The sequence below is a fragment of the Pinus tabuliformis genome, chromosome 1_1 (assembly GCF_031772625.1).
Source record: "Pinus tabuliformis cultivar Carrire ecotype Pingquan chromosome 1_1, CPIR1, whole genome shotgun sequence".
Classification (NCBI taxonomy): Eukaryota; Viridiplantae; Streptophyta; class Pinopsida; order Pinales; family Pinaceae; genus Pinus; species Pinus tabuliformis.
Genome location: NC_142297.1, coordinates 856,647,342 through 856,719,430, shown reverse-complemented (window position 1 = coordinate 856,719,430; position 72,089 = coordinate 856,647,342). Strand labels below are relative to the sequence as shown.

The 72,089-nt window shown below is 38.1% G+C and overlaps 1 pseudogene; it reads left to right on the top strand.

Moving 5' to 3' along the window:
* Positions 1–60,926: 60,926 nt before the first annotated feature.
* LOC149216970 (pentatricopeptide repeat-containing protein At3g13880 pseudogene) lies at positions 60,927–64,209 on the top strand (annotated as a pseudogene).
* Positions 64,210–72,089: the final 7,880 nt, after the last annotated feature.

The window sequence follows — 72,089 nt, the reverse complement described above, 5'->3', positions numbered from 1 at the left end:
AGGTTGAATATGATAATAGTATCCTCTCGTCTCATGTTTACCCCGATTGGCGTGGTTACTTGGGTAGATGTGGGAGGAGGGTGTTACAATATCATATCGAAATAGTAGGTTCCTAAGAACATTTTGGTCAAGTCTCTGGTCATTATTGGAGACCAAGATTACCAATTCAATTGCATTGCATCCCCAGGTGGATGGCTAGACAAAGGTTGTCAACAAGATGATTGTGCACATACTGTGCATGTACAACTCCAAGAATCCATGAACATGGGATGAGAGCCTTCCCTATGTGCAACACAACTATAACAAAGCTATCCATATCTCAATGGGCCGCAACCCCTTTCGAGTGGGTGTGATACTTCAACCATTATGTTTGATTGATGATGTCATGCTGCATGCAACTACACATGAATAATCCACACATGTAAAATCTGAGGCTGATAAATAAAATAGGTTTATTGAATGCATCTAGAACATCCGCCAACAAGTTCATGGCATCTTGGATAAATCTAATGCCAAGTAAAAACAATGGCATGATCGGCATCGGTGCCGTATAAGTTTTATGTGGGTGACAAATTTTGGTTTCATTTGCAGAAAGAATGCCTTGTCAGAGCCCGTCGAAAGCTTTGACCACTCCAATATGGGCATTACACCATGTTGTCATTATGACAATGACTTTGTAAAATTTTTGCCTAAGCCAATTTTGGAGCCTACATCAATTTTCATTTCAAGCCCCCTTGTGTCGTCATATTGTTTGATTTGCTATTTGTATGTTTTCTCCTAATGTTGCATCCTCCTAAGTCAATGTTTCCTAAGTGTTGTCAATTATCCTTTAGAAGTGTTTGAGTTATTTACGCCATGGTTAAGTGAACTCATAACTTATCTTTACTTAGAAAATTTCCTTTTCACCATGCACACATTCGAAAAACACTCAAAAGCATAGAAAAAGAAAACAAAACCAAGAAAATCACTCACAAAGGAAAAAGCACACTCCAAGTTGACGAAGAAATGTGTTTGACTTGAGCGCACTCCTTCATGCTGAAGAAGTACACCCTCTTTGAGCACACTCCTTCATGATGAGAAACTGCACATGCCTTGAGTGCACTCCTTCATGCTGAAGACATATGCTCTTCCTGGGTGCATGCATGAGCCTCTTAGTTGCATGTGGATGCACTCCTACAAAATAGGATCCCACATAAATTCTCTTAACTAACTCTTTCATGTGACAACAAGTGGCAATCGTGCATGAATCAATTTTGCATGTAAACTCTTTTAAATCAACCCAGTTAATCATTCATTTACATAATAATTCTCATCTAAGTTGCGCACACAACTATGGATCAAGAAACTCTTCATCAACCAATGCTACAATAAGTTTTTCATGTCAAATATTTTCATTTCCTTTCATGATTTCACTGTCGTTCTTGCTTTTCGCGATGTCATTCCTTCGTTTTTCAGTTTTTTTGTTGGAATTTATGTTCAATCTTCATGTTTCAAGTGTTAATATGTTGTCACATGCAGAAAACCTTGACATTATTTAACCTTTAATATTCCATCATGAATGTGACATCATTTATATAACCTTTCATATATTTCTTCTTCTCATATTATCATCAAATCTTGTTGTTAAACTTGTTTCTGAGCTTCCAACAAGCAGAGGACATTTATAGAGCTCAAAGCCCAATCAACATTGAAAACTACACCCAAAATTACCAAGTTTTCCTCTTGAGTGCGCTTCTTCACCACAAAGAATTGTGCCCTCCCTTGAGTGCATGAGCACACCACAAAGACTCGAAGCATTTTCATTCATCCCTTTGAAGTGCACTAGTGCGCCCCCCTTTCCTTTGAGCGCATGAGCACATTGTGAAGGCCTGGAGGCTTGTTAGTATGTTCCTTCATCCCTTTTGGGTGTGCCAATGCACCCTCTCTCTCTCCTTGAGCACATGAGCACATTGTGAAGGCCTGAAGGCCCAACAATTCACCCCTTTGACCCTTCAGAGTGCACTGGTGCACCCTTGATGGTTTTATTCACTTGATTGAGTGCATGAGTGCACTACAAAGCCCTGAATGACCCTTTACACTCCTTCGTGCTTTGAAAGTGTGTCCTCCTAATTTGCATGCCTATTTTATCATGCATGTAAGTGATTTTGTACTATCATCGATATATTTTAATGTTTAGTTACATGTGATGGCTCTTTGTACACAATTTACAAGTATTTATTCATAAGTAGGTTTCTTTAAGCTAATCTTTTCATTATGAGTGTGTTGCCATAAATAGGTGTTCATGCTACAAATATTGTCACCCTGTCTTCAACTATTAGAGCCATGCCTCCCTGTAAAGTGGCCTCCAAAGTGAACTCATAACTTATCTTTACTGACAAAGCCAAACATTCCCATGTATGCAAACACAATGCTGCATTGATAAAAACTACTGAGGTTCGATGGGGCAAGATCAAGGAGACATTCATGCAGGAGAAGTTTGCTCAGAACTTAGAACATGTGCATTCATACATCAATATGAAGAAGTCCAGGATACATAGGATCGCATGAAAATTCCTGGTCATCCCATGTGCGGAGGCGATTGAATGGATAATTTCACATATGGATGACTTTCACGTCGTGCTTCGCAGTGAAAGTGTAATAAGAAATTATGTAGGAACACAACAAAATACAAATATAAATATAAACCTAGAGATGTAGCAGAAATAAAACTTCATTTCATTAATATCACATAAATGAAATATGCTTACCTACATAATGGAAATAAACTAGCTTAGGCAATGGTAGCTTATCTCTGAGAAGATATATGGTAGCTACATGCCTCTAAACTATGTTACAATGAGGCTCAAAGGCCTATTTATTATTTAGAAACAATGGAAAACCCTAAACATACAAAAACTTAACCCTAGGAGATGAAGCGCCAAAACTATGTGCCCTGTTTGGGTAAATTGGTACATCAACTTCCTGGGTTGTAACTTTGGCATACAATCTTTGCTTGACATGCACAATACCTCGTTAGAAATATCTATCCAAGGACTACAAATTTTGACTACAAACATGAGTCAAAGACTCATGCTTTCCCATTTTCCAAGAAACTATTGTTATTGCCTCAAAACGGATTCTGAAGTTTAGGACCCGAAAAACTGTCAAAAATAGTAAAGTGTGCTACAATTAAGGAAACTGAAAAAGTGAAAGAAATAATGGTGGGGGTCCAAGTGGAATAGGCAAGTGGCCACAATATCCACCTGGATCAGTCCTCCCCCCTTAGGAAGCAATGGCCCCCATTTCCTTGAGTGCCTCCATGAGATGGGGAAACTTCTGCTGAACTTTGTCCCTGGTGAGCCACTTGCCTTGGTGCAAGAATTGACCAATTTTGACAGCCCAATATAGTTGGATTTTACGTCGGATGTGTTGAATTCACTCGATGAAGCTGTTATCCTTATCAGATTTAGACTAGACATAAGCCAAATCTACCAGAGTAGTTGCAAATGGGATGGCTACATCATTGGGACATAGTGGTTGGAATCCTAATCCCACCTGAAAAGGGTTGTGGCTAGTTGAGCTATGGAGAGATTTGTTGTAGCTGTGCTAGACATAGGGGAGGATTTCATCCCATGTGCATGGATTATTCAAGTTTTATATGTGTAGAATGTGTACGATCATCCTGTTGACAACCTCTGTTTGACCATTAGTTTGGGGGCGAAAAGTCATGGAGTTAGTGAGATTGGTATTCAACATCGACCACATACTTGACCAAAATGTACTTCAGAAACTGCTATCCTGATCTGAGATAATTGACTGTGGGATCCCAAAGTGTACCCATACCCGTTCAAAGAATATATTAGCAGTGGATTTTGCTTGATGCTCCTCTTGGATGCTGCCATAATGGCCATCTTAGAGAATCTGTCGATGACCACGAAAACATAGTCATTATCTTGCTTAATAGAAGGAAGGCCTGACATGTAACACATGGAGATGGATTCCCAAGTTTGACTAGGAGTAGGCAGAGGAGTATATAGGGCTTTCTTCTTGATGGTTGGTTTGTATATGGCGCATGTAGTGCATGATTTGATGTACTTTCGAACATCCTATCAAAGGTTCGACCAATAAAAATACTTCTGCAACACTGCCACTATTTTCTCTACCCTGAAATGTCTAGCGACCTGACTGTAGTGCACCTCCAAAATTCTCTTGGCATGCTCACTTGAATGAATAAAAAGGTGTCCCATGTGGCATAACAATGCATCCTGGAGGTGGAAATTTGGAACTTGCTTTCCTTCTAGGAGTGTCTAGTATGTTTTGTCGAATTCTCGATCACTCTTGTAAAGGTGTGGCCACCCTGCAGTCTTGTGCCCACAAGAGTCGAGCACAGTGGTCAGCACCATGATTGATAGTTGGTTGAGGTAGTCTGCAACATTATTGGTGCTAGCCTTCTTGTAATTAATGTTCAGATGGAATTATTGCTGGTATGTGGACCATTTCTGATGGAAATCATTCTCCAACTTCCCTTGTGTATATATGGATTGCAAGGGTTGGTGGTCTATGTGGATGACCGTTTCCTTCCCCAGAATGTAATGATTCCATTGTCAGGAGACCTACCCAATGGAATACATCTCTTTGCCAGAGGTGGAATACTTTCAAATTATGTCTAAAAGTGTCTCATTGTGATATGCCATTGGATGCCCTTGCTGAGTAAGAACTACACCAATAACATAGTCATAGGCATATGTCTCAATCTCAAATGGTTTTTGTAGGTTTAGTAATGTGAGAACTGGTGCAGATGAGAGGTGATTCTTCAACTTGACAACCACCTTATGTTGGGATTTAGACCAAAATATCTTTGCTTTCGCTCCTCCCTTGGTGACTTGACTCATGGGCCAAGTGATATGAGAGAACCCCGACACGAACCTGCGGTAGAAGTTGGTAACACCCATAAAGTTGCGGAGCTTTATTAGAGTGGTTGGGGATGGCCAATTACAAATGACTTGTATCTTGGCTAGGTCCACATGCACACCTCTCTCATCAATGATGTACCCCAGATATTGAACTTAGGTCATACCAAAAGTGAATTTATCCAAATTGGCACACAACTTGTGTTGCTGCAGGGTTTGGAGGACCTATTGAATATGGTGGAGGTGCTCTTTCCAACTCTGGCTGAAGATCAGAATGTCATCCAAATACACCACCACGAATGAGTTGGTGAAGCGTCTTAATATGTCGTCAATAAACTTAATGAAGGTTGCAGGGGCATTTGCTAACATGAAAGGCATGCCTAACCATTCAAAAAGGCCCTCCTTAGATTTGAAGGTAGGATTCCACACATCAGAGGGTTCAATTAGTACCTGGTGATAACTAGATTTCAAGTCAATCTTGCTGAAATATTTGGCCCCATTAATTTGGTTCAGAAGGTCATCAATCTATGGGATTGGATAACTGTTCCAGGCAATGATCTTGTTTTGCACCTGATAGTCAATACAGAGTCTCCAGGTCCCATCCTTCTTCGGCACCAACACGATTAGGCTCCCATAGAGTGATGAACTTGGTCTGATGTGACCTTTCTGCAATAGCTCCTAAATCTGCCTCTTGATTTCATCGTTCCCTAGAACAGAGAGTCAATAGATCAGTCCATTGGGTAGCGGTGCACCCAGGGTTAGATCGATGGAATGCTTGACCTGACAATGTAGAGGTACCCCTGTGGGTGAGGTGAATATGTCCTTGTACTCCTCCACAACCTTGTACATCTATTGTTGTTGTGCAGAGAAGTCTTTTTTGGAGGCCATGGCCACAATCTTCTTCTTTCCCTAAGGGCAAATCATAAGGAAAACAAATTTCCTGGTCTAGGAAATGATCTTATTGCATTGTTTCACAGTGATCAAAGAAATGGTGGTAGGTGGTGCTACCTCCAGTATCCTGTACAAATTATCACCAAAAGTAATAATAATAGTGTGAGGCCTAGACTCATACACAACATGCCACTTCCACAAGTATGGTTGGCCTAATTATACATCAAAAAATTCAAGAGGAGAAACATCACACAATAGCTCATCCGTGAAGGGCTTGATGTTGTAGGGAAGGTGACACAGTTGGATGATGCAGAGATATCGCCCTTGGTGAAGCGACTCAATGGTGTTTGGATGTGGGTGTGGTGTGGTTGGTAGGCCCAAACGCTTCACGACCTTTGCTGAAATGAGGTTATTTTTGCTCCCGTTGTCAAAAATGAAATGCAATGAGGAACCCTTCACCCACATCTATGAGTGTAAGAGACGCTCCCCCTCCTCTAGATCTTGGGGCTCATCCTTCAGGATCTTGGTGGTGGTGATGGTGGCACTAGGATCCACATCATTAATCTTATTCCCTTTTTTATTCCCCTTGTTAGTTTTTGACTCAGATTCAAAACATGCATCTGATTCAAAAGCCTTTAGTTTGACCGCCAGTGACTGCTTGGATCAAAACTTACTTGTGTTGTGAGTGGGGCTCTTATGGAACTCACACTATTTCCCTTTGCCCTTATTTGCCTTCGTGGTGTTGTTCTTCGCTTGAAACTTCGGCGGGTTGTCTTGGGTCACCATACCTTAGATTTGTCCTTTGTTACACGACTTGGGGGTGCTTTTCTCTTACTTCAGATTCATAGATCCAAAGTCTCGCTTCTTTTGTTTAATTTTCTGCTTAATTTTGACAACCTATTGATATGTGTCACCAAGTGAGGAGATGTTTCATCTCATCATGGATGTACTTGTGTAGACATCCATGGTACTTGAGTACCAAATATTTCTCATAACCCTTGATACCCAACTTCGTGTGAAGGGTGTGGAAAACATTTGTGAACTCCGACACATCTTGCTCCCTTCCCTACCGCAGCATGGTCCACTTTATTTATTTATCTTCATAGCTCCCGATAGGGTAATATTGTTCCTTGATCACATCTCAGAAACAATTCCAAGTGGGTGCGGCTAAAAACAATGAGGATTACCTCTCGTCCTTTCATTCACAATAGGTTTCTACCAGTCCTTGACGTCTAGGGCAGCTTTGAGAAGTGCAAAAGTAATCTTTTCCCGATTGGAAAAGTCATGAACTGAAAAATACCCTTCCAAAAGATTTAACCATCTATTTATGACATCTACATATATTTGGGCTTCAAATATGCGAATATCAAAGTTAACTTGTACCTTAAAAGGAGTGGTGCCTCCAAAATGGCTGATGGATGAAGATGCATCGCTTGTGGGTAGTCGCGAAGGATTTGGGAAAATTGATCCATCCTCGCGTTCCTATGTTGCTCGAGGGATTCATCGAGAAATATTTGAGAGGATCTCATGCCACCTTGTCTTTATTTTCTTTTTCCATGGGAGGCCATCCGGGTTTGCGAGGCTGGTCTTGCAAAGGTTCAACCAGTTTAATCCCTAACTCATACGCTAACCTCATTGGGGACATGCAAGAAAAAAAGAGAAAGAGAAGACCGCTCTGATACCACTAATCCAGACTTATGTAGGAATGAAACATAATACATATATAAACATAAAAAAAGAGATGTAGTGGAAATAAAACTTCATTTCATTAATATCACAGAACTGAAATATGCTTACATACAAAATGGAGATGAAATAGCTCGGGCAATGGTGGCTTATCTTTGAGAAGAGATGTGGTGGCTACATGCCTCCGAACTGTGTTATAATGAGGCTCGAAGGCCTATTTATTATTGAGAAATAATGGAAAAACCTAAACATCCAAAAACCTAACCCTAGGAGATGAAGCACTAAAACTATGGGCCCCGTTTGGGTAAATTGGTACATCAACTTCCCGGGGTCGTAACTTTGGCATACGATCTCCGTTTGATGTGCACAATACCTCGTTAGAAATATCTATTGGAGGAAAACAACTTTGGACCACAAACATGAGGTTGCTCATTTTCCAAAAAAGCGTCATTTAGGGCCTCAAAACGGCTCTGGAAGTTCAAGACCCGAAAAAATGCCAAAAATAGTAAATTGTGCTACAATTAAGGAAACTGAAAAGCTAAAAGAAATAGTGGTGGGGGTCCAAGTGGAATAGGCGGGAGGCCACCAATATCCATCTGGATCAGAGTGGTAGTCATCTCACCACCTACTATGGTGAATACATGCATACATAATATAAGATGCTCAAGCCCACAAAATATGCAAATGATAAATTTTACATGAGATCGGTTGACCTCAAGATTAATGACGTTATCAAATCATGGTGTCGAGAGCTTGCCAAGTTTTTCCATCGCTTATCTGCAGTCTATTCGACTAAGATTCTTAGAGATGTATATTAGTATGTGATAGCTATGTGTTGTTGGTTGCATGGGTGTAAGAACGCCAAGGTGTTTGAGGAGAATTGGACATATATGCTCAACATGGTGGTAACTTGCGAGAAAGTTTTCAATTGGGAAGTGTTGGTCGCTCTAATTGTTTTCACAATTCGAGCTCCACATAAATTGTCAACCCGAGAAGGTCTTTTTATTTCAAAGATAATAGCGCACTGGATATGCTCAATTTCAAAAGCGGGATCGATGTTGTAGTGAAAGAAAGACACACACCTGTTGAATTCATTAATCTACTAATTCACACTCTACTTAATTAAAGCTGAAGTCAATAGCAGAAACGATTTCTCAGTTATAGCAAAGGAAAATCAATCTATAAGGAAAGAAATCATTCAACCATAGCAGGAACAGGACCCTATTCCCTGGTGAGGAACTTCAGCACCTGCTGCCTGGCACTTAATCACACTGTAAGAAAAGTAACTTCAAGAGATCAAGACCCTATTCCCAGGAACAGGAACCTTCAGCACTTGTCCTCTTGTTTCTAATCACACTGCAGGCAAAGGAAAGCAATCAATGGGAGCAAGACCCTATCCCTTTATGCAGGGATCTTTAGCACATGCTCTCAACATCATTCACTCGTGCATTCAATACGTGTAGCGCTAAGAAACAGAGTATTGCAAACCATGTAACTAGTGTTTCAACAACAGAATTAAGGGAAGTGCAAACACATAAAGAGATAAACAAACTACAGGAACCAAAAGGGTGAATCTTGTGAGGAAGGCGGGCCCTTTCCTTCTCACAAGATTCCCCAGGAGAAAGAATTAAATTGGAACGCTCAAAAGAAGTTTTTATTCATCTGTCAAAGTAACTGATACATTACAGAAGGAGACTAGCTCCAGTTCTCCACAATACTGTCCTGTAACTTACAATTCAATCCCCCTCTAATGATGATGTCTCCTCTTTTTAAAGAGGAGACATCATTTACAATTTACATGAGAGCGAATATCTCGATTCTGTTTTCTTCTCCAAAATAGGACTATTCTGTTCTTTTAAAAAGAGATACTATTACAACCGAGACAACAGAGGTGCTATCTTCAGGATAATCCAGGTAACCGTATCTTCGGGCTGCTGCTACTATTCCACAAAAAGTTCTTCCAGAATCACAAATTACGCATAACGGGATTTGCGTGCTTGACGGCTGTTTCAGCAACTGAGTTAGCTGTTTCAGCAACGGGGTCAGCTGTTTCAGCAACGGAGTTAGCTGTTTCAGCAACGGCCGCTTGTTCCCAACAAGGCATATAACTTATCTGCGATCTTTGACTTGTGTTAGCAACAATGCACTTCAATTAATGATGAAATATAAGAGTATTGCGGAATTAAATGTAAGACAGATTAATCATATAATAAAGAAGAGGTTTCTATATACCTTGGGATAAAGTGGATGAAAAAGACATTGAAGTTCATAGTTTAAGAGTAGAGTGGTGTCAAAATATATAGCAAAAATGGTACATAGTGGAGTCCTAACATCCCCCCCAGCTAAAAATGTTGCATGTCCTCAGGCAACCCCTAGTCTGAATCAGAGTCTGAGTACTGGGACTGAGCATGCAAATTACTGAAGCAGTAGCTGGAGAAGGTGGCATCTGTAGGAGCTCGGAATCCGCTGTTGGTCTGCAAATGTTGCCATGCCAAGGCTTCCTCTCTGTCAGTCAACTGGTAATGACATTGATATTCGTCTGAAGGCAGCCATAAAATTGGAAAACGGAAATGATACCCGATCCAGTTTACTCCACAATGTTGAATGCAATCAATGTACTTAGGGACCCTGGATAATGCAGCTTGAAGATTGAGAGGGTTAAAAGGATGATAATCCTGTCTTTCCTTACATGACTGCTGCCAAAAGATATCATTGGCCTTCAATGCAGCAGTACCCTTCATTCTAATGTGCTCTTGACACTTAAAAAGTATTGAAGCCTGTAATTGCTGTATGTGCTCCTTCATTCCTGGCTTCTGCAAGAATTCATAATATTGTGCTATAAACGTGGCTGGGCCTACAGGCTCTGGTCTAATCCATAGGAGTTTATTCTCCTCATTATGACTGCTTGCAGTGAACGCAGTCTGCCAAGTGAGCTAGTTAGACAAAAATGAAGCAAATGCCCTGATTTGTATGTCGCCTGCAATTGGGATAAGATTAACTCTCCTATCTTCGGGAATGGCCTCATTATGAAGGTAGAGTTCGCACAGCAGATGCTGGTCACTTTCAGGGGCCTCCTTAAAGGTCTCAACAAATTTCTCTGAAGTCATTAATTCATATGGTCTGCCATTTGCTATTGCTTTTAATTGAAAATAAACTAATCGTTCAGAAAGAAAGAGAGAGTAATTTATAGAGGGTTTACGTGTAACCATCAATTTCCGCACTAATGAGAACATCAAGGCTATCCGTGCCTTAGACTGTCTGGCTTCCTTCTTATACTCCCTGTGCTCTTGCAGTATTTGGTCCCAGCTATCCCAGTTAGCATATATATGGTTCTGCCATTCCAACTTATGCTGTCGTAATATTATATCTTGTTCTTCAGCATATTGCTTCTTCCATCTGTTCATCTGTTCCAATGGATTCCATGGCAGAGTCTGTGTCTTTTTGACAGAAGTAGTGGGTTGGGACACTGTTTCCTTTGTCTGGATGGCTGCCTCAGAGGTAATGCGTTGAGGCATTGTTTCCTCTGTCTGGATGGCTGCCTCAGAGGTAATGCGTTGGGGCATTGTTTCCTCTGTCGGGATGGCTGCATCCGCCTGCAAAGGATGGGATATCTGTGGTTTGATTTCTTCTTCTTCTTGCTTTATAGAGGGTCCTACTGGTTCTTGTGGAGCAGTAGGGCATTCCTCTTTTATTCCACCTGTCGTAGATGTTTCAGGGAGCTGAATCTTAACTAATTTGTAGCCTGCATCCTGGTAAATGCTGCCACACTCCTTGCACATATATTCCATACATGGCTCCTTATTTTGCATTGAGGCTACGTGTGCTAATGTATGGAGATTCAGTTCTCTTTCAAAAGCCTCTCGAGCCATGGTTAGTTCAGTTTTGTAAGCTTCTAATTCAGACTTCAGGAACTCATTTTCCTCCAGTAGAGATGTCATAGTATGTGAACCCTGTGTGCTGATTGGCTCTGTTGGAATATTTTGTTGATGCACAGTCGTAGCTGGTTCTTGTACCACAGTGGGTGGTTCTTGTGTTTCATCCACTGGGCGAGAAATGGATTCTTGTGCTCCAGTGGCTGGTTCTTGTGTTTCAGTCACTGGTGATTTCCCACTATCGTCCTGCTTGGTGTATTTTTGTGCCTCAGTGACTGGTTCTTGTGTTTCAGTCACTGGGCAAGTGACTGGTTCTTGTGGAGCAGTCACTTCTTGGCCCATAAACAATGTCATATTATCCCGAGGCGCTGGTTCTTGTGTGGCAGTGCCTTCGGACGAGCCGGGTTGGGAAGTTTGAATTGGGGATAAAGATTTTAATAGAATAGTGGCAAAGTCAGGGAAAATGGAGGTGGATTTTGTCTCAACAGTCGTTTTCCTTTTTCTTTTTGGTAGGAAGGCAGCAAAATTGCTGCCCTTCCTTTTCTTTGAAAGGGAGGGCTTTTTTCTGGGGACAGGGTTTTCCGGAGGGGTAAGAATTTGAGATGTGGACCTTGTCCGTGGTCTGGAGCCTGTGACTGCTGAGGTTTTCTTCTTTTTCTTAACGGGTGAAGAAGGGGGTGTTAGAGAATCGGCACTAGGGATTGGAATAGTGGGGGCAGTTGGCTCTGCTAGATGAGGCGAGTTCGGGGTTGGGCCAACTGGAGAATGCGGAATTTCTTCCTGTTGTTCTTCATGAGGAATCTCTGGAATGTCATGAGGACTTTCAGATGGTTGAGGCATTTGGTCCTGCTGAGGAATTTCCGGAATATCCTGAGAATTTTCGGGTGGTTGGGATATTGGGGTTTGTTGAGGGATTTCGGGCGGCTGGGGAATTTCAGGTACTTGTTGAGGAATTTCGGGTGGCTGGGGAATTTCAGGTGGGGCGTGCAGAGGGGGATTTTGCTGAGCAAAACCCCTCTGTATCAGCAACTGGCATAAACGGTGATGGGTAAGGGATGACATTGGAGATTTGGCTCGTTTACAATAATAAGACATGTTTTTAATACAACCAAGCAGATAATAGGGGATATTAATCAGTCGTCCATTCCTCAAGTGATTCATCAAAACAAAATCATGATTGTACACTACCTGATAATGCCCCTCACATGTTAAGTAGTGTTTGATGAACTCTGCCACTGATGGCCATGGTTGAGGAAGTGAGTGCAGACTAACCCCGCGGCCTCTGGGTTCCACTTGCTCGTCTGGGTGCAGAAATTCTTGCTGTGTGTTAAGAACGACCTGCTTCCTGCTAAACCAGCGAGTGCCCTCAGTTGGCAACCCTGATACTTGCACTATGTCATCCTCTGTTACTGAAATGCGAACCCCTTGGACCACTGAAAAATTGTCTTCAAAGTTTTGTGCAAATTCTAAGACTTGTTCCTCGTTAAATTCCCCCAACCTTTCGAAATATACTGTCCATCCCGCTTGTTGGAAGATCTGATAGACTTCAGGAAACAATTGAAGAAGACTTATGGAGCCGGGCTCATGTCTAACGGCCGACCCTCCCATGGCTGTAGCTTTGAGTTTTCCGCAGAGGCACAGACACAGTAAACACAGACCCTGATCGCGCTAGTTGTTGCAACAGAGGCTGCATAGTCTAAATGACGGCAGAAATAGATATGACAACGGGCGGCTACTTGGTTCATGCGAAATGATTATTCTATTTTCGGAATTCCCCCCCCCTACGTATGGTGTAATAATGATTGGACGTGTAAAGATATGCAATCATTATGAAATGAAATCCTCTCTTTAATATGATTTAACCGAATTACATTAAAACCTTATACCTTACATTTTACCTTTGATTTAATAATTCGAAGTGTCGGTTGCTTCAAAATAGCTTTAATGTACATGGAAGAATTTGTAGATTTTTAGAACGGAGGTGTAATTGAATCTGGTACATGCTGAATAGTTTTCACCAAAAGGATCTGAAGTATAATCGTGGAGAACCAGAAAGCTCATATGACAGCAAAGAGAGATACTGCTTTGATGATAACAAGTTGCTGAGACTGGTGTTTGAGCAACTGAAAAATGAACGATACGTTGCTGAAACAGGTGTTTCAGCAACGGGAGAAATCGATAATACATTGCTGAAACAGGTATTTCAGCAACGGGGGAAATCAATGATACGTTGCTGAAACAGGTGTTTCAGCAACGGGAAAAATCAATGATACGTTGCTGAAACAGGTGTTTCAGCAACGGGAAAATCAGATAAATGGGATAACTGACTTAGGTCTGTGAATGATAAGGGATTATTTCGGCAGTAAGGGGTGGGAAATACTGACTGAAGGAGGATATTTCAAGGGTGGTGGGAGTGGGAATAATAGAAGTAATGTGGGTATGGAGGGATATTGCTTTAGGAAAGAGGGTAAAATGATGGGAAGAAGCTTCTTGATTTAAAGCTTCAGATCTTCTCATGATGAATCTGTCCTCCTTATTGCTTTTTCCAGAATCTGCAAAATTCAATTGTAATATGCCAATCCTTGACAGAGATTATTAGTGCTAAATCTAATCTAATACTAAAAATATAGTGCAGAAAATTAAGTACTGTGAGGAGCAGAAGACTCCCCTAGAAAAAGATAATGAATATCAGTCATGCAAGCAGTCTTGAAATCCTCTTTAGAAACAGGGCGCTTATATAGACGGAGCCTATGGCCATTGACTAGTAGAGGTGTTTTAGCATCATCAATTGTTACAAGCCTTACCGTTCCGTTTGGAAAGACATCATCTACTTCATATGGTCCAAGCCAACGTGTACGTAGCTTTCCCTAAAAATTTTCAAACCGAGAGTCATACAACAAGGCCCAATTACCTTTTTGGAACTGCTTGTGTTTGATAATTTTGTCATGCCACCTCATCCTTTGTTGCTGAATCATGTTTGTTTGATGAATGGCATCTAATCTCTTTTCATCCAACTCCAAAAGCTGCTGCAATCTAGCTGTCTGCACATCATTCAAATCAAGATTAACAGCTAAAGCAGTCCTTAAAGTTTTAATTTCAAATTCCACAGGAAAAACAACATTTTTACCATAAACCAATTCATAGGGGGAAAAACCTGTAGTGTTTCTCCAAGTAGTCCTGTAAGCCCATAATGCCTCAGGGAGCCTTTGGGACCAATCCTTTCGGTTGTCCTTCACTGTTTTAGTTAGAATGGCCTCTAAAACTTTGTTTGTGCTTTCCACCTGCCCATTGGCCTGGGGGTGGTATGGTGTAGTCATTCTATGTTGAATATGATATTTGTGAAGGGTAGATTTAAAACCATGAGAATTGAATGGAGGTCCTCCATCAGTAACTAGCTCTCTGGGAATTCCAAATCTAGTGAAAATTTCTTCAAACAAGAAGGCTAGAACAGCCTCTTCATTGGCTCTAATAAGTGCTTTGGCCTCCACCCACTTAGTCATATAGTCTGTGCAGACTAATATATAGGTTCTTTGATTGGATGGAGGATTAATGGGTCCTATGAAGTCCAAGGCCCATCTTTCAAATGGTTCAGAAACTACCTGGGGATTTAATGGCATTTGGTCTCTATGATTGGGTTGACCCATTCTCTGGCAGCTGTCACAAGCCCTTACATACTTCTTTGCATCCTTAAATAATGAGGGCCAATAGTAACCCATCCTCAGAATTTTATGCGCTGTTCTTTTATCAGCAAAATGGCCTCCACAAGGGCCATCATGACAAGCTTTCAATATGTCATACACTTCATCTTCTCTAATGCATCTTCGGATCTCCTGATCAAGCCCAGTATAGAAGAGACACCCGCTTATCCAGCAGTACCTGGCACTTTGTTGAACAATTCTTCTCTTTTCTCTATATGACAGGTGTGCTGGTAGTTTTCCTGTAACCAAGTAATTAGCAATATCTGCATACCATGGAGAATGAGCAGAGACTGCAAACAATATTCGTCAGGAAAACTATCATCTACTGGAATATCATTGTCAGTTTTTAACCGTGAAAGAAAATCAGCCACCACATTTTCTTTACCAGGCCGATCTACAATTGTAATATCAAATTCCTGCAATAGTAATAGCCATCTGGTAACTCTAGCATTTGTGACAGATTTGTTCATTAAGTATTTAATAGCTGAATGATCAGTGTACACAAAAGTAGGATAACCAGTAATATAGTGTCGGAATTTATTAATGGCGTAGATTACTGCAAGGAACTCTTTCTCGGTAACTGTATAGTTAAGCTCAGCAGAGGTCATATTCTTACTGATAAAGTATATAGCATAAGGAAGATGATTTTCCTCTTGTCCCAAAACCGCTCCAATAGCAATGTCTGAAGCATCAGAAGATATGTGAAACGGAAGATTCCAGTCGGGCCCCCTCAAAATAGGAGCAGTAGACAACTGATGCTTCAGTTCTTCAAAAGCTTTCTGACAAGAATTAGTCCACTTGAATTCAGCATTTTTCATAAGCAATACAAATAATGGAGAAGCTATTTTAGAGAAATCTTTAATAAATCTCCTGTAATAACCAGCATGTCCTAGAAAACTTCTCACATCAGTTTGAGTTTTAGGAACAGAAAGATTCTGAATGACCAATATTTTAGATGGATCTACCTGAATACCTTGAGATGAAATGAAATGTCCAAGCACTATTCCCTCACTCATCATCATATGGCATTTTTCGGTACTTAGGGAGAGGTGAGCTTGAATACATCTTTTAAGTACTTTCTCAAGGTTTTGTAATGCCTCTTCAAAAGACACACCATAGGGGGTAAAATCATCCATAAATATTTCCATACAATCATTCAGCATATCGGAAAAAATTCCTATAACAGCTCTTTGAAAAGTTGCTGGTGCATTGCACAACCCAAATGGAAGAACTCTATAGGCGAAAGTTCCCCAGGGGCTGGTGAAAGTGGTCTTGTCTTGATCTTGGGGTGCAATTCTTATCTGATTATACCCACTGAATCCATCTAGAAAAGAAAAGAATTTCTTCCCTGCAAGACTGTCCAACACCTGATCAATGAAAGGTAAGGGAAAGTGATCCTTTTGAGTAGCTTTGTTTAAAGCTCTATAGTCAACACATACCCTCCATTTCCCGTTTTTCTTAGGAACAATTACTAATGGGGAAACCCATTCACTGTCAGATATGGGGTATATAAATCCTGCGTTAAGCAGTTTTTGAAGTTCTTCTTTAACAATTTCTCGTAAATTAGGATTCATTCGTCTTTGGGGTTGACAAACAGGTCGGCATCCCTCTTTAATGTAGATTCTGTGAGTACATAATTCAGAAGAAATGCCTTTCATGTCCGTGTAATCCCAGGCAAATGCCTCCTTATATTCGTGTAATAACTTCATTAGCTGCTGTGTTTCAGCATCTGTTAGATCAGGATTTATGTTTAATGTCTTACCGGGTTCAATTTCAACTGTTATGCTTTTAGATGAGATCGTGGTCAAAGTTTGAGATGAATCTTCAGGTTCAATCTTTTCTTGTGCATCAGTTTCAAAAATTGCAGTTAATTGATTGTGTGTTTCAGCAATGACAGAAGAAGGCTCACAAATAAAATTATTGATTATCTCATCTTCTGTATTGTCTTTAAGAGTTAAAGCTTGTCCTATAGTTAGAATTGGCTGAACAGCATTATCATCATAATCCATCCATATAGAATCTTCATTATTGACTACTGGCGTAGCGTGAGGATAAAGAGTTAATTGTTTTGTTTCATAACCATTAGAAATTGTCATTGAACCAGATCTGCAACTAATAAATGCATCAGCTGTGGCCAACCATGGCCTTCCTAGAATTAAGGGATGTCCCCCCAGCTTTGTTTTAGTTTGCAATACAACAAAATCAGCTGGATATTTCCAGGATTCAACTGAAATGAGTAGGTCTTCAACAATCCCTTCTGGCTTAATTGTGGAACGGTCAGCTAACTCTAAGATGGTGGGTGTATCTCTGATTGTGTTATTCAGCTGTAACAATTGTGAAGTTTCTAGAGTCATTATATTAATTGCTGCACCTAAGTCTACCAGAACTCGGGGAATCATTGCTTTACCAATCTGAACTGTGACAGTAGGATGGCCAGGATCACCATATTTTACAGGAGGGGCTTTTCCGGACATTAATGCAGACAAGTCTCCCATCACATGTACTGTAAGGGGATCCTTGGTTTTCCTACCAGGTTTCTTAACACAAATATCCCTTAATGTTTTGGCATAAATTGGTACATCTCTTAATGCTTGTAAAAGTGGAATTTTAATATACAAATTTTGCAATTCCCCCATAAAATTAAAAGCAGGTGTTTCAGCTGTTTTGGTTAAAACCAAACGCTCGGGGAATGGTGCTTCTGTTAATTCAACATTTTTGTTAGGAGGTGGTTGAGCTTCTTTTTGTTTCTCGGTTTCATTTTTATCTGAATCAGTTATGTCATCAATAATAGGCTCTACTATTCTTCCAGATCTCAGATGAATATCATTACATTGCATAGTAGGGAATATAGACTGATTCTGAATATCAATGACTTGCACAACTTTATTATTGGGGTTAGGATTTGGTTGCACAGGTAGTTGGGGTCTCATTTGGTTGTTTGGCGGAGCATTTGATGGCAGAGAGAGTGATTGTTGGAATTGAGGCATTTGATTTGGGTACGGGAGTGATTGACTATTCTAATTTGGGTTCCAAGGATTGAAAGGAGGTGGTTGCTGTGGAGGCCAAGGAGTCCACATTGAAGGATCAACAAAGGGAGGGTTTTGCATTTGCATGGGTGGGAAATTCATTTGATTGAAAAGTGGATATTGCATTTGGTTGAAGGGGGGGTAACTTGTTTGGCCAAAAGCAGAATAATTGTTCCAACGATTAAATGGCATACCAGAGTTCGTACCTTGCCCTTTAGGTTGCCATTGTCTTCTTTGAGTTAGCAGGTAAACTGCCTCAGCTTCTTCTTCCGTTGGCTGCAACGCTGCTTTTATTCCTGGTAGAGATGGACACTGTTCTGTCTCATGATCTTTCTCACAAAGGGTGCAAACTGGTACTTTATCTCTTGGGCATTCCCTTAGTGGATGCTTGTCTCTACATTTCGGGCAAAAGACAGCCAGAGTTGCTTCTGCTTCGGCCTGCTTCTTCTTAACCTGCAAAGTGTCAATTTGCGAAGCAAAAGAACTTAACATTTCGGTTTTAAATTCTTCAAGTAAATTACCTATTTCTGCTCTTGTTGCTCCTCCATTGGCCGATTTCTGCACCCTTGAATAGGTGGAGTCTCTTATTCTGTTTCTTGCAGCTCCCCTAGAGCACCTTTTAGCAAGTTCACAAATCTCATCATATGATTCTTTGGATATATCTCCCTTAGCAAGCATATTTAACATATTTAAACAATCATCCCTTAAACCTCTAAGTAATATTGTTTTACGAATTTCCTTACTTATATCCGGATGATCGGATCTCTATATGTTGTATTGCAGCCTTTCTATGTAGTCCTCCAGACTTTCATCCGATTTTTGTGCCATATTGAATAGTTCATCCTTCTTCTCTCTCGTCCGGCAGTAGTCTTGATATTTAAGAAGAAACTTTTGTTTCATTTGTTCCCATGTTGTGATTACCTGACTTCCAAGGCTCATGAACCACCTTAAAGCATTCCCTTTTAAGGTGGCTGGAAACAGCTTCAATTTTTGAGCATTAGTAACATAATCATAACTTCTGCATAAAATATCAAATTCAAAAAGAAATTCGTCAGGATCCTCAGTGGATAAACCATGAAAGTTAGGTAGAGCAGACAATGGGATATTTTTCATTGTTCCTGCAGGAAGATCACTGATGGGAAATCCTAAGGTAGAAAGGGAATTTTCATCCCTTCTTTCTTCTTCAGGACCTGCACGTCCTCCTCCAAAGAGGAATGCATCATTATTATCTTCCATCGTTGGCCTTCCTACTGCACTTTCTCGATCGTCAGAATCCTCTATTGGTTCTTCAATTTTTTCTACCGGTCGTCCAACGCTTTCTACTATTTCCTCAATGTGTTCTATTGATCTGCTAATACTTCCCTCTGACTCTTCAGCGCTGGCTGCTGGTTCTTCTGTATTTTCAGGACCCACAACTTCCACTGTTCTGTAATCTGACTGAGGAGAACGCTGGAATTTTGATTTCCGAGAACTTAATCTTTGTGATGATTCAGCCTTCGATACAATCTCGTCAATAAAAGTTTTTCATCCTCCCCAGCCCTTGCCACCTGTGCGGTTATTTTTCTTCTGGTTTCCTCGTCCTCTCATACAATCTTCACATTAAAAAGAAAAGATGAATGCTTTTGAAACCTATAATTACCTTCCCCGGCAACGGCGCCAAAATGTTGGTCGCTCTAATTGTTTTCACAATTCGAGCTCCACATAAATTGTCAACCCGAGAAGGTCTTTTTATTTCAAAGATAATAGCGCACTGGATATGCTCAATTTCAAAAGCAGGATCGATGTTGTAGTGAAAGAAAGACACACACCTGTTGAATTCATTAATCTACTAATTCACACTCTACTTAATTAAAGCTGAAGTCAATAGCAGAAACGATTTCTCAGTTATAGCAAAGGAAAATCAATCTATAAGGAAAGAAATCATTCAACCATAGCAGGAACAGGACCCTATTCCCTGGTGAGGAACTTCAGCACCTGCTGCCTGGCACTTAATCACACTGTAAGAAAAGTAACTTCAAGAGATCAAGACCCTATTCCCAGGAACAGGAACCTTCAGCACTTGTCCTCTTGTTTCTAATCACACTGCAGGCAAAGGAAAGCAATCAATGGGAGAAAGACCCTATCCCTTTATGCAGGGATCTTCAGCACATGCTCTCAACATCATTCACTCGTGCATTCAATACGTGTAGCGCTAAGAAACAGAGTATTGCAAACCATGTAACTAGTGTTTCAACAACAGAATTAAGGGAAGTGCAAACACATAAAGAGATAAACAAACTACAGGAACCAAAAGGGTGAATCTTGTGAGGAAGGCGGGCCCTTTCCTTCTCACAAAATTCCCCAGGAGAAAGAATTAAATTGGAACGCTCAAAAGAAGTTTTTATTCATCTGTCAAAGTAACTGATACATTACAGAATGAGACTAGCTCCAGTTCTCCACAATACTGTCCTGTAACTTACAATTCAATCCCCCTCTAATGATGATGTCTCCTCTTTTTAAAGAGGAGACATCATTTACAATTTACATGAGAGCGAATATCTCGATTCTGTTTTCTTCTCCAAAACAGGACTATTCTGTTCTTTTAAAAAGAGATACTGTTACAACCGAGACAACAGAGGTGCTATCTTCAGGATAATCCAGGTAACCGTATCTTCGGGCTGCTGCTACTATTCCACAAAAAGTTCTTCCAGAATCGCAAATTACGCATAACGGGATTTGCGTGCTTGACGGCTGTTTCAGCAACTGAGTTAGCTGTTTCAGCAACGGGGTCAGCTGTTTCAGCAACGGAGTCAGCTGTTTCAGCAACGGCCGCTTGTTCCCAACAAGGCATATAACTTATCTGCGATATTTGACTTGTGTTAGCAACAATGCACTTCAATTAATGATGAAATATAAGAGTATTGCGGAATTAAATGTAAGACAGATTAATCATATAATAAAGAAGAGGTTTCTATATACCTTGGGATAAAGTGGATGAAAAAGACATTGAAGTTCATAGTTTAAGAGTAGAGTGGTGTCAAAATATATAGCAAAAATGGTACATAGTGGAGTCCTAACAGGAAGATATATTGTCATTTGAGTTGAAATTTCACGTGGGGCAGGAAAAAACATATTTGAGGGCGAACTAGGCATTGGAGTTCTACATGTCTAAATTTTTCTTATAAGAAATCTGTGCACAATATTTGTTCCCTAGAATGAAATGGAACTGAACCCCTAAGGATAAGTTCTCGATTTACTTCCACTACAGAGTGTTATCAGAATCAAGATTTAGAGGCATATATGACAAATTGGCTAAGAAATTATTTACAGTTATCTTTCAGATGATATTTGAGATTGATCCTCCTTGCATGAAATATCAGGTGAAGGAGTGTTGGCTTAAGGGCGCCTAAGCTAGGTTCAAATTTATTCGCACCAACCAACAAAACCCTAATTGTTGGTCCTTTCGGCAACAAAATGCATAGTGCAGGCTATAGTCTCACCTGAAGCAGTATTGGGGGATGCTAGAACCAGGTTTCTGCATCCAGGGACATGTGATAAGTGGTTCTTAAGCTCCTATAGCTCAGATCTGCCTTTGCACAGATCAATAGTCTCTTATGGTTCGCTACTGCAACTCTATGAAAATGTCTTCTAGACCTTCACAAAGGTCTATGATTAGTATTTGTGGACCTTAAATAGACAAGCTATTTACTTTCATGCATCAATAAATAACCCTAGATTTGACTACGCGCAGATCTATCCAATTCATCAGAAACATAGAACAAAAATAACTCTTTATCTTCACGAAACTATATAACTACTTATCTCATGCATAAATAAGACAAATTTAGTGGTTTCATGCAACATTCATTCATTATTACATAGGAAACAAATTATAGGCGACAAATCATAGCATAAACAAAATCAACAGAAATACTTAGATTGCTCAATAATTCTTTGAAATTAGTCTTTAAGGATCTTCAATGTTCAGATTACAAATTATTCCGCCCTATGTACTCAGATGTAGGGGTCTGCGCACTCAGTTGCAAACTTACCAAGGCCTCCTGCGCACTCAGCTGCATGAGCCTTCCCCTTCTTGCCTAAGACAAGAAGTAGAGCCTTCCTGCCTTAGTACTCACCCAAAATGATCTCTATCTTTTCTCTTCGCTATCTCTATCTTCTTAAGTTACTCTAAGACTCGCTATGAATCAACTATTTATAGCCTTCTTAATACAATACCATGGTCCATGGACCATGGGTGAGTCTAAAAAACGAATAATCTATCTATCCAAACAAGGGGCTAAGACCCCTTTGACTCATATCTATCTATGCACTCCGCATCGACATATCACGAAGGCTTTACATATTTTACAAAAACATATACAAAATTTGGGTTAATTAAACCCAAAAATTACCCTCGTGACCTTATCCCAACAATGAGCCACTTCGAGATATCATGAACTAGTTTGCAACTCTCGAGGGCACATACATCAAATGTTTTGGTTCTCAAATATCCCCTCATCTCATGTCGTGATATGTCACCAATAACATGGTCATGCAAGAAGTACAAAATCAGTTAGACAAGGTATTGTCAGGAGTTCTTCATAGGAGGAAGAAATCCCCTTGGCCCACCTTCCTGTTGAGGATCAGATTATATGAGTTAAAGAGCCACAAGGTAAAAATGACAAAAATACAAGAGATATACTACTTTCACTTCACTACTAAATAATTTCATGGATATGATCCCACGAGAGTGTGCAAGAAACATTGTGAAAGGATTGGTCACAATACAGGGTATTCATCAATGTCCATAACAAAATATGAGAAGATAAAGAAATGGTACAACAAAAACATGAAGGAACATCTAGGGATGGATACTAGTTCACCCCAAGATCCACCAACCCAGGACTTACAGATACAAGAGGCAGAACATATAACTCCTCAACCAAGGAAAGTAGCTCCTAAGAAGAGGATAAGATATGATTTGATAGGCGATAGTAGAAAGAAATGGAAATCCGATCCTTTAAACATAGGAGCTATTCAACAATAGCAGGAGAGGAGAAAAGAAGAAGAAGAAGAGGAGAAGAGGAAGCAGGATGAGTTTCTCCAGAACCAACAACAATAATAAGAAGATAAGAGAAGAATAAAAGAAGAACATTAGAGGCAGTCCTAGGATGAAGAAGCAACACAGAGATTGGAAGAAGAGAAGTCGAATTAGGAGACTGAAGAATAAGAGTTGGAGGAAGAGGATACTATCCAACCCATGGATGATGAACGAGGCACCCCAGAGGAACCTCCTTTCATAGGTGGTCATATTCCATTAGGGGAAATAGCGATCACACCTCCACCGATTGACAGAGACATGTATGTATGGAGTGTAACGTTTGATCAACTTAAGAAGAGGATCATGTAGCAGAGGCATAGATACTTCGCCAAAGATCATCAGAATCCAGTCTCAATTTCTACAGAGAAGGTGATAACTGCCAAAACCAAGAGGAACCCATAACGATCATGGTAGAAAATGTTGCATTCATTACAATGACACAGGATAATTCTGAGTACTTGTTGAATGAGAATTCTAGGCTGAGAAGAGAAATTACTGCACTGAAGCAACATGCAGAACATCTTTTGATAGAAAATCAGTTGTTGTCATCACAAATCCTCAACAACGCAAAATGGCAGTCAACCATGCAGGAAGAATTGGGGTTAATGGAGGACACCGTGGCATGACTATATGATGAAGTTATTCTTCTACAAAAAGTGGTGGATCCTCTTGTTGGAATTCAAAATAAAACGCAAGAAGTGGTGAAACTCATGAAGGTAGAAAACAAAGCAGTTGATCATCTTTAGGAGTGGGCTTCAAAGTATCTAGATGCTCCACAACATTTGGAGAAGAAAGACAAGATTTCCATAGAGATAGATAGAGTTCAGTTGAGATTCCACCATCAAAACTACATGCGTCTTGCAGAACAATCGATTAGCACTAATTCTGCATATAAGGAATTGCATAATGGTTTTGAGTCTCTAACACAGAAGCATGGGATGCCTTCGATAGGGACACTTGAGGCAATCTGAGGTAGAGAGATCATCTTCTAGGAGATCAAGAAATACATTGAGGAGATCAAGAAATACATTGAGTAGATCAAACATGCCATAGAACAGGAAGGTTTGGAAGTTAGTAAAATAAATTATTCTGCAGTACACCGTCGCACTAGTCAAAGCTCATATGAAACTTTCATGGCTATGGAATAATGTACAGTTGAACTCTAACATATTTATGGAGGCACTAGAGGTGAATATATGCTACATTAGGGACTTTCCAGTTCGGGTCAAAGCCATCTCCATGGAATTCATAACATGAAACACTTACATTACAACTAAGTTGTATGAGGAAGAAAATGACTTATCAATTTGATGAGTCTTTGTTCCATTATCAATTTTGTCTTATATAACCATCGTCTCATGTGCAATTATTCTTATGTAATAAATGATATGTAATGAAGTACAAGGGACACATATGGAATGTGAATAGACACGCATTGGAATGTAATGAGTCATGTATAGAATATGAACAGTCATAGAAGTTGAAGAGTCATGAGGAAGCTCAAAGGTCATTGTAATCTCCTCATAACTCAAGAAAATGGCTTATATTCTAGAGGTATTGCCTTCGCTTCTCTTGTAATACATAGGAGATAGATCATTCTTTGGAGAAGCAAGTTGTGACTTTATGTTCCAATATTGGATATAATGTTTCATCTATGTAACGATGTACTTGGGATATTTCACTCTTAATCAGAAGCTCAATGAGCCGACACTTCTTCATACATGTATCATAGATATAGTAGGATTATTCTTATCATGTTTATGGTATATGTCATTTTAATCACATACTAAGTTAATGAACTAATTCGTTGCTTAGATATGGATATTATTAAATGAGTGTTGTTATACTTTAATGATTTTTGTTTATTATGTGGACTAATCTACAAGTATTCAATAAGTCTTTCTCTTTCTTCTCGGGTCCCCCCTTTAGCCTAATAGTACTATTACTTTTCTAACGGGTGGCTCTGTTTTCCATACCAGTTGTGGAAGTCTCCCTTGTACACCTTATATTGGGTGTCTTTCAAAGCTCACATTCTTGCTGCCCCAAAGGGGTGTTGTTTTCTATTGTGTTTGATCGTGACCAAGGCATATATTTAAAACCTTTCCAACAGTGGCTAGACTGTATGATCGAATGGGACTCCTACACCAAATGGTGTGAGGTTTAATTGGGACTTCACATTGGGGAGATCTCCTTACAATGTTGGCAGCATCCACCATCGTGATCACACCATCACCAAGGTTGTGGGAGATAACACTTTTGAGTTCAACATTCCCCCATTCCTTGGTGTGCACCGAGTGTTCAATGTGGGCTTCCTTTGACCATACCTTCCACCATTGCTGGACACATTGGACATTTTCGAACATTTTCACCATAAGAGTTCAACCCATACTACATGGAATAGGCCACAATTAATTGGATCATGGACACACAGATCAAGAAAAATCGCCAATAAAGGATCCAAAAATATTAGGTTGTCAACGCTAACCAACCCCTGTATTAGGGAAAGTGGTTCATTAGGGACCAAGTTCAACAAAAGTTTCCCCATCTCATGGAGGAACTCAACACAATGGGGACCATTTCTTCCCAAGGGGGGGGGGGGGGGGGGGGGCGGGAGAACTGACCTAGGTGGATATTGGTGACCACCTTCTTATTCCACGTGGACCCCTAACACTATTTCTTTCAGTTTCCTTAATTGTAGCATATTTTACTATTTTTGGAAATTTTTCGGGTCCTGAACTTCGAGAGCCATTTTGGGGTCCTAAACAATGTTTTTTTTGGAAAACGAGCAAATTCATTATTTGTAGTGTGGATTTGTGGTCAAAAGTTGTAGCCCCCGAATAGATCTTTCTAATGAGGTATCATACGCGTCAAACAAAAATCATATGCCAAAGTTGTGACCATAGGAATTCGATGTACCAAATAACCCTGACGGGGCCCACAAATTTTTGGCGCTTCATCTCCTAGGGTTAGGTTTTTGGATGTTTAGGGTTTTCCCTTGTTTCTCAATAATAAAAATTCCTTGGAGCCTCATTGTAATAGAGTTCAAAGGAATGTAGCCACTACATCTCTTCTCAGAGATAAGATACCATCGCCTTAGCTAGTTTATTTCCATTCTACATGTAAATAATTTAAATATTTTGTTATTAATGAATTGAAGTTCAGTTTTCAATGTAGATCCGTGTTTCTATTTGAATCTATATTTCATTTCATTCTTGCATAAATCTAGATCAGTTATACCAAAAGTGTGGAGATTAGATTAGATATCTAGAGCCCCTGTACTTGAACATTGCTATGCCAGAATGGTGGATATCAGATTAGATATCTGGATCTCCTGTACAAAGGGTGGAGATTGGATTAGATCTTTGGAGCCCCTGTCCATGAACATTGTTATGTCAAGAAGATGGAGGTCAAGTTAGATCTCTGGAGTCCCTATACTTGAACATTGTTATGCTAGAAGGGTGGAGGCCATATTAGACCTCCATAATCCCTGAATGTTTGGTCATTGGGATAGCCTTCTTGAGTTATGGGGTGGCAACTGTAGTAGCAGTCTATTAAATGGTTGGGAGGAGAAGTGTAGACTATGTCCCAGTTCCCATCCAAATTTTACAAGTTTTACAAATGAAAAGGTGCTTCTTGAAAGCACTTAAATGAAATTAATCCTCTCAATTTTCTAACTAAAATAATTCCATGCAAAATAGATTATTATCTCAAGGAATGTGGAGCTAGAATTTGTTTCAGTTAGTCCTCTTTACTGCATATTATTTGGTAATCGTTAACACCTCGGACACCCTTTATGCCTCATAACATTGCCTTGTAGTCATGAGATACTTAATTCTAATGATGAATTTATTGTTTGAGTGGTAAATGAATTGGGCAGAGGGTGGAGGCCTCTAGATGCCCTAGGTTAGGCTTTTTGCTGAATGCTCAAAGCTAGCATGCTCTGGATTCCCAAAATTGGGTGGAGTTTTTGAATAATTTCTGGGTGGATGCAGATCCTTAGATTCCCTAAATTAAGCAAGGGTGGGGATATTCATCTCTGAATCCCACATGGTCTAATGGGTGAAGGAGAAAATTCCCTCTGCATCCCCGTACTAGCCTATAAATAAGCACCTACATGCAAGGTGAAGGTAGTTTAGACCTCTAGATTGGGACATGTTTCATCAACTAGGGGGTGACAACAACACTATATGCAATTTGCCAATGGTTGGGAGGAAATTCATGAGCCTCACCCTAATGCCTACTTTGAGGTATTTTGTTAACTATAACTACTTACTGGAGTTATAATTTTACAAGACTTCTTATGGATGTTGTAGCCATGGGTGATACTGAAGCTTAGGGCATTGTCATTAGTCATAAACTAAAGTTACATCCACATGTGGGATGATTTACGTGACCCTTGGGACAATATGGTATCATTATGTATGTGGCTTATTATAAATCTATCATTGGTGATTCCTTACATAAGTCTTGCTATTAGTACTACTATACCTCTTTAAGGACTAAGCAGTTGTTATCACCAGTCCTTGTTTATTTGAATACCCTCACTAAGGTTGTCACTAAAGATTGTGAATCTAAAATTGAATATAGAAGTTGGTTCCGAGTTAAGGGGAGGTTTATAACTATACTTAACCTTTTAACATGGAGAGAAAAAAAAAGGAGAGACAAATATCCCATTCTTGTAACCATGCTCAAGAGTTAGGTAACCTAGTAACCTTGTCCAATTAGATAAGGGATTTTCTTCAGGGTGGTAGGGTGGTGCTAGGGAAAGTTGGAGCTTGTAAGGTGTTGAAGCAACCTTTTAGTTGAAGTTGATAAAACCAGGGCATTGAAGCATCATTCCAGTTGGAGCTGGTAACCTAGGGTGTTGGACCATCCTTTTAGGAGTTGGAGAATCCTAATAATTTGAATTCTTTTTTAGAGTACTAGGAAGTTTGTTATAGATCTGATCTGAAAATATATGATAATAGAAATAACCCAGAAATAACAAGATCTGAAATATAGAAAATGATTCTTTATTGATCAAAACCCTTAAGGTAGGGTAACACCATACATTCACTCCTTAAGGAAAGAGAACACTCCACAAGCCATATGCTTGATAATACAGTAATCCTTTACATCTCCCAATGGGGAGTCTCTAGCCTCTATATAGGCTTCATACATACAATACCATGGGTCATTACCATGGTTCCCTCATTACCATCTATCTAATACCATGGGCTTATTACATTATTGCTAACTACTTGTAGTCCCTTACATGATACGGGTTAACCACTTTATTTATTATTATGGTCCATCCCAATATTACATTATTCCCTTGGGTACCTCCCTCTGTACCCCATACTACCCCCCTTAAACATGTTTCGTCCTCGAAACATAAGAAGAATACAAATAATAAGATCTACTCAAAAGAGTATTCCACTGGTACCATGCACGTGCATCCGGCCATCCAAGAGAAAGGTGAACCCTCGATCTAGCAGGTGCCTCGCTCGCTTGAGATGGAAGTTGATCCTGGTGGCTCTTCTATGTTGATGTGTAGTAGGTGGATCATCACCCCTCTCTATTTTTCATGCGGGGGTTGTTGTACTTGTGGCTAATTCATTTCCATCGTGTTGGTTGTTTTCTTGCGGGGTGATGTGGGTGGTGATATGTTGAATTTTTAGCCACTGGTGTATCTTTATTTAATTCACCACGTAAAGGAGCCTGATTGGTATCTAGTACATGTTGTGGTGTCTGTTGTTGTTGCTTATATTCCAATATTACTTCAACCACAGATTCCTCATTTGATGTATCTGTACCTGTAACATTTTCTTCTTTAGCCTCCTTGGACTCTACTTGTTTTTCTTGTACCTGGTTTGATGTTTGTGTTTGTTTGTCTACCATCAAGGGCTCATCTTCTGATGTGTCAGTCCCTGGAACATCTTCTACTTCAGCCTCCATGGACTCTACGTGTTTATTGATGGAAATATCCTGTAATGTAATTTTCTTCTTTTTATACTAGAGCTTCATGAATTTCTTTTGCACATTAATATTGATAGTACCCACAGATTCCATCCAAGGGTATCCTAAAACCACATCCACATTAGCCATATCTAAAGCATGAAAATCACAATGCAACACATACTTATCCATAGAAAGCCTCAAATCTTTATAAACTTGAACATCCTCATTATCAACCTGTGTTTTTAATGTGTTTTGCTGGAACTTGCAATTTTTTTGCCAAATTAACATTGATAAAATTATGCTTGTAGCTAGGATTTATAGACAATGATTTTCTCCTTCTGAATACATCCATGAACCTGCAATAAGGAGTTACCAGTAGAAAATAACCCCTTATATGTCTCATTCCCCTGTTTTCTAGCATGAGACCATTTGTCCAAAAGGAGTTTTTCAAATTCTTTATTCGAAAGTTCGGACAATTGTTTGTTGTAAAGTGAGTTCCACCATCTGGCAGCCTCATCTTGGAAACCAAGGGATAATAAAATTTTCCAATGTTTCCCATATGTGAACTTTTGACTCTGTATGAATTCTTCAATAGTAGGGCGATCATCTTTTCCTATAAAAAACATCTTGGTAGATGACATGGAAAAAAATTCACTTACTTGGTGAACATTTAAAGTGGCCACAGTTCAGTCAATATTGCTTAGAATCTTTATTATGACCTATTTTTAGAAATGGAACAACCATTCTGCATCTTCTCATGTGATAGAAATCCCGATCTAGGCACTGGAATTCCAAATTCGCGTTGCAACTGTCCTATCGTCACAAAAATTTCTTAAAAAAGAGTTGTTTTTAAATCAACGATATCTCCCTCATTCGGACTCCAATTCGAGTGATTTTTTTTTTGAAATTGGGTACTTTTTTGCAAAGAACCCAGATCTAAAATTATATTCTACAAATGATGTCCAAAAATGCACATATCTGATCTGCAAACTCACCGCTCCGAAAAATGCCTGTAACACATCTGATTTTTAAATCAGTGATATCTCCCTCATCTGGACTCCGATTCAGCCAATTTTTTTTTCAAATTGGGTATTTTTTGCAAAAAAACCAGATATGAAATTATATTCTACAAATTTTGCACCAAAATGTACATATATGATTTGCAAACTCGTCGCCCCAAAAAATTCCTGCAAAAATAAAAATAAAATTTCTTCACTTTGCCCAAGAAAGTGCTCTAATACCACTTGTTATAGATCTGATATGAAAATATATGATAATAGAAATAACCCATAAATAATAAGATCTGAAATATATAAAACGGTTCTTTATTGATCAAAACCCTTAAGGTAGGGTAACACCATACATTCACTCCTTAAGGAAGGAGAACACTCCACAAGCCATATGCTTGACAATACAATAATCCTTGACATCTCTCAATGGGGAGTCTTTAGCCTCTATATAGGCCTCATACATACAATACCATGGGTCATTACCATGGTTCCCTCAATACCATCTATCTAATACCATCAGTTTATTACATTATTTCTAACTACTTGTGGTCCCTTACATGATACGGGTTAACCACATTATTTATTACTATGGCTTATCCCATTATTACATTATTCCCTTGGGTACCTCCCTCTGTACCCCATACTATCCCCCCTAGGTATACTACATAGTTGGAGCTTCCTCTTCAGTTGGAGCTAAGAAATTTTATACTCATAAATTATGTCAGAAAAGAATTTGGTGGTTTTTCTACCAGAAGGGTTTCCACCTAAAAATTTCTTGTGTAGTGCTCTTGTGATGTGTTGATGATTTTTGTTTTTATTTACTAATGCTATGAAAATTAATAATTAACTAATTACAAGTGAAATATTGTTTCTCCCCACTCTCAGTATTTCAAAAAATTGGTGTCAGAGTAGGTTCCTTCACAAGTAGTCTAACCACTGGAAGGGAGATCATGGATTACATAAAGAATGTAATTTTAGTATTTAATGGAAAAAACTATGTGCTTTGGAGTGGAAGGATGAAATGATATGTGCAAGCAAAAGGATATAATGTTTGGCACTTTGTAATTATTGGTCACAAAGAACCCTCAACTCCTCCAACAAATGATGCAGGTAAGAAATTTTTTGACAGTAATGCTAAAGCCAGGATTGTTATTTTGAATGGTCTTAAAATGTGTAACAACCTTGGGTCAAAAATCCATGTAACAAAGTTAATAAAGGAAAAACAAGACCAAGGTCATGGGACACGTATTCCAAGCTGAATTTTGGGAAAAACATCCTAGGGTGTGTTCATTTGGTTATTATGGTTAAAGAAATCGGAAAAAGAAAATGACGAAGGCATTTGAAAATGAAAGAAGCATTAATCGGTATTTTAATTATGAAAATAATTGAAAATAGGAGAAAAGGGAAGTGAAAGGTCACATGTTGCATGTGAGGAGGAAATTGAAGGAAAATAGGAGAAAATGAAGAAATTAGAGGCCTTAATGATAAAAGGGTTTCTGAGGATCAGTTCACAGTTTTTTTCAGTTCATTTTGGAGCTCTCTCTCTCTCTCTCATACTCTTGCACACTTAGAGAATTATTGGAGCATTATAGCATTGGAGCAAGTAAAGTAAACGAAGGAAAAGGAGGGCGAAGAAAAGAAAATATCAAACAAGAAAGAGTTGGATCAAGCTGCTACAGTGAGATTACTTGCAGGTACTAAGTTTCATGTATGGTTTAGTTGCTAGGTTAGGCATGCATGGTATATGAATGTGTGTATTTGGTTCTTTTGTTGTCGTTGGCATGGGTTTTTCCAGGTGCGACAGTGGTTATCAGCCTTGCCTTGCCATTTTCAGATAGCCATGGTGTGATGGGGTTCTTTTACTTGGTTGAGTTGGATTTTCAGATGATTTCAAAACCGAGTGGGGTTGTCTCAGGAAAATTCCCAAAGGACTAGAAATCATTAGACCAGTAAAGGTGGGATATGTAGTAAAACCTGAGGGTGGAGATGGGAAAATTCCTCATGGTTTAGGTGGAGAGATCTGAAGGCATCCATGCTTGTTAGGACCTAGTGATCCCTAAACTAATAATGGTGGGGTTGCAGTAAATCCTGTTAGTGTATGTTTCTTGTTTGGGCCTAAGAACCCTTGATCAGTATATAGAAGGATATACATTAAATCCTAGTTGTATAAGTGGTTGCTTCAGGCCTAGAAATTATTCACTAGTTTTGGCGGGATATGCGGTAAAGCCTGAGAAGCATGGTAAGTTTTGTTGTGAGTCCCAAATGATGGAAAATAAAAAAGGTAGAAATATTTTCATTTATTGATAATTACTTGTGATTTTTTTGAGTTAGTATTATCTTTCTTATGTTCCCTTTTTATCTTAGTTCATCAAGTAATTACCAAAACAAAAACACAAAGATCAGTGACACCAGATATATGCACTCAGCCAGGGAAAAACCATTATATAGGGGAAAACCTAGTCAATAAATCTTCCTTCAGTAATTAAAATGAGATAGACCAAGACCCTAGAACAACAAACCTTCCTCCTCCACCGAGTCATCCTTCCAATATGTTTTAGCTCACTTCAATAGTTTCTTCTTGTCCAACAAATTCAACCCAACATCAACCCATAAATTTCGGCCCCAAATTCACCAACAACTTCAAAATTTTGGTCGTCCAAACAACTCCATAATTTGGGCCCTACTAACAACTACACAACTTCACACGTGGGGGAAAAAAGAGAGAATTTCGACTTCTTATGCTTGTGAGAGACCTCCTTCTTCTTCATTATTCTTATTCTTCTTCTTCCTTGGATTTCACACTTTTTCTGGCCCCAAAAGTTGCAAATCAAACTTTTTATGAGTGAGTGGAAAATGAAGTCAAGTTGCTTCTTTATATAGTGATTTTGCTGCCCCAGTTTAGGTCGACTTGTCTAGTTTGAGCCCGACTTGGTGGAGGATTCCTAATTGACATATTTTACAAAAAAAAGAAATTTATTCTTTGACAAATAAATCCCAAGAATGGTTCTTTACATTATGACATGGACAAGGACACTTGAAATAAACCCTAGAAGCCTTCAATGGAGGCTTTGACCTAAAAAAAATTGGCCCAAGCATGAAATCCATGCTTTAATAAGTCAATTTATTTAATAATAAAACTTCTTTTTCTTTCTTTTGATAAATACATTTCCTTATTATTTAAGAACAATTATGAAGACCGACATTAGTTACATTCTTCACCACTCCCTCTTAACTAGGGAGGTATTTATAATTACATATATATAGAAGTACATGGAATATCTCCAAAATGAAGTAAGAAGTGTTCTAGCACACTCAGTGCTACAAACTAGATTCTTGACCAGGGTAATTTATCTGGGTGGGACTAAGATGGACTAAAGCTTTCAGACAGTCTAGGTATGATCAGGCTTACTAAATAACCATCAACCTGAGGATCTAGGTGCATATCCAAGGTTAGAGCTCTAGGACTAACGCCCCCCCCCCCCCCCCTCCCGCTTAGACATAAAACACACATAGGTCGACCAAATGTCCTCCCAAACATCTGCCATTATATGCTTCATCTCTCCCTAATAAACTATATATATGCATTTGTCCAAGCATGCTCTCAGATTGTTCAACCTGTTTATGGAGAGACAAGAACAAACCCCAATTAGTAATAAAAAAAGTAAAAATAAACCTTTCGGGTCTTCAATCATCTTGATGCCACTTATATCAAGTTGTTCATATGAAACTAGTCGAAAGCTTTTCTTCTTTCATTTCTTCAACAACACTAAGACATCCTCAATTCATTGGTTCTCCAATATCTTCTTCAAGGTATCCATCATGATTATCATAATATACCCTCCCTCTTAATTTGGGGAGATCAACATTAGATAACTTATCATGACTTCATTCCTTTTTACAACATCAATGTCATCTTGATAATCTTCATTCTTCATCTTGTTCACCAATATTATCAAGTCAACTTTACTTACGAATATCACCAACATCTTAAAGATTATGTACCTACACAACTTAAACAACAAGTACAACCAAATACTAAAACATGAATTTAACTATATCATAATCATGTCATTGCAATAATGGAAGCATTAGATGAAATACCTAAACTTAGTTAGGTTCATAATCAACAAGAGACATGTACTTCTAAATTTCAACAAATTGCTAGGGTTTTGTTACAAACCCTAGCCTACAACATAAAGTGACTTAATTAAGAAATCAATCTCATTCTATCTAAGGCCTCAATATCAATTTTGGAAATATATGACAAATGTTACTATGATCAATTACAAACCCTAGATTCCATCTTAGAGACACAAATCCTTAGATATCAACAATTAAATCAAATAACAATTCTACTATACATTTTATACTCTACTAGGGTTTGTTACAAACCCTATATTTAATCATGATATTGAAAACAATATCATCATATCCTAGAATATCAAACTTCTGCTAGGGATTTGTTACAAACCCTAGAATTTACAAACTATGAGCATCAACAATTAGGATAACATATATACATATCTAGGCTTTCATAATCATTCACAAGCATACAACAATATCTACTAGGTAAACCCAAGATACAAATATCAATTAAAGTTAGACGTACAACAATTTTTGGCTAGGCTAGGGTTTTGATCAGACATACAAACATACACCTAGGACTTCATTCCTAGGAACTTACTATAGATATTATAAGGGTTTTTCTCATAAACCCTAATTCATCAAACCCTATATATCTAAGGATTCAATACATAACTTTGGATAGAAAAACCTAAAGGACTAGGGATTTTATCATAACAATACCAAAACATCAAAAGAATAGGAATTGTAGATTTCATCAACAACCCTAAGTAGACTAGGGTTTCCATATTAGCATCGACATACCTGTAGGTTAGGGTTTTACTGTGAACATTTTAAGGGTTCCACATGAATGATAATGTAATGAGGGTAGATTCAATCTAATGATTAATCACCTTAACAATAACCTTTACGATTCAAAGCCCTAGGCATAATGATGTCAGTAATGTAACATAAATTTGAAAAGAAGAATGATCGTACCTTTTGTATGAAGAGAAATTTATAACAAAGCTTACAGTCTAAGACATGCCTCTAGTTTCTCCTTAACAAAACCTTGTAGTACACAAATTCTTGTTGGGATTCAATAGGACTTATTTCATTCTTCAATTCTATCCTTTGAAGTCTTCTCCATAACCCTTGAGAAATCAACAAGCTTTCCTATCCAAGGAAAATATAAAGAGAAAGGTTATTGGTATACATTACAAACAAGTCTTGATGTAAGGAGGAAACTAAACATAAAAAGATGAAACCAAGAATATAATACTTATCTTTTGGTAAAATGGTGGAGGCTCCCTCTTAATCCAATCTTGAGGGATACCTACAACTTTATAAAAAAATGAAAAATGTTCTAACAAGATATGTTAGACCTATAAACTCTAGAAATCAAAACATAAAGGAAAACAATTGAAAAAAAAGGATAAAGGACTGAGAGGGTTATGTGAGAGAGAGAGGAATTCGTAGTATAAGTCCTTGAATTTTAATTCTTTGGTCTTGTTCTTCTTAGGTGGATCTTCATCAACAACATTCACATGTTCCCTATCTCTCTTCTTATTTCTTGGATTCTCTGGACAATGGATTTTGTAGTGACCCATCTTATGACAGTTGTCACATTCAATCTTGGACAGGTACACTTTCTTCTTTAGTCCTTTGAACTTATTGAAGGTTCCCTTCTTCTTATTATGAGAAGAATATGAATTTGAGGTGTTTTCTTCTTGCTCCTTGTTGTTTACTAATTATATTATGGCTTCTTCTTGACTGCATGCATTCCACATTTGTTCAAATGTTGGAGTGTCCTTACAACTGTCAAGTCCTTATACAAAGGCACTCCAAGATTTTGGTAGTCCTAGAAGGGAAGTAATTACGAGCTCTTTTTTTGGGAAAAATTCATATATTTCTTGGAGTTCATCTCTCATTCTAGATATACTTATAAAATATGATGAAAAAATATCATCATTATTCATCTTAACAATTCTTAGCTAATTCTTTAGGCTTGCTATTTGACCAATGTTCTTGATTGTGAATAACATGGAGAGAGCCTCATACATTTATTGAGCATAATTTATGTTGGATATGTACAAAATTAGGCTATCCTTAACTCCATCCACTATTAGGTTCATAGCCACAATTTTTATTTCTCTAAACTTTGCTTTCTCTACATCACTTGATTCATCAGTAGGTTTCTTGATTTTTCCTTAAATGAGATCCAAAGCTTTGTTCTTTTTAGGAATGAGGTCTATCCTCTTTTTCTAGGCCCTATAGTTGGAAGCCCCTTATAATTTGTTTTATCCCTTATTGAGCTTGACATAGTTCCTGTAGATAGTATACTTTTCACTATATATGAATCTCTTGAACGTTTCTTGATCTCTTTTTCCTCAATAGATCTTTAAACTACGATTTTCTTCCTTCTTTACCTTAGCTCTGGTTCTATGTTGGAAAATAGGAAAGGCAGAAAGATTTTCTTTCATTGATAATTAATTGTGATTTCTTTGAGTTATTATTATCTTTCTTATGTTCCTTTTTTATCTTAGTTCATCAAGTAATTGCGAAAACCAAAACAAAAAGATCAGGGACACCAAATATAGGTACTCAATAAGGGAAAAACCCCTATATAGGGGAAAACCCAGTTAAGAACTCTTCCTTCAGTAATTCAAATGAGATAGACCAATACCCTAGACCAAAAAATCTTCTTCCTCCACCAAATCAACCTTCCAATATGCTTTATCTCACTTCAATGGTTTCTTCTTGTCCAACAACTTCAACCCAAAAATTTTAGCCCTTGTGGCCCCTGCTTCACTAATATCTTCAAAATTTCATTCTTCCCAACAACTGCAAAATTTTGGCACTACTAGCAGCTACATAACTTCACCCGTGTGGGAAAAAGAGATAATTTTGAATTCTTATGCTTGTGAGAGACCTCCTCCTCCTCCTTCTTCTTCCTTGGATTTCACACTTTTTTTGGCCCCAAAAGTTGCAGATCAAACTTGTTGTGAGTGAGTGATAAATGAAGTTGAGTTGTTGCCTTTATATAGTGATTCTTCTACCTAGTTTAAGAAAAATTTTCCAATTTGAGGATAACTTGGTGGAGGAGGCATAATTGACATATTTTACAATAAAATAAATTTCTTCTTTGACAAATAAATCCCAATAATGGTTATTTACATTATGACATGGACAAGGACACTTGACATAAACCATAGAAGCCTTTAATGGAGGCTTTGATGTAAAAACAATTGACCCAAGCATGAAACCCATGCTTTAATAATTCAACTTATTTGATAATAAAATTTATTTGTATTTCTTTTGATAAATACATTTCATTATGATTTAAGTACAATTATGAAGACCAAAACTAGTTACATTCTTCAACACCACATTCATGCTTGGAATATGGCATGAGGGTGATTGGCTGAAAGAGAGATTTGGTTCAACCCAATCTATGGTCGGGTGGTACATGGAAGTCCCTGACTTGCTTGGCTTCTGCATATGTTAAAAAGAGCTCTTTTCCCTCTTGTATTTCATAAGTATTTATACTTGTTATGATGTGGCTTTGATGGTTTCTCTATCACTGTTATTATTTTGGTTATAAGCATGGTTTTATGACAAACTTTAGTTATGGATCTCATCATGTTTTTATTAGTAAATAAATGGTTAATAAATGTATTACCTAATATATGATAATGTAACTATTGTGAGAGGGCATCAAACCTTCATGACGATTTTTAGATAAGTATGAGATCCCTATGTTCAGATATGTAATTATGACCTGTAGATTACATGTTCGTGATGTGTTTGACATAATGTTTGTCATGGTTAGTCCTTTCTAGGTCAAGTTCTTGTCTAAGTTTTGTATGGAGGGATTTTTATTTATGTCATTCATTATTTTGGAAAGTTTCATCAAGTTATGGGTAGTGACCTAGAGTCTAGCCATGAAAGGTGGCATAGATTTCACAATAACAGGCACAAAACTATGAAAAAGATACTACAGTCGCTCCCTTACATGCTTATGAATGCAACTAGAGGCTTTCAATTGCATAGATGCAGGCTTGTGCATGTAAATGGGAGTTCAAATAAAGGAAAAAATAGGTTAACTCAGGGTTTGGACACCTAGAAGGGTGGTTTAGCTCTTCGGGGTCTTATAGAACCTGAGGGAAGTTAGTAAGGTTTTGGTTTGTCGATCCGCTTCCTTAACGTGATCTAGGAGGTTAAATCATATCATAGTAACTCTTCATCACATTTTTACCCTGGTAGGCCAATTAACTTGGGTAAATGTGGGAAGAGGTGTTACAAAATGTCAGTTTATATTAAAGTAATGCATTGAACATCTGCAAAAGAAGTTTGGGATAATCTCCAAAACATATATGAAGAGGAAAAAAGGTAGAGGAAGCCAAGCTTTAGAATTTCAGAGGACAATTTCAACAACTAAGAATGAATGAAAACAAAAATATAATAGCTCGTTTTCTCTAATTTGATGAAGTAGTAAATGTCATACAAACATTGGGAGAACCAATGGAAAATACGATATTTGTCTAAAATATATTGAGATCAATATCGATTAGGTTTATTTCTAAATTCTTAGTGCTAGAAGAAAGATCATACTTAGAAAATGTTGGTATGGATGAGCTACATGGAATACTTATGGCTTATAAAATGAGAAGAGAGTAGGAGAATCCACATAAGAAAGAAGAAACTTTTACCACATCCAAGAAGACAAGGAAAAATAAACAACAGTCCAAGCCAAGCCCCAATTGTTTCTATAGTGAAAATTTAGATGAAGAAATAGCCAACTTTGTGAGAAAATTAAAAAGAGGAACAAGAAAGTACAAAGCTGAACTCCCCTTAAAGTGTTTCAATCATGGTGAAATTGGTCATTTTGCTTCAAAGTGTCCCTATTCAAAGAACTTAGATAATGATGATAAAGAAGAAGCTCCTAGGATAGTAAAGAAGAATAAAAACAAATACAAGAAACAAGGTAAGAAGAAAGCCTTCAAGAAAAGCTTCTATTCAAAAGAATATAACTCTTCATCCAATGAAGAAAGTGATAACAATAGTGAAATTGACACATGAAGAGTGTTGTTCATGGTAAGGGATCTTCTGCAACCAAATCACAAAACAAAAGAAAAGATAAATCAACAACTTGAGAATTAGCCTCTTATAGGGGGGAACCTTTACATCACATAAATGAACAATTCTTGGATGATATAAATGACAAGACCTCCTTGGTATATAGAGGAGTCTAAGGGGTCACAATATAATGAGAGCCTACATAAAAATAATAATGTAAGGCCACACCAATAACAATAATGGGATTCTATGGGGCACAACAATAACAATATGGGGGATACATGGGAACAACAATAACAATAGGGGGATACACTAGTATTATAGGTACCTAACATGCCCCTCTCCTTCAAAAAAGTGTTTTCCTCAACGTTTGAGTAGTTTTGGATGCTTCTATATAAAATTCTCATCCTCCCATGTGGAATCTCCAGGAGGTAATTTCTTCCACTTAATGAGATACTTTGCAATTTATCGATTTTGTAGCAGTCGAGTTCTTGTTTTCGTGACTGCTTCAGGCTCCAAAATTTGTTTTTTCCTTCTTCATCAAGTTCTATCAATACTATTTGAACTTGGAGCTTATCATTGATAACCTTATTTAAGCATTAAACTTGGAAAACTTGGTGTACTCAGGAAGATGCAGACAACTCCAATTTGTATGCCATAGTATTAATCTTTTGCAATGCTTTATAAGGACCATAATACTTGGGTGATAATTTATTATCCTTCTTAGCCTTCTTGAGGGACATTTGTTTGTATGGTTGTAGCCTTAAAAATACCCAACCGCCTACATCAAAATTCTTTCATTGTGATGTTGATCTACCTGTTGTTTCATTCGATTTTGTGCCAGAATGAGGTTATCCTTTAAAGTACTTATGAAGACATCAATCCTACGCTCCTCTGGAATATCAATTACTTTGATATTCAATTTTTGGAAATCTTCAATGTGCTCCACCATTGAACCCATTTGTTTGATATTTATCAATTAGATAAAGAAGGTGTTTCTCTTTATATCCTCATAATGTGTTATCATTTCCTCCGTAAAAATTGACCATGTGACAAGTGGTTTACTATAAAAAAAACCATCGATACCATACAAATTGATTGGGTTCTAAATACAAAGATACAATGCGTATCTTTTGTGCATGTTTCACATTATGTAGATCAAAATATTGCTCCATCTATAGTATCCATGTTACTGGATCCTTGCCATCAAACTTCCTCATATCGATCTTTGGAATGTGGTTGGTCTTCAATCCAAAGTTAGAGTCTCTAAAATCATGATTAACATTCCTTTTGTTCTCATCATGAGTTTCATGGAATACCTTTTCACCATTAGGAAGCATTTCTTGTAGCAACTTTAGCAAACCTTCCTTTAAACCTTCCATGTAGGCTTTTAATCCATCCTTCAAACCTTCCATGTCTTCTTTTAATCCATCCTTCAGACCATCCAACTTAGTTTCTATTTCATTTTTGTTACTCTTTGCGAGAGCGAAATTTGTTGCTCTTTCTCGCATAATTTTGATATATCATGTTGCATTTCTTCCTCTTCTTCATGTGTCATAGTAGAGCTTTTTAGTTTCTTACTGGGAGTATCCATTTTTTTTGTTTTGAGGCATATTGAAACTGAATAATGATATCTATGCTTTACTATTCTCTTTAAATTACTTTAGAATGATTTTTCAAACAAAACTTATGAAAATTTAAAAACATACACACCTCTTTCTTCTTTCTTTTTGGAGCTTGATATTGAAACTGTTGTACCTCTGAAATTTCAGCCTCCCAAGTCTGAAATTTAGTCTTATGGTATCACTCATAGTCTTATTTCCAACACCACAAGTTAGACTAATATTGGATTCTTCAATATAAAGTTATGTCAAATCTCTCATGATAACTTGATTATTGATTGGTTTAGTAGAGAAAACTTGTACGAAATGCCACGTGTCATTATTTCAACCTTCGACCCTAAAATTGATACAAGAGAAACTAAAGTCCATGCACTTTCAGTGATTTTTTTACAAAATTCTAATTCTTAAGAATAAAGTCATGAATATTTTTCCTAGGTCACTTATTTGAGACTAAATTTTGGATCATGCAAAAAACCTAACTTATTCTGACCATATCTCAGAAAAGATAGTGAACCAAGGTCTAAAATTTATACACAAATTTCACCAAGATTTACGCTCCAAGTGGTCAAAATTTCCGCTTCTGAAACTTTTAGAATAAAAGGTATAGAAAAAATTCCAAGATGGCTCGTTTAAAGCAACAAAACCCTAGAATCCAAACCTTGGATACCAAATGTTATGCAACTAGATCGCAAAACATAAGAAAAGATAGATCAACGACTTGAGAATTAGCCTCTTCGAGGGGGAACCTCCTTTACATCACATAAATGAACAATTATTGGATGATACAAATGACAAGACCTCCTTGGTATATATAGGAGTCTAAGGGGTCACAATATAATTAGAGCCTAAATAATAATAATAATGTAAGGGCACATCAATAACAATAGTGGGCTTCTATGGGGCACAACAATAACAATATGGAGGCTACATGGGCACACAAATAACAATAGGGGGCTACACTAGTATTATATGGACTTAACAAGGTACAATCAAAAGGAATCTCCCAGAAAGAATGAAGAAGAAGACAAGATTGATCTTGAAAGATAAATATCAACACCTTAAAGGACCTAAAGGTAGAAAGAAGGAATGTCAAGGAATTGGAAGTTGAGTTGGGTGAACTAAAGGAACATGCCGAAAGTTTCAACAAGAAGTCTGAAGAGTCAGAGAAGATTATTATCAATCTTAAAGTGTATTTAGAAGAGGCCAGAAAAATTGAAGAGCTATTCAGAAGGGATCTAGAAGAAAGTACTAAGGCATAGGAATATTTGGAAGAAAGTACTAAGACATAAGAATATTTGGAAGAAAAAATAATATCTCTACAAAAGGAAGTGAAGAAAAGGAATATCCAACAAAACTTTATGAACAAGACCAAAATATTGGATGAAATTATCAATAGTCAAAGATCATGTGATAAAAAGAAAGGATTAGGATACAAGCTCGCGTTCAATAAAGGTTCAAGCTCCATGATAGCAGAAGTTGAAGTAATACCTATGCATATATTGTCAAGGATCCTATCAAAGAAAAGGAAAACATGCTTGCAAAAGAGAAGGTTCAAGATCAGAAGATGTGAAATCAACAATTTGAAAATGAATATCTCTAGAAAATTGTATCACATAGAAGATACCCCAATCTCAAGTATCACACTTTCTTCCTTGGTGTGTGATATTCTTGCAACAATTTTGGACACAAATTTGTGGATTGTAAATCTTATGCAAGGAAAAAAAACAATATTGGAAGTTACTCAGGAATTATTATCTTGGAAAATCTTAGGAAAGGTACAACCGAAATTTTAACAGGTTTGGATCCCTATGTAATGAAGTATAATTCTATAAATGTAATAATTTTGGGCATGTAGCAAAATATTACAGGTTGAATACTATTCCAAGGGAGCCAAAGCATGAGTCAAATGTTCCTTCAAGAGTTTGGAAGAAGAAGGATGAACAATGTGCAATTGCTCTAAAATCCCAAAGCAAGAAAAGTGTATGGTATGTTGACAGTGGTTGTTCAACACACATGACAGGGGATAAAACAAATTTGTATCTCTGTAGAAAAAAAGCGATGGAATAGTCTCATTCATGAATGGTGATTCATCTAAGGTTATAAGAAAGGGTACAATCAAGCTTGGAAGTAAGAATGCCATGGAAAAAGATGTTTTTCTCATTGAAAATATGAACCATAACCTGCTAAGTGTGAGTCAAATGTGTGATCAAGGACACACACTTCTCTTTGAATCAAAGAAATGCAAAATAAGAAGGGAAAAATTAGGTATATTAGTGGGAGACTGCAACGAGGACTCCAAATGATATATACAATTTTGATGAAATTGGAAAAGAAGGATGCTTTTTGGCTAAAAAGGATGAAAGTTGGCTTTGGCACAAAAAGGATGGAACACACAAACTTTGATAATCTTTTCAAAATAAATAAAAAGGAAGTTATAAGAGAAATACTAAAAATTTCAAAGCTGACAAGTACCATGTGCAGGCACTAAAGGCATGGAAAACAAATAGGGGTTGACTTAAATACCAAGGGACATTCCAATTTAAAACCATTACAGTTGGTTTGTACAGATAAATATGATCCCTTGAGAAACAAAGGATTGGAAGGTGAACAATACTCCATGATGTTGAAATTTTTAGCTTGGGAGATACTCCAAGCCTTGAGGATAAAGAGTTTGGAGGAAGGATCTCCACAAGTGGCCTTGTGGGGTTGAAACCCAAGCCTAGGTTTTTGCACCAAAAGTTGTTGGGCCAAAACGATGACAAGATCTCAACATATGATGATTTGATTTGATAGAGGACTCTGAGTGCAACCAAACAAAACAAAAATCACTCGAATCAAAGTTGTACAAATGAAGTTATTAATTTTTAAAGTTTGAGTGTGGGCTTGTGGCACAAAGTTAAGGTCATATTAGTGTTTGTGTGACCTTATGACAATTAACAAGCCCTCTTGGTCCAATTTTATGGAGCCCTTGTATTGTGTATAAATACAAGGTGATGGAGATTCATTTGGACATCCAAAGGAGAAACATAAGGGAAACTCGACTTCTTTTATCTCTTTTTGGGCCATAGATCTAAGAGGAATATTCCAGCGAAGGAGAAGAAGGATAGATGAAGAATCTTCATGGCTATTTGGGAGCTGAATTGATATAGCAACAGGGCCGAGTAGGAGAGCATTGTTTATTGATTGTTTTGGGTGTAATTTCAGGGTTATCTTCTCTCTATTTGGAGGTTGAATTGTACATGTGTTGGAGGAGGGAAACTATAGTCTTGTACTCTTATTTAAGGGTAGTTATGAGGATATTTTGGGCTTGCAAGTGTCCCTACATCCAACGTCTAGGAGCATCCATCCAAAGGAGAGAAGCCACGACTATTAGAGGGTGTTTGGGTAAGAAAAGGTAGGGCCGAAGGTGACCCCAATTAGCCTTAACCAAAACTAGACCAACAACAAAAGAAAGAAACCCCAAACAAGTGATAAATGAAGGTGTGTCTTGATGTTTTATATTTTGTTTTGTTTCCAGGTGTTGGATCCAAGATTGGATCAGATTGGAGGGTTGTCTGGATGACTGTAGAAACCAAGAGATAGGGTTGACGTGGACTATCATATTACCTAATCATTGGGAAAATGTTACAATGATATATTGCACCTTATATTTACACAATAACCCCTCTATTACAGTGCAAAGGGAAAATATTAAGAGCTATAGGTTAACGATGAGTGAGAAGATATGAAGGACAAATTGTTTGGTGTTGTATTGGGAATTTGAGGTCTATTGGAGGGCAATGTGAAAGTGCCCAAGTGTGAAGCCCTAAGTGCAATGCAGGGAAGGACACTTGGGTGCTAGGAGAAGTAGTTTATTGGAGTTCATGGTCTGATAAGCCAGAGGAGAAATTTGTTGCAATCTGTGTTCATTATTGGAAAAAAGAAATTTGATGGTGAGAGGTGGAAACCCTCTGTGCCCTATGTTAGTCTTCATTAGAGTAGCGTAGGAAGACTATAGTGGGCTAAAGTCCCTGAGTAGATGAGGAGCAACACTAGGCAATTGTGAGTTGTTCACAAATGAAGTTGTGAACAACTTGATAAGAGTCTTGATGTGTTGTGCCCTTGATAGACTAAGGCACAATTAGTGAGAAAATTTGATAGATGAGGTTTAGTGGCCAGATGGACTTGGACCATTAATAGAGGTAGTTCTGCATATTGGGAGTCAAAGGACCAGGCATGAACATGGTATGACTGAGAGGAGTTGAGGGAGCACGCTACAACCAGAGGGTCAGAGTATCTTGTTGAGGTTAAATTGGTTATCGATGGACTAACACCAAGCCCTAGTTTTGTATCTCATATTAGTGGATGTATGGGGGACATTATCCCTAGTATGGGAGCCCTAGGTTGTTGTATTATTTAGGTTGATTAATATAACGAAGTTGGGTTATAGTACATAATTTGTAAAAAATTGTGTGTTTTTGTGCACTAGTAGATTTACTACTATTTATATTCCGATGTGAAAAGTAGCTTCGTTGTCATTCTTGGTTTGCTAGAATCAGTGATTTAAGATTCTATCGTAGCACCAGGATTTTCAAAACACAACACGGTATCAAAGCGTGTTTGAGCTACTTTGAGGGATAGTGAATTAGAGTGTGCACAACGAAGCAACTCAGAGGGAGTTGTGGGTGTCTAGATCATGGAGCAGAGGGTTCAACTAAAGACATGGATATGTGGTCTTGACTGGCTTAGCAACGAGATTGGCTAGGAGTTCTAGTGGATTGGTGGAGTGCCTAGTGAATAACAATTTTTTGTAGGGAAAATTGTTGATCATGGACTTCCGTTGATTTTCCATGGATTGTTGGGACAACTCGAGGATTTCTTTGGAATGGATAAGATTGGTTTGATCGAGATTGTTTCATGTGATGGGCTAGATATTGGCAGGCTAGAGTATTCATTAGATCGTGATGTTTCATATCCAAGGTTGGAGGGATTATTTGATTAAGGAGGATGAGTGCTTGTAGGATTGAGTTAGTGGAGATTGTGTAGAATTAGAGAGAGTTTAGCCTTAGAGGGAGTATCCCTATGGAGGTTTGGTATCTTCATGTTCATATATGATGAGGAAGAGGCACTACCGATATTGCAGGTCATTCTACAGAGTATACTATAGTGATGGATGCCAGATGCGCTAGTGTCACCGAAGATGATGATGATAGAGACTTCCTAGTGTTGGAAGTACCTCCCTCGCTAAGAGGGAGTGTTGATCTTTGTAGCTTAGGAGGTACTCCAAGCCTTGAGGATCAAGAGTTTGGTGGAAGAAGCTCCACAAGTGGCCTTGTGGGCTTGAAACCAAAGACTGAGGTTTTTTACCCAAAGTTGTTGGACCAAAACCGTGAAGAGATTTCTACAAGATGTTAGAGGACTCTAAGAGCAACCGGATGCAACAAAAATCACTTGAATTAGAGTTGTAGAAATGGATTTATTAATTTTTTAAGTTTGTGTGTGGGCTTGTGGCACAAAGTTAAGGTCGAATTAGTGTTTGAGTGACCTTATAACAGTTAGAAAGCCCTCTTGGTCAAATTTGATGGATCCCTTGTATTGTAGATAAATACAAGGTGATGGAGATTCATTTGGACATCCAAAGGAGAAACACACGAGAAAATCAACTTATTTTATCTCTGTTTGGGCCGCAAATATAAGAGGAAGATTATAGTGAAGGAGAAGAGGGCTAGATTAAGCATCTTCATGACTATTTGGGAGACGAATTGATCTAGTAACAGGGTTGAGTATGAAAGCATTGTTTGTGGACTATTTTTGGTGTAATTTCTGAGTTATCTTCTCTTTTTTTGGAGGTTGAAATGTATAGTTGTTGGAGGAGGGCAGCCACGGTCCTATACTCTTATTTGAGGGTAGTTGTGAGGCCTATTTTTTGGGCTTGCAAGTGTCCCTACAACTAGCATCTAGGAGCAACCAGACAAGTGAGAGAAGCCACAACTGTTAGAGGGTGTTTGGGAAGGAAAAGGTAGGGTTGTAGGTGATTGTAATTAGCCCTAACCAGGGCTAGACCAACAATAAAAGAAATCAATCCCAAATCAGTGATAAATGAAGGTATGTCTTGATGTTTTATAGTTGACTTTGTTGCCAGGTGTTGGATCCAAGATTGGATCAAATTAGATGGTTGTATGGACGACTGTAGTAGCTAAGAAATAGATTTGAAATGGAATTTCAGATGCCCTAATGAGTGGGTAGATGTTACAAAAATAAATTGGAGTCTAGATTTTCAAAATAACTCCTCTATTGCAGTGCAAAGGAAAGATCTTTAGAGCTCTAGGTTAATGATGAGTGAGAAGATTTGAAGGAAAAAATGTTTGGTGTTGTATTGGGCATTTGAGGTCCATTGGAGGGAAACATGAATGTGCCCAAGTGTGAAGCCCTAAGTGCAGTGTAGGGAAGGACACTTGGTTTCTAGGAGAGGTAGTTTGTTGGAGATCATAGGTTTGATTAGGCAGAGGAGCAATTTGTTGCAGCCCGTGTTCATCATTGGAAAAGTGACATTTGTTGGTGATAGATGGAAACCCTTTTTCCCCTATGTTAGTCTTAATTAGAGCAATGTAGGAAGATTATAGTGGGTTGAAGTCCCTAAGTAACTGAGGAGCAATAATGGGTAGTTGTGAGTTGTTCAAAAACGAAGTTGTGAACAACTTGACAAGAGTCTCAATGTGTTGTTCCCTTAATTGACTAAGGCACAATTAGTGAGAAGATTTGATAGCCGAGGTTCATTGGCCAGATGAACTTGGATTGTTGATAGAGGTAGTGTTGCAGATCAGGAGCTGAAGGACATGGAAAGTATATGGTACAACTGAGAGGAGCTGAGAGATAACACTACAGCCAAAGGGTCAGAGTATCTTGTTGAGGGTAGATCGGTTGTCAATGGATTGACACCAAGCCTCAGTTTTGTATTTTGTATTAGTGGATGTATGAGGGCCATTATCCCTGGTACATGAGCCCTAGATTGTTGTATTATTAAGGTTTATTAATATAATGAAGTTGGTTTATTGTACAATATTTGTAAAAAGTGTGTATTTTTGTGCACTAGTAGATTTACTATTGTTTATATTCCGCTATGCAAAGTAGCTTTATTGTGATTCTTGGTTTGGTAGAATTAGTGATTTAAGATTCTATCCTAGACACCGGGATCATGGAAAAACAACACATGTTACTTATCGATGATTACATTAGATGACAGTAGTAAGTTTTCTGAAGAAAAAACCAGAAGCATTTGAATGTTTTGGAATCTACACAGATATGGTTGAGAATGAAACTAATCTAAGAATCAAGTGTTTAAGATCCGATAATGGAGAATAATTTACATCCATATAATTCCAACACTTCTTTAAAGAACAATAGATAAAAAGACAATTCTCGGCATCTAGGACACCACAACAAAATGGAGTTGCTGAAACAAAAATTATAATGGTAAAAGCAATGGCTAGGTCCATGTTGAATTATTCCAAATTAAGAGATGTCTTTGTTGAAATTTCTAGGTATTACCTGTTAGAAATTTTATTTGTATTCTCTGGTTTTTTTTGCCTACTTGTTTAATTACTAACAAGTTACTTAACCATATAAACACTCATATAAACACAATACAGTCTCAACCATCTATAGATCAACAACTGAAAGAAATAGACAAACACGCAAGTGACATCGTTATTTTTTGGACAATCATCCCCGGAAAAACCCAACTTGGGAAAGCTGGTGCAAAAATCATGAGGGTTTTATTATTAAGCAACTTTTCTGAGTACATTGGGTGCCAAAATGGCTCACCCAATAGAGATAAAAAATCTAGGAGTAATACCTCTCTTCGGAAGTAGATATTCTGAAAGTCTGCACCACGAAACCCTCTCCAACACAATCTGAAGCACTGTGTCAGCCCTCCTGGCCTTTAGGTTAGCTTGAAACCCTTTGCATCAACCCTCTAAGGCTCCGCATAGCCTCTATGGCCCTCTGCGTCACTCCTGCAGCCTCTGTGTGGATAAAGCAGGCCCTTCTGGTCTCTGCACAGTCACTGCTGGCCTCTGTGTGGCTCCCTCTGGCTCTGTGTCTACCTCTCTGCTTCTGCGTTGGTCTTACGAAACTATCTCTACCTCTTTGCATCATACTCATTGCCTCTCATTGCAACTCTGATCATTGGTTCAATTTCTCTTAGCAAACCCCGCTCTAGAAAATCGAACTGACTAATCACTATGGTGTATCTCCAACTGACCCTCAATCCTCCTCTTATACTTTTTCTGTTGAGTCTTCAACGACTGAGATTAAATCTCTAATCAATGGATAAGATTATATTTGGCTTGATCCATGTCATTTAGAACCTTCTAACCCAATTTTATATTAATACCCATTAATATTTTTATTTTCCTAAGTTTGGACTTAGGAACCCATTAAAAATATTAATTATTTTAATATCTCCTTCACCAGGTAGAATTTCCCCAAACCATTTCTGGGTCTTGCATATCTCATGTGCTTTAGCCTCTCCACAAATTTTCATGGCTATAGAACATCCAATGCTACCCCAAATCAACACTCGATCTTAGCGAGGAATATGCTCTAGTAATACTCCACCACTGAGCATCACCCTGATTATACGACACCGGTACTTGTGCTGATGTTAGGCCTCCCTACCCAACATCCTCTACACTGATGCATCCTGTACTGCTGCCTATGGATCTTCCACTGCCACTAACACATCTGTAGGGCATCTCCCTCTGCATCTATGTTGCTGCTGATCCTTTCTCCTAACACTGCATCTGCACTGCAATTATCTTTCATCATGCTGCATCGTGCTTCCCATAGCACTACCATTTCTATTGCTGCACTGCAACTTAGTTATTGAGAAGTAAGTAACTGATCCACCCAACTACTGACATCCTTGTCAGGTTAGAAACCATCTCAATGCTGAATCTCTCTCTGTCACTATCCTGTGCTCCCTCTGCTGCCTCTGCACTATTGCAACAACTCTGTGCCTCTCGCACCGCTGCAAAACTCTATGTGCCAAATTGCACTGCTACAACCTCCTATGTGCCTCTTGCACTTCAATAACCCTCCATGTGCTGCTAGGAACTAATGGACTCTAGCACTCTTTGTCGCTTCATCCTCATTTGCTTCTACCAACATCTGCCATCCTATTACTGTTGGTGGGCTCCAGTATTGTAGCAATAATGCTACAACTCCTGGAACTCCCTTCTTTAATTTTATCAACCCGGTAGTTCGTAACAAACTTGGAAGCGACGGTGCTGTATGCACAAGTACTAGCTCTTGTCACAGCTGTCACTTGGTCAGCTGGCACAAGTCCGCTAGGGCTCAAGCCAACTTCTATATGCTCTCACAAGAAGCTTTCTAAATGATGGACGAAGGCTATCTCAAGGGAAATTGATCTACTTTGCAAAAATGAACTGAAAGCCAACCAAAGCATGGAAACCCTAGTAAACCCTAATCTGACTAGTTTAACCTCTATGATGCAATAGTGAGAGTGCAAATATCTACAAATGATTCCATTACTTCTAATGATGTGAAATGCATGAACTCAAACTACTTCTATGAAAAAGAACATTGTTTTTGTGTTTTTGCTTAAGTGGATGGAGTGATTATGAATTTGTTCTTATTAGGGTTTGGCTGTGCAGAGGTGGTGCGAAGGGAGAGAAAGCTTGGGAAAGGTCAGGAGGGCTAGGAGAGGTTCCAGGGGATCTCTAACATCATCCCCCAGAAGTTCCACACGTTCAGATGCTCAGCAACCGAGTTTGCAGGCTTCTACAGGATGTCTGCAGGGGATCCTACAGGAAGTCTCGGGATTTCTACAGGAAGGTCTGTGGTTGGAGTTTTGGGTGATGGAGGAGTGGAGGAAGTGTATGGGTGAATATGTAGGATGGAAATGAGGCTTGTGATGGCTCAGGAACAGAGAACTAAAGTGGAGAAAGAGTGCATGCATGGATCTATAATTAAAATAACTATGTGGCAGCTTGCATGAAAGCATAAGACTGCGTTTTTTGGTGGTTGGTACAGCCCACACCCCCAATCTCTAAACAGAGATGGCAGCGAGTGCACTATCAACCTTTTCTTGACTCTAATGAATTACAATCCTCCTACTCTAATCCAAACAACTAAAAGCGCTTAAACCATAAACTAATCCTACTTCAATCACACGAAACAAATCAAATCAGCAGACTGTAAATTCTAAGTGCATGTCAAAACAGAGGAAATAAAGTGCTGCAAGGAAACAAATAACGATACAAGGAAGAGGAGGTCTATTGCTCTCAGGTTGGGCCCTAACCTGAGAGCTATAGCTCCCTTAAAAACTCAGAATTGAATCCAAACTGCCTGCCTTTATTAAATCATCAAGAGTCTAACATCATGCCAAAACTGGCTTACAAAAAGACTAACTGGCTAACCGAATTGACTACCTAGCTAACCCAAAAATGACTAACTGAAATGAGGTCTTAAGCCCTCTTATTTATACAATTTGAGGACCCAACAGTCCTCCTAAAAGTTAGGGACTTGGCTGCCCAAGACTTGGAGTTAACAACAGTCCTTCTTGACTTGCTTGGCTACCCTTGTGCTGATTGATTCGGTGGCCCTTGAACTCCGAGCTGATGGTGGAGAATTCGAGGTAAGGGCCCATAAATGAGGGGGACACCTTCCTACAAATCCTCTAGCTTGTTCTCCCACGAATTTGGCTGCCAAGTGCTCATTAAGACCTTCAATTTTGTCTCCAAGTTGACCAAAAAGGCTACACAAAGCACCCATTAGACTTGTTGGCATAATGACTAACCAAATTCACTCTATTAACATAAAAATAATCAAAAAAATGCAATAAACAAATGAGAATTGTGGACTAAGCCAAATTAGGAGGTTGAATGAACCCAAATAATTGTACATTTTTGGGGCTCATCAACTGTCACTGTGGGGCTCCCATAGTCAGATATGATCCAAGAGTTTGGGTACCTCAAGGATCCCGCCCCTTATCGTCTGTAGTCCTCTTGACTACAACTCGATGTCACCCCACCTCTTCTCTAAAGGTACATGAGTACTCATGGCACAATCATCATCATCCTCTACCTCCTTTTCTGCCTTCATTGGTGCTACCTTGGAGTCAGACACCTCTCCCTTATTCTTCTTCCTTAGACACTGGTTTGCATAATGACACGGTTCCCCACAGTTGAAGCACTCTATCTTGGAGAGTTCCTTTTTCTTCCTCTTTCCCTTCTCCCCCACAAATGCCAGAGTTGCATCCTCTTCCTCCTCTTTCTTGACCTGGTCTCCTTTGCTACTACTTCCCATCTTGGTCAACCATATGATCTCTTCTTGGTGAAGAGGTGCCCACAATTCTTCCCAATCTAGAAGATTCACTCTACCCAGAATGCTTTAGATGAATGTATCCCACTCCTCAGAGACTGCATTTAGGGCGATCCTCACCATCAACTCCTGATTCGGTGTGGCCCCTATGGAAGTCAGTTGGTCCTGGATCTCCTGCAACCTATTGAGGAAGTGATCTACCTACTCCCCCATCTGCATCTGGTATGACCACAGCTGATTCTCCAGTAGCATTTTCCTCTGCACAGGAGTGCCTTGATATAATGTCTTCAAGGTATCCCACATTTCATTTACTGTCTCCTTCTTGGCAATATGTTGGACCACATGATCCTTGACCCCATCAAGGGTTATGCATTTCGCCTTGGACATCACATCCTCATATTTTTCGTTATCATGTGGGTCAATTGGGATAGCCATGGTTCTCAAGGTGAAGGCCTTGATGCGATGTCTATCTAGAACGGACAGGATCTTGGCCTTCCAGATGAAAAATTTGGATGCCCCATGCAGCCTGTCTTGATCCCCCAGTCCATTCGTGGCCATCTCTTTACTCTTCTTTTCGACTCCGCTAGGTCTCTACTTCCCTTCTAGAAATTCTCTCTTCGACTCCCTTTGAGTCTCTACTTCCCTCCTGGAATTTCTCTGCTAGAATCCCTTTGAGTCTCGATTTCCCTCCTGGAAATCCTCTTACCAACCGTCGAATCACACCTCTTCGATCTCCTATGCACCTGCAACACTGATTTGGATTCCTTGGCTAGAAATCCATCTAGGTAGTGACTCCCTCTACTTTGGTTTTTCCCTGTTAGGTATTGTTCTGTCTCGGTAGCAACAACACCCCACTAGCTTTACTCTCTGCAATCTTCCCACAACTTCCTATGCCCTAGAAATTGAAGAACTGAGCCTCTAGGCTCTGTGAAATTTTGGGAAGGCTGATTTTCTCCCCTATCCATCTGTGTCAACCCTCTTGGTCTATGCGTGGCTCTTCATGAGCCTCTTCTGCCTTCTTCTGCCTCTGCGCTGGCCCCTCTTTAGCTCGAATTGGTTTAGGCCCTCTGTGTAAACCCTTCTCTTATAATTTCTACCTAGGAACAACTTCTATCACTTGGGACAACTATTTCTGTTGCAAATTCTCAAATTCAGCTGGCGCCTTCAACTCTCCTGTGATCTGCAATGCTCTGATACCATGTTGAAATTTCTAGGTATTACCCGTTAGAAATTTTATCTGTATTCTCTGGTTTATTTTGCCTACTTGTTTAATTACTAAAAAGCTATTTAACCATATAAACACTGAAATAAACACAATACAATTTCAACCATCTACAGATCAAAAATTGAAAGAAATAGATAAACACACAAGTGACATCATTATTTTTGGACAATCGTCCCTGGAAAAACCCAACTTGGGAAAACCTGTGCAACAATTCTGAGGGTTTTATTATTAAGCAACTTTTCTGAGTACACTAGGTGCCAAACTGGCTCACCCAACAGAGATAAAAAATCTAGGAGTAATACCTCTCTTCGGAAGCAGATATTCTGGAAGTCTGCCCCACGAAACCCTCTCTAGCACAATCTAAAGCAATGCGTTAGCCCTCTTGGCCTCTGTGTCAGCTTAAAATCCTCTGTGTCAGCCCTTTGAGGCTCTGCGCAGTCTCTATGGCCCTCTACGTCACTCCTGCAGCCTCTGCGTGGATGACACATGCCCTTTTGGCCTCTACATAGTCACTATTGGCCTCTGTGTGGCTCCCTCTGGCTCTACGTCTGCCTCTCTGCTTCTGCGCTGGTCTTCCAGCACTATCTTCGCCTCTCTGCTTCGTACTCACTGCCCCTCACTGCAACTTTGATCACTGGTTTGATTTCTCTTAGCAAACCCCGCTCTAGAAAATCGAACTGATTGATCACTCTGGTGTATCTCCAACTGACCTTCAAGCCTCCTCTTATACTTTTTTCTGTTGAGTCTTCAATAACCAAGATGACATCTCTAATAAATGGTTAAGATTAGATTTGGCTTGATCCATGTCATTTAGAACCTTCTAACCCAATTCTATATTAATACCCATTAATATTTTTATTTTCCTAAGTTTAGACTTAGGAACCCATTAACAATATTAATTATTTTAATATTTCCTTCACCGGGTAGAATTTCCCCAAACCATTTCTGGGTCTTGGATATCTCATGTCATTTAGCCTCTCCACCAATTTTCATGGCTAGAGCACATTTGATGCTACCCCAAATCAACAGTCTTTTGGGTTAAAGCAGTGGAGATAATTTTGCACATTCAAAACAGAGGAATGCTAAGAAGAAATAATGACGAGACCCCATATGAATTATGGAAGGGAAGACTGAAAAATTTCAAGCACTTTAGAATATTTGGAATCAAATGCTACATAAAGAGGAAAGACAAGAAGATTAAAAAGTTTGACTCTCGATTAGATGAAGGCATCTATATTGGGTATTCACAGAAAATAAAGGCATACAAATGCTATAATTTGAGACTCAACAAGATATTTAAAATAATCGATGTAACATTTGGTGAATTCCGTGGACAAAATGCCAGGAAAGGAGGCTCATCTTCAAGAGAACAAGAAATATAAGAACCATAACAAGAAGGAAGAATAAAAGAAGAAGAAAAATCAGATGAAGAGTCAACTGTCAACCAAGAAGAAGCACAAGATAATAAGTAGGTACCTTTCTAAAACTCATAAATGATGGTACTAGAAGAATCATCCAACATAACAAATCATTGGTGATATGAATGCAGGAATAAGAACCAGAAGAAGTCGAAAAATACACATGCCAGAATAAGGACGTCTTGCGCTCTTATCCACTATTGAGTCTAACATCTTTGAAGAAGTGAACCATGATGAGCATTGGATCAAATCCATGGAAGAAGAACTGGATCAAATAAAAAAGGATAAAACATGGGAATTGGTTCCAAGACATAAGGACAAAAATGTCATTGGCACAAAATGGGTTGTCAGGAACAAGCCAAATGAAGATGGATAGGTGACCAAGAACAAAGCAAGATTGGTATGTAAAGGATATGCATATGTTGAAGGAATATATTTGGAAGAGACGTTTGCTCCCATTTCCAAGCTACTAGAATGATTTTGGCTTATGTTTTCTCAAGAAAGGTTAAGGTGTACTAGATGGATGTCAAAAAATATTTTTTGAATGGTGAATTAGAAGAAGAAGTATACATAGAGAAGCTTGAAGGTTTTCTTCTTACTGAAAATGAAAATGATGTTTGTAGGTTAAAGAAATATTTGTATGGTCTCAAGCAAGCTCCTAGAGCCTAGTATGCACATTTGGATAGGTACTTGCAGCAACAAGTTTTCAAGAAAGGAAGTGTTGATATCAATTTATACATAAATATTGAACAAAAAACTTGAATCTCATTGAAGTATATGTGGATGACATCATATTTGACAACGACGATGACATGATGAGTAAGAAATTTTCCCACTATATGCAGGATGAGTTTGATATGTCTCTGTTTGGTGAGTTTACCTTCTTCTCGGGACTCTAGATATCTAAGGAAGATGATGGAATATTCGTTTCTCAAACCAAGTACATCAAGGAAATGATGAAGAGGTTCAAAATGGAATATTGTAAACCAGTTAACACATCCATGGTGACTGGTTGCAAGTTGAGCAAGGGCGATGAGTCCAAGGAAGCAGACCAAAGACTATATAGATCAATGATTTGCAACTTATTGTACGTGAAAACTTCAACACCAGACGTGATGCAGGAAGATGGATAGGTGGCACAATTCCAAGCAACACCTAAATAATCCCATGTTATTGTAGTAAAAAGGATCGTTTGATACCTTAAAGGAACAACAAATTTTGGGATATGGTACCAAAAGAGGAATGAGTTAACCTTGAAAAATTATACAGTTGTAGGTTGGGAAGGAAATATTGATGATCACAAAAGCATGAGTGAAGTAGCCTTCTATTTGGGTGATTGTATTTCATGGTTAATCAAGAAGCAAGCTTCAATCTCCTTGCAGTAGAAGTAGAATATATCACAACAAAAATGTGTTGTACTTAGGTTCTCTAGATGAAGAAAAATTAGGATCTCTAAGTGAAATTTAGTGATCCCATTCCAATATTTTGTGACAACACCAATGCCATAAGTCTCTCCAATAATACTACAATGAAATCAAAGAAAAAGCACATTCCTATTCAATACCACTTTCTTTGGGAACATATTACAAAGAATAATATTAAGTAGAGTACATTGGGACAAAGGAATAAATCACTGACATCTTCACCAAGTCTCTACCATGCAAGACATTTGAGTATATTCAATAGAAGCTTGAGATTCTATTAGGTTCACATTGATATAAATTCCATCTAGCCAAGTAGATAAGGGGGAAAGGCATGTTAACAAAAGAGAGAAGAATGTATCTTTTAAGGGGGAGCCACCCTTTACCATTGATGTCAAAGGGGAGAGAAACTGGGAGAGGAACATCAGATGCAATGGGTTAGGGGGAGTAGTAGTCATAGGGGGAGTACATGATTTTTCATCAATGACAAAGGGGGAGATTGTTGAATTTTGGTTGTTGATGTCAATTCAAGAAACAACTAGAAGAAGCCCTACTTTCAATGACAAACATGCCAAGGAAGATCAAAATTATTGAGCTCAATATCATCTTCATTCGATGTTCCTCATCATGAAGATTCCAACGGTAGGTGGCACATCACATAACTCCTCATGGTTGAGGAGATATGTCTAGTCAAAGTTTGTGCCCAAAACATTGGCCAAAGTCCCCAAACAAGGTGATAAGGGCATATTATGATGGGTGTATCAATGAAATTATTAATTTAATTATGTTGGGGAATATCCTAACAAAGTTGGAGAATATGTCAAATTATATTTGAAATTCAATTCAACCTCCAACGAAATTTATTTTGACTCCAAAAATATTAAAATTTGAATTTCAATCTTAAATTTTTTAAGGTTTTCTTCCCTCCATTTTGATCAAGTCACCCCATTTCCTAGAAGCTTCCATGCCTCCATAAAAGTAAGCTTGTTTGCGCTCCATTGGCTATGAAATCTCAAGCATAAGATCTAACATACCTTTGTAGCCTTGAGTAGTCAAGCATATCTGAAGCAAAAGGTCGAAGTTTCGGAGAAGGTTTTTGGGCTTGATGTTTATGTCTTTTGGTTATGGTTTTCACTGGGGTATTGAGCACATTCTGAGGCCTTTCAACCCTTTCTGAAGTGGAGCTAAGTATGTTCTCTTAGGCTCTTTGTGGGGATATTTTGACCTCCTTTTGAGGCTACTTTTCTGCCTCTGTGATGCAATATTTGAGGCTAAATTTTTCACTCTTCAATAGAAGAAAATGTCACAAATTTGAGGTATGGTTCACACTCATATAACATATTTAAGGTTTGATTACAAAAGGGCTTAGATTTGTAATATTCATGAGGCCCACTTGGCCCTAGAACAAAAAAAATTGGAGAGCTAATCTGAGGCTATATTATGCCCTAATTCGATACTCATCACAAAGACGTCCTTAGTAAGTTGAGGCATATTTTCATGACAAAGTCGAGTTTTTCATGTAGTGATTATGAGAAAGTTCATGGTACGTTCTCGAATTCCCTCTGGTGAAGTTATGAGGTCTACCTGGGCCTGTTACAACCTTTACTTGTGGCTGATTTCAGAGTTTTTGGTTGCTTTACTAAGGTTGTCTGTGGACCATTCTTATCCCTAACCTGAGGATCTCCTGAGGTAATCTTCGCTGAAAGTTAGAGACTTATTTTTGTGGTATTTAGGTGGATGAGTTATATCTATGGTAAGATCTATTCATACCAAATATCTGCTAACCTAAAGTATATCCGTGGCAATTTAAGGCACAAATTCAAGAGTGTTTTAGCACATAGAAAAAGTATTTTGACCTTCCTTAACAAAATTGAGGCAAATCATTCCTAAGAAGATTTTTCTTGTATCAAAGGTTGATATGTGGCTAGTTGGAAGCAATTATAAATCAAGTATGTCTTATTACAAGAATTGAGGATGGTTTTATGGTTTGCAGACCTATTTTGTAGTACTGGTTTTTGAGAGAACTGCAAAAGAATATTTGACATTAAAGTCTGAGTTGATTCGTGTGGAATTAAGGCTACTTTTAGACCATTCCACGACCTGTCTCAAACAACATAAGTCTTGGTTTCCAAAAGCATATGAAAAGGCCTTGGGGACCCATCAAAGGGGTTTGTTGATTATTTGAAGGTAATTACCAAAATGTTCTCAGAAGAAAATAAGGAGGTTGTGCTAAAGTTGGTCAGAGGAGCAGTGGAAGATCTATTTTCAAATTGAAAGGGTAGACACCAGAGACACATTTTGCATCAACATATTTAAATGAAACTTCAGGCAGTCTGTGGTACACTTCAGGTATGAAAATGTTAGTTGATTAGGTTAACTTGTTATGAAGGGTTGATCAAAAGTATGATCTAAATCTGTTACAAGAAGTTCTTATAAGCTCATTTGACAAAAATATGAAGCAACACTTGACACATCTTTCATTAGCAATTTTACTTAAGGTATGAAACATGACTTATAATTGCTTTGTTTATGAGGGTTGGCAATTTGAAAGGGGTAGTTTCGTAGCTTGACAATTGAGGTAGTTTGGCCCATCATTGTATATCTGAAGCAAACATCAACAATAAAACGACTATTGAATATTTTTGTAAGTGGGTCATTGTCCCTAGTTCAGGAGCCCACAATTATTTCTCTATATTTATATTTTTAGGGTGGTTGGGTGGTGCAAGGAAAGAGAGTGAAGTCTCCTTCAGGTTGGATCCTAAAAATACTTCACGGTGGTAAGGTAGTGTTAGGGCAAGTTGGAGCTTGCAGGGAGTTGAAGTATCCTTTCAATTGAAGATGATAAAACTAGGGCGTTAGAGCATCCTTCCAGTTGGAGTTGGTAAACTAAGGTGTTGGAGCATTCTTTCAGGAGTTGGATCTTCATGATAAATTGAATGCTTTTCTAGAGTACTAGGAAGTTGGAGCTTCCTCTTCAGTTGGGGTTGAGAAATTTTGTGCTCATAACTTATATTAGAAAAGTGTTCGGTGATTTTGATCCCAAAAGGGTTTCCACCTAAAAATTTCTTGTGTATGCTCTTGTGATGTATTGATGATTCTTATTTTGATTTACTATCAGTGCTCTGAAAATTAATAATTAACTAATTGCAAGTGAAATACTGGTTCATCCCCTCTTTATATTTCCAACATATATAAAAATAGAAACAATTATCATAGTTTAAAAGTCACAATTAAATTAACCAATGAATTTAATGCTAAAAATGCAAAAAATTAAAATGCTCATTCCAATAATCATTATTAACAAAAAATGCAATAGATCTCAAACTAACAAACTAGAATAAGTGTCCAATAATTATATCACAATATTATTTAAGTAGCATAAGACTTATGCCATCCAAAAATGTAATAGAGATAAGAGCAACCAAATGTAAATGAATATATAAAACCGTAATTGTAAACAAATAAACTTGACAATATAAAACCATAATTGCAAACAAATAAACTTGACAAGTTATTTGTTCTAAAAAGGAAAGGAAATGAATAAAACTTGTATAGGAGAAAATAGAGATATCAAAGATGCAAGTTTACAATGTAAATGCTTTTAATTAAAGTTATGTAAAATGTGACATGTTCAAATTTAGAGGGGTGTAAAGTATGTACACCTTAAGAAATTTTAATATTCAAATCTTGTAAAGAAAGTTATGTAAAATGTGATATGTTTAAATCTAGAGGGGTGTAAAGTATGTACACCTTCAGAAATTTTAATATTCAAATCTTGTAAAGAGAGGTTTCATATACCAATTTGATGTTTAGATATTGAGTTCTTCAAATTAAATTATTATTATGATGATGAAAAAGCGATACACTCATTCAAAGATCAAATGCCACACACCTATAATGTTATTCACAAATTCTTTTACTAACATAATAATTTATTAATCACTTTAAATAGCTAAAGTTTTCTGGAAAAAAAAACCTATAATGAATTCAAAAACTTTAACAATATAAATAATTGTGAATATCTCCCATTACTTTCACTTCAAATTTAATTTAATCATGTTTTTCTCCATAGTTTTCCTTATTATCATATAGATGGGGAGAGGCCCTATTGAGTAGATTATTATATTTTATCACATGTTACCCAGCCTAGAAGGAGGAAATATTAAGGAAATTATAATAATCTACCTAATATATCCCAATATATCATTTTTCTATTTTTTTAATATAATAAATATATAAATATTTGTTTGACAATTATTTTAAATATTTATTAAAATAGCAAGACAATTTGGACAATTTATCATAACTCATTGTTTTTAACAAGTGAAACAATTTCAAGTTGACTGATCACTATTATTCAAAAAAATCATCTCTATAATACCTTGCTAGTGCTAGGGGTTTATTTAAACAAGAGTTTCACTCCAGCCAAATACCTCTTGCTCTTGCCAATCAATCTAAAAAAACCAGAAAAACCAACTATTAATGAGGAAGACCAAACTCTTAAAACCCTACCATAAATTAAATACCAGCTCCAATCAGGAAGCCTACAATAAATTAAATACCGACTCCAATCAAAAAGCGTACAATAGCCTACAATAAGTTAAAAGCCAACTCTTAATGAGGAATACCAAACTCTTAACCAATCCCAATCGAAAGGCGTACAGCAAATTAAATACCAACTCCAATCAGAAGGCCTACAATAAGTTAAATACCAACTCTTAGCCAATTATTTTTATCCTCGCATAACACATCCTTGTATACCTTCTCTGCAAATCGAATCACATTTTCCACATTTATAGCTCACCATTTGTCCTCGACGATATTTCAAAGCGTACCAGTTGATGTTAACTATGTTGATCATTTTCAGATTAATGCGTGTTTTGATAAACCATTTTTATTTTATCGTTTTTCAGACCTGGAATTCTTCTGAGGTACAAAGCACTCTTGGAAGGGCTATTGATCTGTCAATGCAAATGAGTTTAATGAAGTATGGACGTGCCTATCAATGCAAAATGCAACTCAAATGTGCTTTACATTGATATCTTAGAAAGCATGGATTTATACGATTTTCGAGTAAGCGAAATTGTTCTTCATACTGTCTTTTCCTGCCATGATTCCCAAAGGATTCAGAAATGATTACTGTACTTCGTTTAATCTTCTGAAACCTTTCGCTACAGCCCTTGTACGCCATAAAACCATAGACACTTTCAGGCCATGGAACTTCAACATACAAACCTACATGTTTGCTCGATACGATAGTTGCAGCAATGAAAATCCAAAACCTGAAGAACAGGAAACCCACCAGGGCACTTCTTGCTTAAGTGAAAATGTCAGTTTACTTTGTAAAGATGGGCAATGGCAGGAAGCCCTGGACATGTGGTTTGTTATGGATAGGCAAGGCATTTCAACAGACTGTAAAACATATTCTCGGCTGTTGCAAGGGTGCATTACAAAGAGGGTGCTTGCACAGGGAAATAGAATCCATGCCCATATAATCCAAACCGGATTTGAGTGGAGTATAATTGTATATAACAATCTCCTTAACATGTATGCCAAATGTGGCAATTTGAGGGATGCACGGAAACTGTTTGAGAAAATGCCTGAACATGATATGATATCATGGAATGCTCTGATTTCAGGATATGCTCATCATGGGCTCTACGAGGAGGCCCTGGAACAGTTCTTCAAAATGCAGTTTGATGACATGAGGCCGGATCAGTTTACTTTTGCTAGCATTCTGAGTACATGTGCCAACATTGGAGACCTCGAAAAGGGCCACCAGGTCCATAACTGTGTCATCAAATCTGGATGGGAGTCTCAGATCTTTGTCGGGAATGCGCTGGTTGACATGTATGGTAAATGCGGGAGAATTGAAGCTGCGCAGCGCTTGTTTGATGACAACCAAGAGAAGGATGATGTTTCATGGAATGCATTGATTGCAGGGTATGCGCAGATTGGTAATGGGGATGAAGCCATGAAACTCTTTTGTCAGATGCAGAGGATAGGTTTCAAGATAGGCCATTTCACACTTAGTAGCGTTCTTAAGGTATGTGGAAGTGTTCCAATGCCTGAACAAGGCAAGCTGGTACATGCTTATATTATCAAATCTGGGCATGAATCAAATGTGTTCATGATTAGTGCCATGCTTGACATGTATGCCAAGTGTGGGAGAATGGATTATTCTCAACAGTTGTTCGATGAAGTCCCTCAACAAGGGGAAGTTCTGTGGAATTCTTTGATTACGGGGTATGCACAGAATGGCCATGGTGAGGAGACTTTGAAATACTTTTTTCAAATGAAGGGGGCAGGCCTCAAGGCAAATCACTTCACATTTGGTAGTGTTCTCAAGGCATGTAGCAGTATAGGTAACCCAGAACATGGTAAGCAGATCCACTCCTTTATCGTCAAGACTGGTTTTGAGTCTGATATTTTGGTGGGGAGTGCCATTGTGGACATGTATGCAAAATGTGGGCTTGCAGATGATGCATGCACAATGTTTTACAAAATGCCTGAGAGAAATGTGGTTACATGGAATACGATTATTGCTGGATCCTGTCAAGCTGTGGATGCTGAGGAATCACTGAACTATTTTTGTGAAATGCAACAGTCAGGCATGAAGCCAAATCATTTCACTCTCTCCAGCGTTCTAAGAGCGTGTACCAGTATAGTTTCCCTGGATTATGGCAGGCAAGTCCATGTTCATATTATCAAAAATAGCTCTGACATAGATGAATTTGTAGGAAGTTCACTTGTTGACATGTATGCTAAATGCGGGGCTATAGATGATGCAAGCAAATGGTTTGAGAAAATGCCAAAATGTGACATTGTTTCATGGAATACAATGGTTGCAGGGTATGCTCAGAATGGGCGGGCTGAGGAAGCCTCAAGAGTTTTCCATCAAGTGCTAATGGCAGGCATAAAGCCAGATCAGTCTACATTCACCAGCATTCTTAGTGTATCTGCTAGCATAGCGGCTCTGGACCAGGGGAAGCAGGTCCATGCCTACGCCATTAGAGTTGGATTTGAGTCATGGGTGGTTGTTGGCAATGCTCTTGTTGACATGTATGCCAAGTGTGGAAGCATTGACGAGGCATGCAATGTCTTTGAGGAAATGCCCGAACGAGATACGATCTCATGGACGGCACTAATTTCTGGCTATGCTCAGCATGGACGTGGGAAAGAAGCTCTCCAGCTTTTTGAACAAATGCAACATAAAGGATATAAACCAAATGATATCACTTTTGTTGCTGTTCTCTCTGCTTGCAGCCATGTAGGCCTAGTGGATGAAGGTTGGCACTACTTCAATTCCATGACTAAGAATCATGGCATTGCACCTAGAGTGGATCACTATGCCTGTGTTGTTGACCTTCTTGGCCGGGCTGGGTTCCTCGATGAGGCAGAAAATTTCATCAAGAAAATGAAATTGAAAGCAGATGCTGTTCTGTGGCGTGCTTTGCTCAGTGCCTGCAAAATCCATGGCAATGTGGATATAGGTCAACGTGCCGCAGAACATATTCTTGAGTTGGAGCCACATGATGCCTCAACATATATATTGCTTTCAAACATGTATTCCTTGGCTGGCAAGTGGGATGATGCAACACGAATAAGGAATATGATGAAAATTGAGGGAGTGAAAAAGGAACCTGGACTGAGCTGGATTGAAGTTAGCAATACAGTTCATTCTTTTGCTGTACGAGATAGATCCCACCCACAAACAGTAAGTATATATGCAAAACTGGAGAGATTATTGAAGCAAATGAAAGAAGCAGGGTATGTGCCTGAGACCAATTGTGCAATGTATGATATGGAGTATGAGTAGAAGGAAAATTTTCTTTCCCATCACAATGAGAAGTCCACCAGCCCACCACCGCTTTGAGGTCAGTCAATGCTCTGCTTCATTCGGATAGCCGAATTCTTTTAATCACTAGAATGGAAAATAAGAACTTGATGGGCTGAAGCTAAGCACGGATCGTATCATATATAGCGTTGTCTTCTGTAACTCAAACATTTCCTTTGGAACTTTACATGAATTTCTGTTACACTAGAGTTCTTGTAGAGATTATATTTTTGTTTCAACCATGGAGACCAAGTCTTTGAAGAGGAATTTGTTATGCTATGTTACAAGAAACGTTTTGGATGAAGTCCATCAGAGAAGGGAAATGCTTTAGAAACACTGTTTTCTTCTGCTCATTTTTCATTTTTGGATGGGTAATGCATTGCTCCAGAAACCCGTGAAATCTGAATGTTTCTGGTTTCCAATTGGGCCTGCTGTATATGTAATGCTGATTGAAAGACGCCATTATGAAAGGAATTAGTAGTACACGGTGGAAAAACCTTGTGAGTTTTCACGGCATATCAAATGAATCCTCTTGAAATCAAATCTGCTAACTATCTTCAGATTTCTGCGATCAAACACTTGTACGATTTCAATGAACTGCTGATTGATCGATCTGCCATTGATTAATTGTAATTGTAATTGTAATTCAAAGGGAGAACTGAGTCCTGTATAAAAGGTTGGAAAGCTTCTACTTTATATATCCGCACACTTGACTGCTAGATACAGATTGCTATCTAGAAAACAGAGATATAGTAAAAAAGACAATTAAGCCGAAGTACTTTACAATTTTTTCATACAGATCATTTGTCCAAATTTTCCAGGGGACTACTCAAGATAGATGATCGACAAGCACGTCATATTTCTGATTTTAGTGAACGAATGATGATCAGTCTGCTCTTTGAATAAATTAGTGTTGCCTTGGCAGTACACTCAAAAACTTTTGAATTGAAGATATATTAACGTAATAGTTCAAATGTAGCCTCACTGAATTAATATGTGGAAAATTTTGAAGAATAAAATATTTTGACCAAACATAATGAAGTGAAAGTCTAACTTCTTGCAATCTATAAAGTGCATCTAAAGTGGTTGTTTAAGATGGATCTACAACATAAACCAATAACATATATTTATGTGATCTATATTTCAATAAACCATAGATGTATGTAGGCATAGTCTCAGGATTCATAAAACATTAGGATAGCAGTTAAAATCATAGACGTGAATGGCATAATTTCAGAATTCAGATTCACCAATTCCTAATTTTTAGCTAATAACTATTGATGAGATGGCATTTCATTGGTGGACAAAGGATTTTCTTCTTTTAGCTAAGAATAAATATTGATGATATGGCATTTCAATGTGGACAAAGGATTTTTTTCATAGACATTGTAACCATCTTATCTATCTTACTAGACATTCATAATCAAGCTTCCTCACCCCAACTTTAAAATATTCCAACTTTGAGATTGTGGAGTTGTATCTTGAGGCTATTCCGTCATGGTCCAATGTTTGAATTGAAATACAAGCATGGACTAATTTTTTTTTGGGAAGTTTCTGTTTCCCTTTTTTTGAAAATGCCCTATTTTTTCGTGCATGAACATGCACGATGTTTTGCCTAAGCTTGGGTCTCCATGTTCTTAAAACTCGGATGGAAAATGTTTATGGCAAGTTATAGGTGGGGCTTCCTAATTTCAGTCCTTCCAATTAAAGGCATTTTCTTACATAACTTACACAACAATTTTTTTAGTCATTGTTAATCATTCCTCATAATATTTCTATGCCACTTGAAGAGGATTCAGATAAGGTTGTTTGATTGTGCCCGCTCTTAATATTTTGGTAGCATAATGCCTTTCTAGTATTTGGATATCTTAAAATGGAAAATGCTATAGGTATATGATGGTTGTGAGCACTGTCATCAACTTCCATGCTTGGATAAGAAATAAACAATCTTATTGGTAACCCTTTTCTTGTACTTAATGATTGTTATAAATGTAAAGCATAAATCAATTATAATGTTAAATTTTGTGGAGTGTGTTGTGCTTATTTATCTTATTATTCCTGTTTCTTGTGGTGTCAACCAGTAGAAGAGCATTTACCTTTTTGTTCCATGTTCTTCAACATTACATCAAGCATCATGTGAATTTGGTTCATGAATCCATTGGTGTTGCTACTTTTCTTGCATTGCTAATATAGTGCATCTATAATTCAATTCTATGTGTGGATTTTCCCTTCACTGGAGTTGAAACGATAAGCATTCCCAAGAGAATGCTAAGGAGTTCGATCTTCGCATGGATATAGTGTTGAAGTCAATTGTGGAATTTGAGAATCCTGTTGCAATCCTTGTCATAGACATCATGATTCATCACAAACATTCCTTGTTGGAGTTCTCTCTACAGCAAGAAGCATTCTAGGGTTACTGTGATCCGCACCTACATCTTCTCTCCTGCCTCATGGCACCCCCATTGGGGGGGGGGGGGTTCGGGGGCGCAGAGGAAGCTTCTCCTTCCGCAACATACTAGTGGTTGAATCAAATCCATCACCAAAAAATAATGAGAAGAATTTAGGATCCCGTGATGTCCAACAACAATCTTCTTCTGACATCATGCACCCTCAATCCTCTGCTGCAACGTTTGGCAAGCAGCCAGGCCCTGCCACCAATAGAGCAACTACATGTTTGCCACAAACGACAAAATTTTCCCTCCTGGATATTCGTCTCGAGAAAATAGGAGAAAAGGTAGAGCAGATGAGGGAATCACCATCATTTGCAAATTTATCAACATGTGGCCAACATAAAAAACCCTCATCACTTGGATCAAGAAAAAATGGGTACTCAAGGGAGACCTAGAACTTAAACTAGGCTCCAAAGGATTCTTCACTGCTATCTTTAACGACATAAATGAAAAAGGCATAATATTTTAGGGAGGGCCTCAACATGCCTCTTTATGAAACCCTGGACCCCAAAATTTAACCTAGAAAAAGAGGATTTCTCTTAAGATCTAGTATGGATCCAGCTATACTCCTTACCACAGGAATATTGGGACCATGACATAGGCAAGCAGGGATAGGAAATGTGATTGGGAAACTTGTAATGATCTTAGACATTACTAAACATGGCAGATATACCTCCTATGCCCGAATATGTGCCTATATCGACCTCTCAGAGCCACTTTCATCTAGCATCAAGCTAAGCAATGAGGATGAGATTTGGTAGTAGTTAATTGACTATGAACAAATCCCTTTTCATTGTTGCAAATGTCACAAACATGGACACCTATTTAGAGATTTCATAGAAAACCAAGCTCAGAACAATGTCCCAGCAACTTCATCTCAGGGTGCAAAAGGTTTGACCAAGGTTGCACACAAGAAGAAAACTAGCAAAGAAGGAATGACAACCCCAACTACAAACACAAATGCAAATCAAAATCAATTTGCAACCCTACAACAACTCTCAGATCCACCCTAAGAATCAGAGCACTTATACTCACAAGAACCAGGCCACGCGAGTCAACCGCTTCTTTCATAGCAGGCGAACAATACCACCACAGCATTAAGCAAAAGCGGTTGGAATATTTGGAAATGGAGGAAAATATGCCGAACCAATTAGATCTTGAAGAGATTGACACTATGGAACTGCAAGGTATGGACCTTCAAACATTAACAAAAGAATGGAAAAACAAAGATTCAACAACTGTCCCTAAAGATCAACTTCAACTTATCGCCAAATCCTACATCAGGAAGCAAGAATCCCTTCTTCACCAAGCTCAAAATCCAGGAAATTCTCCTCTCCCTTCCTCCTCTTTTGCATCTCAAGGTACAAAGAGAAACACTCCAAAAGAACAACTTCTGCAAGCCTTAGGTGACTTCTTAGTCAATTCAGGGAGAGTCACAACCATGGATGCCATCTTCCAACCCTCCTCCCATCATTCCTAATGAAATTCATTATCTGGAACATAAGGAGTCTGAATGGTAAATCCAAGCACAAACTCCTAAAACAAAAAATCAACCTTGAAAAAGTAGATATCCTCATGATTCAAGAAACCAAGTGTTCAACTTCAACTCTCCAAATCTATCTCAAGACCATCTGGAGAAATAGTGATCATATAGCCCAAGATGCTATAGGCACCCCAAGAGGTCTAGCCCTCCACAATATTAAAAAATATTTCTCCAAAATCTCCATAAAGCTCACCAACTTATCATAAACCAACCCCGGATAATAGTAGGGGACTTCAAGATAATAAAAAACCTCAAGGAAAAAAAGGAGGAATTTGACGCCTAAAGAAAGAAAGTTAGCTCTTCAATGAATTCATAAATATCTCTCATTTAGTGGATCTTAACACCTAAAATGGTTCTCATATGGAACAACGAAAGAGGAGGCAATTCTTAAATAGCCTCCAAGCTGGACATATTCCTAATTACAAAGTCTCTATTGATCTCGAACACCAACTTCGAGACCACTATTTTACAAAGCCATGGTTTCGACCATTGGCCTGTTAAGCTATCCATGAACTAGATGAACAACCCAACGAAAAAACCTTTCAAATTCAAAACCTTTTGGCTCAAGCACCTGGACTTCCTCTCTAAAATGGAAACCTGGTGGAGGGACTCAAATATATTTATAGGAACAATCATGTTTCACTTTCAACAATGACTCAAATAACTCAAGGACAAAATCAAGGAACAAAATACACAACATTAGCAACATACACAAAGCTAGAACCTTTATGGAAACAAAGATGACTAATATACCACAAACGATGATCACAAAAGGTTGAACATAAGAGGTTAATCAAAGTGAGATAGCCACATCTTCAAAGTAGAAGAATGCCTTAGGCAAGAAGAAATACTATGGAAGCAAAAATCAAGAATACATTGGTTAAAAGAAGGGGAGAAAAACACTCGTTTTTTCCACAAATCTATGATCAATCATCGACAAACCAACAAGATCACAAGCTCAAAAAATGTTTCAAATATTAAAGTTGAAATTCATGAAGACATCACTCAAGAGCTACTTAACCACTTTCAAACTCTCCTAATTGAGCCTGTCCTAGACATAAGGCCAACCATTAGAAAAATCATTAGCAACATACCCAGGATCGTCACAAGAGAGCAAAATGATCTATTACTCAAAGAAATAATGGCACAATAGGTAAATATAACAGTTATGGACATGGCTAAAGGAATCTTCCTCACTTGCACCTATACTACCTCTCTATGGGATAAGCTTGCAATTCTTTTCTTCCAATCAGACTATAACCCCACCAGCATCACCTCCAGTGTCCTCTCTTGGAGAACCTCTCTTTTTACCTGTTAGATTTCCTTAAAACCCAGTAACTGAATTGCAATTTTCTAAGTGTATAAACTAGAAACACAAACAACTATTGCACTAGAAACTTAAATTGCAAATACACACAGTTTTCTAACTTGTCATGTAGAGCAAAAAATAAACCAGAAGACAAACACATCAACCATAGAAGATAAGATATACCTAGGAAACCCTAACTCTGGGGAAAACCTGCAACATTGTGTGTTTTGTTATTTTCTTCAGTAAATGATATTCTTTTGAGAATTACAAGGAGGAAGAAACTTCCCTTTTATCACAAGAAAATACTTGATCACCCTCCAACAAAATTGATTCCCCTTCCTGCATACTATATCTATGAAACTCATGCATAAATTAACAATTTGAACCACCTTTACAACTGATATAAAACTTTGTTCATTGTCTTTCCTAGATGTTGCTGTGACTAATGGAGATCATCCATATTTGTCTGTTGTTGTTGTTTTCTTCGCTGTTGCTGCTCTCTAACAATCCCTTTAACTTCATCATTGTTGGAACCTTTGATTGCCTTCTTTGAGCATGATTCTTCTTTAAAGTCCAAACTAGTCTTAATAAGAGGGGACCTTTGGGTGATGAGAATATTGTCCAAGACCTTTGAACTCTTTTCAAGCTTCTAATATTGAGACAATTGATCATTTGCCTTTTCAAATCATGTCTCAATGACATTATATCAGCTTCTAGTCTCTCACAGTCAACTTCTCTTTCATTGAGCTAAGAATATCATTCTTTTGAACTCTTCTTTCTCAGTATTGAGATTAACAACCATTTTGCTCAGTTTATTATTCTCATGCTCATATTCTTGTAGCTACTCTCTTTGCTTTAGATTTGCTTCTGATAGCTCCTTGACTTCTTTAAAAGAAGTGATGAGTTTCTTTCTAAGATAGATCTTCTTCTGGCCTATTAGAGGTATTGGTAGATCCACAACCAAGATCTATGTCATATTCTACTCCTTCATCACTATGAGGGATGCATTCACTTTCTTCTATAGATGAACACTCATTTGAACTTTTTCTCATTTTCCTCATGCAATGTTCTTTCCTCTTCTTGGGAGGTATCCTCATCTGCAATTGATAGAAATGTAGGTCTTTCTTCACAAATATTAGATGTATAACTATATCTATCCTTAAAGGGTGCACATGATCATCTAGATGATAAATGACCTATTTCTTTACATTTGCAACAAAACAACACTTACTTGTAGATTGCTCCTCATTAGTGTCTTCTTCTTCATTTATGGAGTGATGAGAAACAACTTACACCACTGGGGAAGGATCTTCAATATTTTGAGCATCTTTCCTTCGAGATGCCTTCTTCTTTTATTCTCTTTATCTCCAGTTGCAAGACTTCTTGTAAGAGGATTTTCTTTAAGATATGATTCATAAATGAGCAACAAGGAGGCAATATCTTCTTTGGTATCTCTTGATTTTCTCCTCCATACATATATTGCAACTTGTCCATCATTTCTTCGGCAGTCTCGCAGTTTCTTAGCTTATCAGAATCTAAATCCGATAAACCTTTCAAGATGATCTTCTTTGCCTCTACATTATATTCATTCTTCATTCCACTCTATATAGTAACCATACATCTAGACTAAAAGACTTTAATAAACATTCATCCTTACCTTCTAGAGTAAGTATTTTTGTTTGTTCAAGAATGGTATTCTCTTTGGGGTAAGCAAATCAGGATAAGCTATGTTTCCTTTTGATCTACCTTCTAATGATTAAAATGTTCTTGAAGGAACTTTGTTTTGATACTAATTGTTGGAAACAATATTAATAATGAGAGTTGGGGGGCCGGGGTGAATCAATATTAAGGCCAATTTAAACAATTTTTACCATATTTAAATGTTCATTCTTTTAACAACATATCATGTATCAACGCATAAAGCACTATAAAAATCAATCACACATGACACAAAGATTTTAGGTGGAAACACATAAAGGGAAAAAACCACCATCATTCTTTCTTTTTAATCTTCAATCTCTGCATACATAAATTCACTAGCACCAACTAGTAGGAAGCACCTACTCCCTTTGCAATGTTTTGCTGGTAGGAAGCACCTACTCCTTTTGCAATGTTTTGCTAACACCAAATCCTTAATTTGCAAGCACCCACTTGCAAGAGTACCAACTCCTACTTGTTTCGCTGGCACCAACCAATAGGAAGCACCAACTCCCTTATGTGCTTCACTAGTACCCACTAACAGGAAACACCTGCTCCCTCTTTGCTAGACATCTGATCAACTTACAAGAAGCACCGACTCCTTGATTTTGCAAGCACCCCTTGTAGGAGGCACCAACCCCCAAGTTATTCTTCAGACACCCACTTAGATGGGAGCACCAACTATGTGATGTGTAGGAACCAACTTGCTAAACCTGCAGACCAATATTTTATACGTTTTAAATTGGATACACAAATGTCTTGTTTACAATAATCTTGGTGTTCTCTACTACAACTCTCACTCGGCCTGATTTTAGCTCTTTGACTCAACAATCTCTGTCTCTGCATCTGTCTTTGTTCTATAGTTCTCTTATCCTTTAGATCTGATAACAATCTCTATCAACCCTCAACCCTTTTTTCTCTTCAAAAACCTACACTCATGCTCTTTGCAACATCAATCTCATTCGGTTGACTTGCTCTTCAGCTTGTGCTACAACAACTTTCAGCCTC